The following is a 70,007-nucleotide window of genomic DNA, read 5'->3' on the forward strand; positions in this document are numbered from 1 at the left end:
AACCCAGGCTCTAGGGGACACACACAGGACTCTGTGAGCTGCCCTTGGGACAAGGAGATGGAGAGGCCATGGGGGACAGGTGGCCTTAGACGATTCTGTTCTCCAGGATGGCCAGGCGCTTACTCACAGCTTCCAGTGGACTGGGAGTTAAGAAAAGATGCAGGGTGACCAGAGCAGGGCAGTGATGGGGGAGCCACCTGCACTTGGGACCCCCCTTCCAGGACCTTCTCTCACCACCACCCCCCATAGTGTGTGTCCTCCCCAGTGTCAACACTTAGACATCCACAACCCTTGAAATTGTGCTTTCCAGAAACAAGCAGGCTATTACGGTGAGTCCGGAAAGCCCAGCCCTGCCAGCTGTGGGTTTAGGCTCCTGGGTCTGCACCTAGTCCCACCTGAGCCAGGGGAGCTGCGCGGGTCCAGCCCCACCTGAGTGGAGACTGGTGGTAGTCAGGTCACGAGAGCCTGGGAAATGGGAGTCTGTGGCATCGTGTGTGCGTGTGTGTGTGTGTGTGTGTGTGTGTGTGTGTGTGTGTGTGGTGTCTAGGTCTTGGCTTCTGCCTCAGTTGCTATTTACCCTCTAGGAGCCTCTGCTTTGGAGTCAGTACCAAAGCTGGTCCAGCCTATCCGGCCAGCATCCAGCCATCCTCAGCAGGAGGCAGGCAAGGGGGAACCTGCCCCGATCCCACCACACGAGGGGACACAGCGCTCGCCTCTCCCTGCAGGGCCCCCTTCACCCTGCCCCCTGCCCCACAGAGGCCTCTGGGAAAGGATATGCTTCCTGGTCAGGGCCTGCAACAGACCCTCCACTTTACTCTGAAATTTCACGATGGACTCGCAGGCGCACGGGTCTTCCTCTGGGATGGGCGGAAGGTGGAAAAGAGAAAGTGCATGGTGAGTGGTTACCTGCTGGGGAGGCTGGGCCAGGACTGGGCTGTCTTGGGGGAAGGTGGGAGGCTTAGGGGATGTGAGAAGGCAGAGAGACATGTGGCGTTCTTGAGACAGAGCTCGCGGGAGCTGCAGAAGGAGCCATGTCTTCCCAGTCTCTCGAAGCCCTGATAAAAACTCCAACAAGAGCGTCCTCATGCTGGTCACCTACTACGCGCAGGAGACTGTTGTCAGGGGGCCTCTGTGTCTCCTTAGTGACTCCCCACCTCAATTGTTTAAGGTTGAAATCATTAATCCCATTGTACAAACCAAGAACTCGAGAAGCGAAACGACTGGCCCATAGCCCACAGCTAGTGAGCGTCAAAGCAAACGCACAAACCCAGACATGTATCCGGCTCTGGAATCCATCCTCTTTCCCATTAGGAACCAGGGGAGGTAGCAGGGTTCAAATCCTGCCTCCTCCAGTTACTAAGTTGTTTCACCCCTTTAGCCTGGGTTGTCCCATCTGTAAGATGGGGATAACAGAATTCCTACCAACTAGGATTAAATGACGTCCTGTTTGGAGAGTGCTGCAAACAGTGGCACTTGTGTAAGAGCATTCAATGAATGTTTGCTGGTTGTAAAAGTCAGACTGGCCAGCCTCCTCCAGATCCTGCCAACTTGGGGAGCCACCTCAGCTCCCATCTCCCCCACCCACATCCAGTCCAGGAGGACTCACACACACACATACACCCCACCCGGAGCTCTACCTGCCCCTGCCAGCAACACCCTTTCTAACCTCACTCACCCACACAGATTTTCTTCTGCAACTTCTTGCCAATCTGGTTGATGGTCTTGTAGTCAGCCGTGTAAAAATAGTGCTCTGCCACGGGCTCCGAGGCGATTTCCCTCAGCTCATCCTCCACGGCGTTGCCCACACCCACAGCAAACATCTTAAAGCCTGCCAAGAGGAACAAGATGAGTAATGGTGGCCATGGATGGGAACAGGCAACCGGGCTGAGCCTGGGGTAGAGGGATGGCCCAGGTCATCAATATCAGGCACCCCCTGGTGTCAGATGCTGGAATTGCAAGCACAATGCCTGGGACGAAGACATTGAGGAAATGAACATGTGCTGAGGCTCTCCTGCATGTCAGACATGTATTGTCTCCTAGTAATGGGAACTCTGTAATCTCATGTAACCCTCATTACCATTCATCTGGTGGTTATTATTATTCTCATTTAATAGGTGATGAAAACCAAGACTCAGGCTTGTCCTAAAGTTGCCTACCCACAGTTGGTGGGTTCTTAGAAACATTCAATTGGAAAAGTTCCAAGCCCCACCTATCAAAGGACCGTCAAAACCAGTCACTTACTTTTCTGGGGCCTCAGTTTCCTCATCAGTATAAGAAAGAGCTGGACAAACCAATCCCTCCTCATTCACACTGAACTTGGGTTAGGGCACTAATCAGAGCAGGCACTAAGGAGTTCCCGTCATGGCTCAGTGGAAATGAATCTGACTAGCATCCATGAGGACACAGGTTCGATCCCTGGCCTCACTCAGAGGGTCAAGGACCTGGTATGGCTGTGAGCTGTAGTGTAGGTCTCAGACACAGCCCGGATCTGACATCGATATAGCTGTGGCTACAGCTCTAATTTGACCCCTAGCCTGGGAACCTCTATGTGCCGCAGGAAGCTGCCCTAAAAAGAGAAAAAAAAAAGAACAAACACTAAGCTAAACTATAGCCAAGCTGTTCGGTATGTACCCCTGACCATGAGTGGTGTTCGGGGTCCAGGCGGCACCTACCAAGGTCCTTGGCTTTCTTGGCAGCATCATTAATGTAGTCCTGGCTCCGGCCATCAGTGAAGACAACGCCCACCTTCTGGGCACCAGGCCTAGCCCCACTGGACACAGTGAAGGAATTATCGATGAGGTACTTGAGGGCAGCCCCGGTCATGGTCCCCTTCTCCATGTAGGACATGTTCCGCACGGCGGCCTTGATGTCCTTCTTGGTGTGGAAGCGGCCCAGCGGGAACTCCTGGCGCACCGAGCTTGAGTACTGCACCAGCCCCACCTGGGCCAGCTTGTCCGACACATCCAACGTGTCCACAATCTGGTTGATGAACTTCTTCACCAGCTCAAAGTTCTCTGGCCGCACACTCTTGGATCCATCAATGAGGAAGACCAGGTCAGTAGCCAAACTGCCACCGCCACCACTGCAGACTGGGAAGGGTAGGAAGGTGGGGAGACGACTCTTAAGGATATAGTCCTTCCTCCCAACCCCTGGCTGGGTTCCCACCCAAGAAGTGTACAGAGGGTCATTCCTTTTGGTCCTCAGAATCCCTTCTGGGAAGCCGAAGTTCCTGGCCCCATTTTACAGCATTGGAACCCAACGTTCTCAAAACTGTTCAACCACACAGCTCAGAAGCAAGGGCATCAAGATTTGAACTCAAGACTATGCGACTCCTTCCCCCATACTAAACCTACCCCCCACTGGGACAGAAAGAATAGCAGTGAGAAGAGAACGTTCTGCTGCCACCAAATGCTAGAAGGCATCCACTGCTTTTGCAGATGTGTCCAGAGGCAAAGGGCAGGGAGGCTCAGGTGGGCTTCCTGGGGATTCAAGGCCACACCCCCTCCCTCGTACCCCTCCCCGGGCTTGCCTGCATCCAGCCCACTGACCATTGCAGGTCTTGCCATCACTGTTCAGGGTGAACCCCTCACGGCAGGCGCAGGTGTAGGAGCCCGGGGAGCTGAGGCACACCTGCTCACAGTCGTGGTCCCCCGTGGCACACAGATCTGACACCACTGTGGGGATAAGAGGAGACTCAGCATCTCACGGTCACGGGGCTTTGGACATCACAACCAGGGTGGACCCTCACATGCTCCAGGGAAACTGAGGCCCCCAACTAGGTCCCAGACCCTCAGCCCAGAACCAGAATCACCAAGGCAATATTGCTGATAATACACTAAAACTTCCTTCTAAAAAGGTATCGGCCACACGGGTGGGGAACTTTCAGACCTTTTATTCCCTGCTGGATTCCAAGTGTCCAAAACAACGCATGCAGCAATGAGCACAGCACATGAAAGACGCTCGACAAATACTTGTTAAATATCACGTATGGAGCGTTGGACCCGCGCATGATTTCCTTGAATTCTCACTATGAGGTTTATGCTCTTCTGAGACCCATTTCACAAACGGGAGAACGTCCTTGCCTTGCCTCCCCACCACCACCGGAGATCCTGTGTCTTCCAACCCATCCCCTCCAAAGACCCCCCCCCCCAAAGCCCCACCTCTCGTCTGCAAAAAACTCCTGAACTTTCTCCTGCCCAAGGCCCAGGCTCCTCGGATTCTCCCCCACGTCGCAGAAGACTCTAGCACCCCAACCCACCCCCCACCCGCAACCAAGTAGCACAGGCTTTTTTAGGCCCCTCTTTAATCCCTGCAAGGAATCTACCACATAAAGGGCTCTAGGGGTCGCCTCTCCCAGGTCCCTCAACCCCGGGCTGGGGACAGCCCCCAGATGTGACCTGGCCCCTCCCCGCCCCAGGCACTGGTTCCAGCCTCGCCTCCGACACACTTAGGCCCTGCCCCCAGCCCTGGCTCCGCCCCCGATGTCTGCTCCATCTCAGCCCCCCCGCCCCGCCCAGGCCCCACCCCGCCCAGGCCCCGCCCCCACGCTCCCCGTCTCCGCCCTGCGACAGATCCTGGCTCCGCCCACACACCTGTACCCGCTCCCCCCAGGCCCTCCTTCCCCACCGCCACCCCCAGCCTCGTCCATTCCCGCCCCACGCACAGCAGAAGGCCTCCTGGAACTTCTTGGACAGCTTCTCGATGACGCTGTAGCTCTCCACGTAGTCGACGTGCTCCTCCTGCGGCTCGCTAGCGATCTGCTGCAGCGTGGCCTTGTCCACGCGGCCCACGCCGATGGCGAACAGCTCAATGCCGCTGGCCCGGGCCCGCGCAGACACGTCCCGCACGCTGTCCTGGGGTCTCCCGTCCGTCACCACGATGACCACCTGAGACACACACGCAGGGTGCCTGTGAGGTTCTGGCCTCCCTGCCAGCGCTGGGCAGGCCGTTTGGCCCTCCAGTCCTCCCCAGGACGGTTGGCAGAAGAGGAGATTGGCCCAGAGGGGCGGAGGGACTAGTCTGGGTCACAGGGCTAGCCGGTGGCAGGTGGACCTGACTCACCGCCAGGTTTTTGGACCAAGGAAAAAACCTGGATAGTGGAAGAGGAGACGGGTTTCCCCTGACTGAGAGAAGTGGCTGAGGTGTCCTCCTATTTGACTTGGGCCTCTGGGTGTCTCCTCCATCTGGCAGGCAACTCTGTGACTGCCTGGCGACGAGGGCTGTCTCTACCCCTGGTCAGACTGGGGCCTCCGACTGCGGCCTCCGACTGCAAGGCCAAACCTGTGCGCCCAACACCGTGCAGTTCTACGCTTTGGCCACCAGAGGGAGGCAGAGGCTAACAAATAGCGATTCCTCCTGTCTGCCCATCTTCCCTTGTGCGCCCCTAGAGAGAAACCCACTCTGATATTCATGCTTAAGGAATGAAAGAAGATGCCGCCTTTTCCCCCCCTGTTCCCCAAGATACTACTTCCCCTTTCCTAAAAGGAAAACGCTTCCCCTCCCATAATGCTCCTGTGTGCTGTACCCTGGAAAGGGCAGCAGGAGGAGACCCTGTCTCTGAGCCCGGCCCTCGGACCCCCTGCCGGAACGCTCCCTGAAGTGGGGTCCTCACAGCTCTGCTGGAGCCTAGGACTTGGCATCCAGCCCCCTTGGCTGCTGTTCTCCTTCTGACCGAGTCTGCTTTCTCATTCCTGGTTCCCCACCCCTGGCCTGGTGCCCGACCCCCTGTTCTGGTAACCTGACAGGCCTGGATCAGAAATGCCACTCCTTAAGTCACAGCTCACCTTTCTGAGCCATTCCTTCATCTGGAGACAGGGGTTGTGGTGAGGCCCATGTGAAGTGGTTCGTGGGAAGAGGTGGGAAGGGACGGTACGAATTAATTTTTTTTTTTTTTTGTGGCTTTTTAGGGCCACACCTGCAGCATATGGAGCTTCCCAGGCTAGGGATTGAATAGGCGCTACAGCTGCCAGCCTACACCACAGCCACAGCCACATGAAATCTGAGCTGTGTCTGCGACCTACACCACAGCTCACGGCAGCGCAGGATCCTTAACCCACTGAGCAAGGCCAGCGATCAAACCCGCATCCTCATGAATCTTAGTCAGGTTCATTACCACTGAACCACAACAGGAACTCCCGGGCCAGCATTATTTTTAGTATCATTAGCTCAGGCCCCCTGGGGAGCAATCTTGCCAAATGTCTTCCCTGCCAGAGGCCCAGGCGCCCGTCACTGAAAACCTAGCTGTGACTACTCACAGCCACATGCTGCCACAGTCCCTTGAGTCCTTACCTTACTGATGTCGGGGGACCTGGGGCGACCACCCTCGGCATCGCTTAAGGCCTTCGTGATGGCGAAGTGGATGGCCAGACCCGTCATGGTGCCCGTGGACAGCGGCTGGATGCGGCGCACCGCCTGCAGTAGCGCAGCCTTGGAGCTGTGTGCCCGCAGCGGGAACTCCTGCTTCACGGAGCTGGCGTAGTTGACCAGGCCCACGCGTGTGGCATTGGGCCCCACATCCAGTGACTCGATGACCTGGGACAGGAACACCTTCACCTTCTCAAACTCCACGGGCCGCACGCTACGTGAGCTGTCCACCACGAACACCAGGTCCGTGGGCCGGGTCCGGCAGAGGGGCCCTGGGAGGGGGCAGACACCAGGAGGCTGGACCAGAGACACTCTGGCAAAGGAGCTGAGCACCAGAAGCTGCTTAGTTCTGGACCCAAGGCCTCGGGCAGAGCAGCCCAGGGGGAGCCAGGCTGGCTGGGTCCTAGGACACTGGAGCCAGCGACTTGCCAGAGGCCCCCAACTCAGCCCGTGGGAAAGACAGGGGTTGAATGGCATCTACTTCTCTCTGAGCCTCAGTTTCCTGTCTGGACAATAAGCAGGTGGTCCCTTCCTCACAGGCTTTGTTTTTGTTTTTGTTTTGCTATTTTAAGGGCCGCACCCATGGCACATGGAGGTTCCCAGGCTAGGGGTCCAATCAGAGCTACAACTGCCAGCCTACGCCACAGCTCACAGCAATGCTGGATCCTTAACCCACTGAGCAAGGCCAGGGATTGAACCCACAACCTCATGGTTCCTAGTCAGATTCATTTCTGCTGTGCCACACCAGGAACTCCTCACAGGATCTTTGGAGACAAGCAATAATATACGGGTGCCAGCACAGGGCTGGGTACACAGGGTGTTGAGGAGCACAAAGCACAAAGTAGCCTCCATAGCTCAGGTTGCAGCCCAGGTGGCCACCATGAACAAGGAGCAGCTCTTTCCCCGGGTGGGCAGGAGGGCACGGAAGGTGGCCCCACACAGTGCTCACAACAGGTGGCCTTCAAAGGCCTGCACAGCGCTCATTAATATGGCCTCTTTCATCTGAGCATCAAAGCCAATCAGCAGAGTGGACTCCATTGCCTTAACCCAGCAGAGCCTGCCAGCTGGTGTCCAAGAAGAGAAAAAAAGGTGGGAGTTCTTAGTGGCCACCTTGGCAGCCTGACCAAGACACACCCGCAAGGAGCAATGTCTCTGCAGGCAGCCTGGGCAGCAGCACCACCCACTAGGCAGTGCACGGAGCTGGAGTGCACAGACAGGGGTCCAAGTCCCGGCTCAGCTACTCTGTGGCCCTGGGCAGCTCACTGCACCTTTGAAGCATCCCTTTTCTCATCTATCTGGAGGGGAGAATAGGCTTCATGCTTGATGTTGTCACAAGCCTGGACCTGTAGTTGGGCAGGACTCAGGACAAAAGGCCACCCTCTCTGTCCCACGCTGAGTCTGAACAGCTCACATGCAGTGATGTAGGAAGAATCGAGAAAGGCCAGGTGTCCTGGACCCCCCCAGCCCCCCAGCCACGGTGTCCTAAGCATCCAGGTTTCTCAAGGGACCTCAGAAATCGCTTTGCAGCTGGCTTCCTGCTTCCCACTAACTGAGGCGACAGATGGGTACACTGAGGCCCAGAGAGGGGGAGGAAATTGGCCACACACAGAGCAGAGACTCGTGAGGCTCTGAGATTTTTCCCTCTGTGTATCTTACACAGCATCTCCCCTCTTACACGGCAGCTTTTAAAATTTCCCCATCTGGACAGGAGGAATTAGGCATTCCAGGATTCAGCACCCAAGGCCGAAGCTCTGGGGGTGGTACAGCTGAGAGGGAGCCCCATCCAGAATATGCTGGAAGGGCTGGAGAAAGGGGGACTGTTATCCTGCCGCCCCCCCCACCCCCCACCCCAGATCTGCAGTCATCAGAGAGCTCAGCCCTGCGCCTGGTGCGGGCTGTCTGGAAAGCTTCTGCCCTCAGTGACCCAAAAGACAGAGGTCCCTGCAGTGTGCGGGGTCCCTGTGGGCAGCCTGGGAGCTGGGAAGCCCAGAGAGAGGCCCCGAGAGACCCATTCATGCCCCCTCCCTGGACAGAACTGACAGGGCCACCCGGCCCTTGGACATGTCACCCTCTCTGTCTGCTCTTGGGCCAGCCAACAGGCCACCCCAGCCACCCTGCCCCTCTCCCCATCCTGGACCCCACTTAGCCTCTGTCTGTCCTAGTGCCCAGGGTCCCCCCATCTCCCATGAACCCCCTCACCTCTGGACAGGGGGGCAAGACCAAGTGTGTGGGGGGCCTGGAGCAGCAGCAGCAAGCCACAGAGCACAGGGCTGGGGCCACAGGTCACCCTCATGGTTCTGGCGGCGTGGGCAGCAGCGGCACAGTTGCGGGGCCAGCGGGGCCCAGGTCTTATCAAGCTCGCTGCCCGCCCAGCCTCCCAGCCCGGAGGCCCCCTCAGGGGGCGGGGCCGGGCTGAATGGAGGTGTGTGTGCGGGAGCCGCCTGGCCTGGGCTCTGGGGGCCCCTCTGACCACAAGGGCTCCTTTGCCTGCAGAAGCTACTGCTGGAATCCAGGAAATCTCAGGTGGGCGGAGGGTGGCTCCTCCAGGGCTGGGAGGCTGCACCGGCCCAAAGCTGCCACTCCAAGCCCAGGCAAAGCTGAGAGCAACAGCCTGGCGCCCCAGCCCTGCCCCACTCCCTCATCCCACACCTGCCCCCATCTCCCACGTACACTTCCAACCCGTTTCCTCATTGAACATACCTCCCCAGGTCCAGCCCGGCTGTCTGCTGCCGCTCCGCGTACACCCTGCTCTCCAGTCGCGCCTGGATCCTCAAAGTCCTTGAGTCTTTGTACACACAGGACTCTGCCCGGAATGCCCTTTCCTCCCGCTCACTCTCTGCCTAAGCATCTTTCAAGGCATATGGAGATACAGGAGCCCTCAGTATGTGCAGGGCAGCAGGGAAGGGTGTTGAGAGCACAGACCTAGGAGCCAGATGATCTGGGTTTGCTTCATACTACCTGTGTGACTGCGGGCAGGTGGCTTCACCTCTCTGTGCTGCAGATTCCTCAACTGGAAAATGGGGCTGCTAGCGACGCCTACCTGGCAGGGCTGATCGGAGGAGCAGACTGCTGGGATCGGTTTCATTTAATTTTCTTGACAACCCTGTCGGGCAACCAGTATTATTACCCCCATTTCCCAGATGAGGGATGGAATAGCAGAGTTTCAAAGTAACTTGTCTCAAGTCACAGAGCTGATTGGAATTCCCTGGTGGCTCTGCAGGTAAGGATCTGGCGTTGTCACTGCTGTGGCTTGGGTTTGATCCCTGGCCCAGGAACTTCCGCATGCCACAGGAGTGGCCAAAAATAAAGTCACAGGGTTAAGAAGTGTCAATGCCAGGAAAGGGCTCAGGCCGGTGCTCTCACCCCCCCTGCTGGCACAGGGGAAGCTTATGGAGGGGACTTCCCCATGCCCATCTCCCCCCAAACTCCCCTGGGTTAGGACCCTCCACGCTGCTGCTTCTGTGCATTGTCTGTCCCACTCACAAGGGGATAAGCTTCTTCTTCTTTTTGTTTTTGGCTATTTTAGGGCCGCATCCATGGCATATGGATGTTCCCAGGCTAGGGGTCAAATCAGAGCTGCAGTTGCTGGCCTAGACCACAGCCACAGTAACGTCCAGATCCGAGCTGCATCTATTACCTACACCACAGATCACGGCAACGCTGGATCCTTAACCCACTGAGCATCCTCATGGTTTTCAGTCAGGTTCATTAACCACTGAGCCACAAAGGGAACTCCCGGGATAAGCTTCTGATTGATTCTTCTCTGCATCTGGGCCCAGCCCAGGAGCTGCCCAGAGGAGGCCAAAATAAAGGTTTGTAAGTAAAGAAATATTAACCAGGAATGGTTTCCACCCTTGCATCTTGGTCCAGTGGTGGGTGGCATAGAGTAGAACGAGTGTGGTCTTGGTCAAGGGAGGGACCCACCTGCAAATTCACTTCCTACTATGTGACCTAGAGCTGATGACTTGGCCTCTCTGAGCCTCAGCTTGTCGTCGTGCAAGGTGACAAGGCAATGGTAGCTCTTGGCTTGCCTGCCTCCCTGGGACCACGTGTGGAAGCAATGAGACGATGGAGGTGGAGATGCAGGCTGAAAGTTTATCCTCTTTCTGGGGGTAAATCCACTGATACTTAAGACCTGTGTGTGTCACTTGACATAAGCTATACCCCAATAAAAGGAAATGTAGACTTTTATTTTTTAAAAAAGTGATTGCTGGGCACAGCTGATCCAGCCAACATTGTCACAAGTCTTCATCACAATAATGGCCATCACAGTCCCTTCCACACGTGACACCCACTCACTCTACCACTCTGTCTCCTTTCTTCCCTCAACAGTCCTGTGAGGTCGACAGATCCCGCCATATTAGCCCATTTGTCAGATGAGGAAACTGAGGATCAGAGAGGTTCATGACTTGCCTAAAGCCACCCAGCCAGTTTAGGGGCGGAGCCAAGCTTGGAACTCAGGTCTCCTCCCCCTTTGCCCCACCTTAGGGAACATGGACATGAAAAACATTTTCCTCTGGCTTTTTTTTTTTTTGTCTTTTTAGATTCCCAGGCTAGGGTCGAATCAGAGCTGAAGATGCTGACCTACACCACAGCCACAGCTCACTGCCACGCCAGATCCTTAACTCACTGAGCAAGGACAGAGATTGAACCTGAGTCCTCATGGTTCCTAGTCAGATTTGTTTCTGCTGAGCCACAACGGGAACTTCCCCTCTGGCTTTTCTCATTTTTGTTGCACTTATTCACAATCCACCACTCTCCCCAATTCCAAAAACCCATTGAGCAGATTTCTTTTCTCCCTACAACTTGTAAGTCTAATTATTTTCTCATGATGCCGCAAGGCATTGTCACTGTGGCTCTTACCACTTCCCCAAATCGTGTTATGAATGCGTTACCTGCCCCCACCCTCACCCCCACCCCAGAGGGTGTCAGGTCCCTCTGAGCAGGGGTCCTGCCTGTCTCAGTCACCAGTGGATACCCCCTGCCCACCTGGCATGGTGCCTGGACAGGGTACCTGGTGAGCAAATGAAGAAGTGACTTAAGAAGGAACTCATGACAAACGGGGTCCGTTTCCGTGTTAACCAACAGAGGTGGGGCTGGGGAGATGGGGACCCCGATGGTGATGGAGAGAGAGGCACCCCACCCCCGCAGAAGGTGGACAAGCAGAACGTGAGCCGGAGTCCCCTCGCCCACCGCCCCTCTTCCCGATGGACAGGGCTGTGTCCGGACTCAGGGTACAAAGCCCTCTTGGCCGGGGCAGCCGCTGGACCCGTGAAACAGCTCTTTCAGCTCCATCTCTGAATGGCAGTTCTATGGGCTCCTCGGAGGAACACAGGCGCCTTTTCTGTGTCACTCTGCTCATGAGTGGAGCCACAGAAATACGCTACAGGTTAGCTTTTCAGGAACAGAGATGGGCTCCCCCCAAAAGGGGCCACTTTAACATTCCATCGCGGGAGCGAGGGCTTGGTGGGGAGCCCTGGAAGTTGAGTATATACATTGAGGAAAGAAAATAAATATTTGCGTTTTTAAAATGGGAAACATTTTGCCCCCCGGAATCAAAACCGAGAGCAGTGTGTCCAGTATGGGCCAGGGAAAAAAAAACACGTCGAGGGGCCTTCATCAAGGCCCCTCCCAAGCCAGGTAGGCAGCCGTGAACGGCTCCCCCTGTTCCCTCTCCTTGTTTTCACACACCTCAGGTTTCCAGAAATTTAAGGCCTTTAGAGTTTTATCCAAGAGGGAGCTTCTGGGATCCATTGAGTGTGGGTCAGAGGAAAGCACGCAGCCCCACCCCCACTCCTGTGCCTCCAGCCCAGCTTTTTTCCTAAAGAGCAAATCTGGGTAGCCCTGGATGCAGCGAGGTCCAGGGCTGCCTGTCCCCTCCATCCTCCCTGCCCTTCATCCCCCATCCTCCCCGACCATCATCCCCCATCCTCCCCGAGCACCATCCCCCATCCTCCCCGACCATCATCCTCCATCCTCCCTGCCCTTCATCCCCCATCCTCCCCGACCATCATCCCCCATCCTCCCCAACCATCATCTTCCATCCTCCCTGCCCATCATCCTCCATCCTCCCTGACCACCATCCCCCATCCTCCCCGACCATCATTCCCCATCCTCCCCGACCATCATCCCTCATCCTCCCCAACCATCGTCACTATTTACTGGAGCCACATCCCCCTTTAGGAATATTTATTTAATCTTTCTCTCTAATTTCTCTTGGACAAGCCTTTCTCCTTCTCCTAAGAAATAACAGCCATGAAATCACTGACTTGATGTACAATTTACATGTTTATTCTAACATGCCTTCAAATCAACTCTAATGAAATTTAATTTGTTCCTCCACCTATCAGCAAAAAACCTCTTGCATCCTGCCAGCAGCGCTCATGCGAGACATTGAGAAATACTATGAGGTGGAAAAATTGGGGAATCAGAGAGAGCTGGGTTGGAGCCCAGGTTCTGCCACCTGCAGCAGTGTGGACTTCAAGTGAATCCCTTCCCTCTTCTGCTCTCCGGCGTATGTCTGCAAAGTTGGGGTCCCAATGCCAATGTTAAGGGATGGTTGAGACGGAAACATATCAAAGTATTTACTGTTTTCACAGGCCTTCTTGTATTAGTCAGCATAGACTAGGCTAAGTTACAGTAACAAGCAAGCCCTCGGATCACAGTGGCTCAACACAAGGGCCTGTTTCTCTCACGTGATGCAGTCCAGGGCTGGACAGACCTCCCAAAAGCTGCCTCCGTCTTGCTGGCCCATCATTTCCACGTCCTTGTCTCCAGCCACACAGACAAGAGAGAGACAAGGAGCATACATCACCTGTCTCCACCTAGGGATGGAGTGACTCTGGGGGTGGGAGGTGAGACTCACTCTGTCACCTTCCCAGGCCCTATAGCGCCTCTGAATGAATATTCAAGCTCAGGTGGGCATTTGAGGTCCTTCAAAATCTGTTTCTTGGGAGTTCCCATTGTGGCTCAGTAGGTTAAGAACCTGCCTTGTATCTGTGAGGATGTGGGTTCAATCCCTGGCCTTGCTCAGTGAATTAAGGATCTGGCCTTGCTGCAAGCTGGGCATATTGCAGATGTGGCTCAGATCCCACGTGTCTGTGGTGTAGGCTAGCAGCTACAGCTCTGATTCCACCCTAGCCTGGAAATTTCCATACACTGCAGGTACAGCCTTAAAATAAAAAAATAAATTAAATAAAATAAAAAGGCAATTTAAAAAATCTGGTTCTTTTCACTTTTCCAGGCCTCTGCCGGTCTCCCCCTGAGCCCCCACTTCTCTGCCGCAGAATGAGTGGCTGCCTGGTCCATCTTCTCAGAGCACATTTCAGTCCCTAATTGCAGCAGATTCCTTTTCAGACCTTACTCACTGGTTTTGGGGACTCTGGCCCCAGGAGACAGTGGGGAGGCAGAATCTTCCTCTGGCGCAGCGCATTATCGGTTTCTTCTCAATCAGTAGTGACTCATTTGGTCAAACCTTGAACCTCAGACTCTGAAGGAAACTCGGAAGTCCTGCTGTCAATCACGCCGGAAGAGGAAGTGAGCCTTTGGAGGGGAGGGCTGTGATGAGCCCCAGGAGCTCCAGCAGATCCTACTGGCACCCAGCCACGGCCCTTCCGCCCACCGTTGGGGTCACAGACAGCTGCCACAGGTGGGTCCCCTACACCCGACCGCCAGCAAGGCAAGCCTCAGCCAGCGAGGGGTGGGAGCCTGGATAAATGGCCCAGCTTCCCCAGTAGCCACTGGACAGTCCTGAGCTGTGCTCTTCATGGTTCCTCAAAGGGTCCCCAGCAGGAGTGACGTAATTTTTATTGGCCTTTGTCCCTTCCCTGCCTCACTTCCCCTCCCACCATACTTCCCTGGACCACCTCCCAAATAAACAGCCTACACCCAAGTTCCTGTCTCAGGATCTGCTGGGGTGGGGGAGTGAAACTTCAGCAAAGTTTTGGAGTCCGAGATGAGGATGCGTTTGGGGGCCTCCTGGGATGGGAGAGAATAGGCCCCCAACAGGCTGTTGGGGAGGTGAGGTCAACACATGGAGTTCAGCCCCTTGCCAGCCTGCTGCCAGCTCCCAGTGGCATTTCATTTTTTTTTTGGTCCTTTTTTTGTTTTGTTTTGTTTTGTTAGGGCTGTACCTGTGGCATATAGAGGTCCCCAGGTGAGGGGTCAAATTGGAACTGTAGCCACCAGCCTATACCAGCACAGCCCCAACAGCACAGAATCCGAGCCGTGTCTGCCACCTACACCACAGCTCACGGCAACACTGGATCCTTAACCCACTGAGCGAGGCCAGGGATCGAACCTACGTCCTCATGGATACTAGTCAGATTCATTTCTGCGGAGCCACAACAGGAACTCCCCAGTGGCATTTCAACTTGTCTCTTTCCCTCTTAAAAATTGGAGATTTGAATTTAATATACTCCTCCAGCTAGCCGAACAGAATATATTTTTTCCTCATTTTCCAAGAGGGCATAGCCTCTATTTTCATGCTGCCTGAAATACCTGCGGTTTTCCCCTCAGCCTCAAAACAGAGCCTCTGGAGACCTGAAAAGAGCAGGTGAAGTGGTTGGCTCCCCTGGTTCATCCTTCAGTCTCTAAACTCTGATCCACACTGACCAAGACTTCAGACATGCAGGATCATTGCTGCTGCCACTTAGACGGTGAAGAGGGAAAAATAAAGCTTCCTCCAAATTGAGAAGGGGGTGCTCATTCTTTCTTCATCGCTTTGCAACCAATTACTACAAACTTGGCAGCTTCAACACAGCGCAAATATGTTTCCTCAATTCCTGAAGGTCAAAAGTCTGGGTTCTCTGTTCAGGGCCTCACCAAGGCAGAAACCAAGCTGTCTCTTTGTTCTTTTCTGGAGCTGGAGAGCCTCTTTCCAGCTCACACAGTGGTTAGCAGAATTCAGTTCCTTGGGGTTGTCAGACTTGAACGTCCCCTGCTGGTTCTTTTGTTGGCTGTTACCCAGGGGCCACTCAGCTCCCAGGGGCCGCCCGCCGTTCCTTGTCATGTGGTTCCCCCCACCAGGCCTCCCATGCTTCTCATCTCTCCCACACCAAGCCCCCTCTTCCAAAAGAGCCCAGTGCCTTTTAAAGGATCACCTGATCAGGTCAGGCTCACCCAGACTAATATCCCTTTCTTCTGGTCAATTTATCACATAACACAACCCAATCCCAGGAATCGCTATCCCAACATAGTCAGGCTCCGCCCACGCTCGCGTGGCGAGAGCTAGACATGGTCCTAGGTCATTGGAGGCTTCTTAGAATTCTGCCCATACCAGGTGATATAAATGGACACAGAACAAGGGGATTGATGAGAAACTATGGTTTTAGAATACAAATGAGTCTATTTACAAAGCAGAAACAGACTCACAGACATAGAAAACAGACTTGTGGTTACCAAAGAGAAAAGGGAGCAGAGAAGGGAGAAATTGGGAGTGAGGGATTAACAGATACACACCGCTACATATAAAATAGACAGCAAGGATTTACTGCATAACATGGAAACGATATGCAATTTCTTATAATAACCTATGATGGAAAATAATCTGAAAAAAATTATATCTGAATCACCTGACTATAAATCTGAAACTAATAGAATCTTGTATTTCAGTTTTTATACTTCAAAAAAAATCTCATTCCAAAATGGACAGAGGAAGTAAATACACATTTGCATCCTAAAGGCCAGCAGATATATAAAAGATGCTTGATGTTACTGATGAGAAGAGAAATGTAAATCAAACGACAAGCTATCCCCTCTCACTTGTTAAAATGGCCATCATTAAAAAGACAAGATAAGGCGTCCTGTTGTGGCTCAGTGGTTAATGAACCTGACCAGTATTCACGAGGATGCTGTTCGATCCCTGGCCTCGCTCAGTGGGTTAAGGATCCAGCGTTACCATGAGCCGTGGTGTAGCTCTCGGACACGGCTCAGATCCCACATTGCTGTGGCTGTGGTGTAGGCCAGCAGCTGTAGCCCCGATTTGACCCCTAACCCGGGAACCTCCATATGCCACAGGTGCGGCCCTAAAAAGACCAAAAATAAAAAAAAGACAAGATAAGGAGTTCCCACTGTGGTGCAGCGGGTCGAGGATCAGGGCTTTGTCTCTGCAGCAACTTGTGATCGTGCTATGTTAGAATCCGGTGTTGCCGCAGCTGTGGTGTAGGTCACAGCTGTGGCTCGGACTGGATCCCTGGCCCAGGAACTTCCACATGCCATGGATGCGGCCAAAAACAAACAAAAAAACAAAACAGGACAAAACAAGCACGGGTGAGAAGGAGGCGTGAACGGGACCTTTGTTCACTGAAATTAGACTGTTTCAGCCACTGTGTAAGACAGGATGACTGGTTTCTCAAAAACTTAAAAATTGGGAGTTCCCGTCGTGGCACAGTGGTTAACGAATCCAACTAGGAACCATGACGTTGCAGGTTCGATCCCTGCCCTTGCTCAATGGGTTAACGATCCGGCGTTGCCATGAGCTGTGGTGTAGGTTGCAGACACGGCTCGGATCCTGCGTTGCTGTGGCTGTGGCATAGGCTGGCAGCTGCAGCTCCGATTTGACCCCTAGCCTGGGAACCTCCATATGCAGAGGGAGCGGCCCAAGAAATGGCAAAAAGACCAAAAAAAAAAAATTAAAAATTGGCTTGGAACGTTATGTTTCAGCAAGGCCAATTCTAGGTGTATATCTAAAAGAATTAAAAAAAAAAAAAAAACAGATCTCGGAAAGAAAAAAAAAAAGAAAGAAAAAAGGCATTTTTCAGTTCAGGGCAAGTTGCTTCAGGGTCCATGTGGGGAGGACTAGGTGTAATGAACACACCAAAACTACAGGGGGGTGTGGGTAAGGGGGGGGTGGCCCTTCTAACTGAGTCTCCAGGCCCATCCTCGGGGCGCCTTCAGCCATGAACGCCCTGTGGGGTTTGTTTGATCACTTGAGAGCCAGGTCTGGCTCTGTTCTTAGGGCCACCAGGGAAGGTTACAGCACCGAGGTTGTTCCACCCACAGCCTTCGTGAGGGTGTCCAATGCCAGAAACATCTCAATCGTTCCTCCCACGCTCCCCCAGGACACCTGACACCCGACGTCACTTCCAGGGCAAAGGAGCTGGGAAGGTGCCCTCTGACATTACTGGCAGGTTCCTGTTCCTTTCATTGTCCCACCTGAAGCCCCTTCAAATACCTTGGTTTTTCTGCAAAGCCTTTAATGAGAATACAGGTCCACCTATGTAGACAATTTCAGGGGCTTGGCCCTGCCAAGGTCAAGGTTGAAGGCACTGTGGTGTGTAAATTGTGAGTTGTCAGAGGGGAGACTCGCAGGCTGGCGTCACTCCCTGACTTGTAGTCCCCAAGCCTTTGCCCAGACTGTCTCCCTGCCTGGACTGTCCCCACCCCTCACCTCCCCCCCCAGCACGTGGAGCAGAGGAAACTGCTAGGTCAATGTCTGCTTGACCACCTGGGCCAGGGAGGCAGCAGCAAAACTGTTCACCAGATGTTTGTTTAGGGCTGTGGCGCCCTTGTGCAGGCTGCTCTCTGCCAAGCCCACTGCCTATTGAAAGGTTCCAGGCGGCTTCCTCCTGGAGTCCCAGGGGAGAGGCTGGAATGTGAGTGTGGGCTCCCAGGGGAGCCCATCCAGGCGGGCGGTGGGTGCGGTCTGTGGCCACAGAGACCTAGAGCCGCTGCACTGAGTAGGGGCTCCCACAGCCCCCAGGCCCAGCTCCCTTCACCCAGGGATGGCTTTTCTTGTGACTTAAGTCATTGCAAATTGGAGATGTCACTGCCTGATTGGCCGTGAATCACTGGTCTCCCCCAAAGTCACCAGAGACCCCACAAAGTGGAGAACTTGCCCATAAGCCCCAGGCAAGACTTCCACACCTGCAGAGGCATATCTTCCTCAGCCCCACCACCTGGGCTATTGCAGTGTAGCCACACCGCCCATCCTCTTGATGGCCCCTTCAGGCCACAGCATCCACGTGTGTGAACCACCCTCTCCCGTGGTTCCTCGGGCATCACGCCCGCTGTCTTGGTCTTGGGCCCTACAGGTGTTCAGGAAGGCTGGAAGCCAGGGGCTAGACAGGGCAAGGAGGCGCGGGCTTTCACGGAAGGGCATCCCTGAGCGGCCCGAGGTCAGCATCACATCCCACTGATGGGGTAACACCTTCCTGAACCTTGGTGACACGCCACCCACGTGACATCCCACCCACATGTCCACAGATGGCCCTCCTTCCTCATTCTTCTGACCCCACACCTATAGACACAGCTGCCTCCTGAGTACCCAAGGTCCTCGAGGTCCCCAAGGTAGCTCAGACGTAGAGTTCAGTGCACCTTTTGTGCCCCATCCTGTGTCCTCAGCTCAGAACCAGGTTCCACCACCATAAATGCTCTCCAAACCTGGGCCCCAGTCCTGTGACCATCCTCTTCCTCTGTTCTGCCCTGCAGGTCCTGCCTCTCAAATGCCTTGTGAATCCACCCAGCCCTCTGGCCACAGCCTGAGTGTGTGCCCCCAACATCCCTCACCGGCACCCCTTCCCCATCACCTTCTGTCTGGGCCCTGCACCCACAGTGGCGCCCCCGTCCTCCGCCACAAGCTGCGCAGGGCTCTGGAGCCAGGCCTGTCCTCGGTGCCAGGTGCACAAGGACGATCATGCCTCAGCCCTCGTCTTCAAGGAGTTCTCCAAGGGTTGGGAGTCATGTCCTCACTCGGCTGGCCCTGCAAGGTGGCCGAGGTGGGCCAGGAAGGACCAGAGAGAGGAGCTCAGGCTCCATCAGGGAGTCAAAGCCCAGCTCTGTCCCTCCACCGATGGTGACTTTGGGTGTGTGGCTTGTCTGCCCTGAGCTTCAGGAAGCATCCCTGGGCAGCATCTGCACATGGGTCCAGGGGAGGGTCTTAGAGATGCGACACACGGAAAAGCCAGCTCAATGACCGGGACCAGTCCTGCAACTATCACAGCTCTGAGAAACTGGGGTGCTCTCTCCCCCTTGGCCACAAGGGTTTGACTGGGTCCACTCTCCTTCCCTCCAAGAGACAGCCCGTCCATCTGGGAGGCCCTCACCTGCCCAGGCCGCACACAGCCCCTCTTTCCTGGGGCCAGCTCCTTTCCGGGCATCTAGCTCAAACAGGCCCTCTCAGTGGGTCCAAAAGGCCCTGTCAAAGCTCCCCTGTATGAGCCTCAAATGGGGCATTGATAGGGCCGTGGTCACGGCTGCCCAGCGATGGCGGGCTGGCCTGGCTTGGCCGGGCCACGTGACTTCCCCAGACGCAGCTATTTCCTGCTCCTCAGGCCAGCCCCTCCCAGCAGCTGGGCCACAGGGCACAGTCCCAACCATACATCTCAGCCTGTCCTTGGCTTCAGGCCAGGGGTGGGGGTGACAGGGGGTGGGAGTGTCACCTCAGCAGGTCCTCAGCACAGACGGCCACAGCGCCAGGGCCTCTTCCTGATGAGCATGCAAGGCTGGAGGCAAGGCCACTCTGCTCCTTCTGTGACCTCTGCCCACAGTCCCCATTTGATGGGGGCCTCTTTATAGGATCATCACAAGAAACAAGAGCTCACACAGACTGGGACTCCAGCCCTCTTAGCCTCCACTCAAAGAACATTGAAAGGCATTTAGTCTGATCCTTGACTACTGTGTAATCTCAGGAAAGTCACTTGACATCTCTGGGCCTCAATTCACTCATGTGTGAATGGGAGATCACTGCCATCTCTATCAGAACCTCATTTTACCAGTCGTTTGGGGATCTGAGAAAGAGCAGATAAAATCCGTGAAAAAATCTGCTACGCCCGAGAAAAGCTGACCACCTTAGGAGCCTGACAGCATTTCTCAAACCCCCTTCTCTCCTTCCCCACAAGACTTCACCAGCCTTCTTCCTTCCTAAAACCCAAGCCTGACCCTGTAACGCCACTGCTCAAAACTCTCCAAAGACGCCCCTGTCCCAGGAAGAGCCCACGCTCCTGAGCATGGCATTCAAGGCTCTATGAGGTCTCCTTTATCACTAGTGATAGAGCCCCACTCAAACTGCCTCGTGCTCTCTGCTGGCTTCACTCTCAGGCAGCTCAGCCCAGGGGGAGGAAGGCAAGAGGCAGAGGAAGAGAGAAGGAGATTATTGAAGCATTTGATTCCTGGGTCCAGCCATGCCTGAAGCCAGAATTCCCTGGATTTTTCACTTATATGAGCCAAGAAACATCACAACCACCATTCTTTGGTTGTTGCTGTTTTACGTAAACTTGGTTCACTAAGGTTTCTGTTACTTGCAACCATCTCCTTCCTGTAAACGCTCTTCTTGGCTGGAGTTAGCCAGGGTGGGCTTGCAGCCAAAGAACCCTAAGTACACAAAGGCTCTTCGTGAGCCAGGCCCCAAGACACTGCCGGCCTCCTCTCCCTCCCCTTCCCACTTGCAGCCACACTGGGCCACCTCCCAGCCCCTCTCCCTACCTCTGTGAGGCTACTTCTTCCTGCTACTTCAGCCTAGAGCACCCTTTCCCCCTTTGCTCATAACTGCCCATTCATCTTTCAGATTCAGCTCAGTGAAACCTCCTCCAGGAAGCCTCCCCTGACTGCCCGAGGTCCCTCAGAATTTCCCCATTGTGGTGTGGGCCATGGGCTATTACATAATCATTGACACATCTATCTTTCCCTTCCCCAGATCTGAGGTAACTGGAGGCTAGTGTGACCCACTGTAGTCACCCCAGTGCCCAGCGCAGGACCTGGCTCCTGGGGGTGCCGTCCAGATGAATGGGGTTGGTGCCTTATCTGTGAGGTATCAGGGTGCTGACAGGGCCCATGATTTGGGATCAGAAACCACATTAGATCATGACAGTTCCTAACTGGACATGGTCCCTGTGAGTTGCTGGACTGAATGCACAGGGGTGTGGGGGGGGGGGGGCGATGGAGGTTGGGCTCCCAGCCCTGCCTACGTGTCATATTTTTAGGAACCACATCAGCCAGAGAGAAGCGTGTTGCTGCTTTATTGAAACTTCCTCCCCATCACACAAAGCAATGACATAAGGGGTGTTGGTGGGGAGCCCCTTGCACAGCCCTCTCCCTCTGTCCCCCCTCACAGACCCCAGAGAACCTGCCTCTGTGGCCTTACTCTGCCTTTGGATCAGCACCCTTGGGAATCCCGGCCCCCTCGGGAAAGCAGGCGAAAGAGGGGGAGCGGGGACCAAAATTTTTCCTACATCTACCACCAGCATAAGTCCCCGGGGTGGGGTCTGCGCTGGCAAAGGGTTTGCCTTGTTCTGACTGAACTAACCTGTGGATTTAGTCCCACAAATGGAGTTGCCTGATTTCAAGGCTGAATTTCTGCCGAACCACAAGCATCAGGCAGAACTGGGTCCCCTGTCACGGCACTGGTGGTGGATGGGTTGGCCTGCGGGATGGGCTAACAGCTCCTTACTAGAGACAACCTTGGTTGAGGAGACCCCTTTCAAGAACGCATTCCGTTGCTATGTGGCCACTCTGGCCAAGTGTGACTGGTGGTTGATGATGACAACTCTTTGGCAAAACTATTATGTGTTCGAAGGGACTGTTTGATGACTGAAACAACAGTCATTTCCTGATACTAGCTCTGGAATGCCAGTGTGGCAACTGTCTGACTTGAATTTTCATTTGAAGGAACCATTATTCAGGACTCAGAAGTACTGAATTGACCAGAGTGCGCAGCTGGTTATTGGATTCGATTGAACCGAATAGTTTGGGGATGAACTTGATTTTTTTTTTTTTTTAATTATTGGATGTTATCGCTCTTCTCAATTAACTGATGGTTGGCTGACGTAATCACTGTTAAGCGAGTTATTAGAAGAAACTGGATACAGGCATTTGGCGGGGAGGGCTAATTGATGGTGTCTTGACTAAATTGCTCTGTGAGTTGACAACTGTTTACAAACCAACGCCACGGACTTTGGTGTTCGACCAAATTATTTTCACTGAACTGACATGTGTGTCTTTTATTTATCAGCCACTTGGTAAAACTGGGCGAGTTGAGAGCTGTCTAACCAAACTCACCGACTTTAGAATGACCAGTCATTTAAACCGATATCAGAGCTGATCAAAAGAAGCCGAGTGCTGTGGGACTGAATTTTTGAGCGACCCAAGGAGTCATTCAGCCTAAAGGGGTTGACCCAATTGTGAGCATCTCCCAGGCCCGGCAGGAAAAGCAGGCCAGCGAGGGGGACACAAGCGGATTGTCCTGAAGGCAGCCAGGTGGTTCACCCAGGCCACAGGGGCCACCAAAGCGAAGAAGCGGATTGCAAGTCAGCTCCGCCCTTCCCAGCACCAGGGCTGGGGCCTGGCGTGCGTCACGCCTCTGAGTATGGGGGTGGTGCTGGGCCCCCTTCCGGAATCTTGTACGGCAGAGACACAGCTTCCTCATAAGATGGCAGGACCACCTGGGAGAGACAGAGGGATGAGAGCTAAGAATTGACCAGATGGGACCACCATCCCAGCTAGAGTCGAGGGACTCCAACCCTGGGCTCTGGCAAAACGCTGCTGCCAATGATGACTACGTGCTAAGCATTGCAGGCACAGGTGCAGTTTCTGTCCCTGTAGCGGACAGACTTGCCTCTGCCTGTTCAGCAGCAAGGCCACTTGTTTCGTTAATGACACACCATTTTCCCCAGGAAAACATTCTCAGTTCGTGGGCTTTCGAAGGAATTTGCCCCATCCTTCGGATCCAGGGTGGGGGATGGGGGGTGAACCTGTGACCTGGGGTTCATTTGAAGTAGAATTTCATCCCCCCAGCTATTGTCATTGGTTTAGGGTTAGGCTTGTGACCCAGCCTGGCCCCATCAGACATGCTCCTGAGATGTCTCTCTTTCTGCTGGGGTTGCTGAGAGGGTGGGATAGCCACTTAGGGATTTGGGCAGCTATTTTGCCACCATGAGGAAAGGGCTGCCTGAAAATGAAGCCAACACTGAGAAAAGTCAAGAGACAGAGACAATGAGATCAGGACCAGATATCAGGCCTCAGCCAGACCTATATTGGACATTCAAATTCTGTAAGCTATTACATTCCCTTTTTTTTTTTAACAGAAGTGAGACTGGTTTCTGATGCTCACAGCCCCAGAAAAGTCTTGACTAATGCACTTCTGTCTTACAGATGAGGAAAGAGAGTCTCCAGTGATTTAAACCAGCTGCACTATTCCCATCACTTCTCCAATCAGCTGCTTCTAAGTGCACTTCATCCCTCTGCTTTGAAGGCCACTTCCCCTTTCCCAGTTAACTTGTATCAGCTGACTGTCCAAGACTTGGTCAAGTATCACTTCCTCCGGGAAGCCTTCCCTGATACCTCCAATGAAGCCAAGGGCCTCCTCGGTGCTCCTGTTGCCCCTGTGCTTCGCACCGAGTTGTAATCAGATCTCCGTGTTGGGATCTGCTCTAGACTATCCTCTCCTCTAGAACAGAGTGGCTGCTTAGTTTCCTCTGCATCCCACTGGTTGGATATGGGGCCAAGAAAGAGTAAGAGGCAGAAAATGTTTCATACGGGCATGAATGAATCCCAGGCAATCGGAGTGGAAAGAGAGCTTCACATTTCTTCTGGTCTAACCCTCATCTTACAAAAACAGAAACTGAGGCCAAGCGACAGAGAGAGAGACCTGCCCTAAACGATACACTGAGTGGCAGAGCTGGGATATGACACCCCCTCCCCCAAGCAGGCTCACCTTCGGCAGCATCTTGGAGCCACTCCTCTCCTCGGCCGAGTTCATGTACTTGATGAATCTGTAGCATCGCCACACACACTTGAACATGTAGATCTGGAAAAAAGGCCCAGATCAGGCTACGCTTTTTTTTTTTCCCCGTCCCTTTCTTTAGGGCTGCACTCACGGCATATGGAGGTTCCCAGGCTCGGGGTCAAATAGGAGCTGTCGCTGCCAGCCTACACCACAGCCACAGCCACAGCAACACCAGATCCAAGCTGTATCTGTGACCTACACCACAGCTCACAGCAACACTGGATCCTTAACCCACTGAGCAAGGCCAGGGATCAAACCCGCAACCTCATGGCTCCTAGTCGGATTCACTTCGGCTGTGCCATGATGGGAACTCCCGCTTCTTTTGTTTTTAATGCATTCTTTTTCTCATAGCATCTTCCATCATGGTCTCTCCCATGAGACTGGATATGTTCCCTGTGCTGTACCGTAGGACCTCATTGCTTGTCCATCTGAGATGGGATCGCTTACATAGGCTACGCTTTGTGATCCTTCTCCTCGCTGCCCCAGCAGGCCTGGGACAGAGGCTGGGCGCTTCCTGGGGAGCTCCAGCTCACCCGAAAAGGCAGCTGTTGCTGCTGAGACTCCTCCTCTGGTTGGACAGGCCTCACCTGCCAGCCTCAGGTATCCCAGGTGTTTCCCTTCTCACTGCCCCACAGACTCAGCCCAGCAAGGGGCTTGGGGGAGGTTTCCGAGCCACCCTCTCAGCCTCCCTGGCAAGAGTCCTGCAGATCCTGCCTCGCCACCTGCCCGGGGCCGGAAGTTCCCCACCTTCTGAGGTGGCCCCGCCCATCTTGAGACAGAGCCGTCAGTGGGAAAGGTTTTTCTTCGAAACTGCTTATATGTTGTTTTTTAAGGCAGAGTACCAGTGTCTGAGGTAGTACCCAGGTTGATACATGCAGAATAATTATACGTATGGATGTATAAATCTGTTAGATGATGCGAGCAGCTGCTCTCTCTTAGCAACTGATGTCAGAATTGGGGCGATTTCCACAGCGGAAGTGACGTCCCCAGGGCTGAGTTCAAGGAATAAAGCCAATAAGTCTCTCTGCCCCCAGACTACTTCCTAAGGAAGGGGAGCAGGTTCTGCATGTGGAAGGTTTTATGGAGCCCCATGGTGACTCCGAGGGAGTGGCAATAAATAAGATGAAGTATGAAGGGCCAGGGAAAAGCGAGCAGGTGTAAGGTGGCCGAGAAGCAGAGTTAGAGGGACCCCGAAAGACACCCCCGCCCAGTTCAATGAAGATAAAGGCTAGGAGATGGATGGGAGGCGGAGTTGTGTGGTGGGATCTGGGCAGAGGGTATGATGTAAACCCCTGCCTCAGTCCCCCCAAGACTTCAGGCACGTTCTCACTGACACACTTGTGCGAGGTCGGTCCTTTGAGGAAGGGTTCAAAGGAGTGAAGCTGTTTTCAAGTCGGCCTCAGTGAGAGCAGGTGCTCAGGGCCTCAGATGAAAGGAAGCAGTGACATCTGGTTACACCACCCACACACAAAGAGGGGGCAGAAAGGCACCCAGCTATCAGAGGGGGCTGTTCTCTGGAAGGTGGTGGACGGTCGGCCGATCGTCTTCTTTCTGCTCATCTGTAGTTTCTAAATTTCTACAGTGACAGTATGTTACTTTCACAATCGGAAAAGAACACTTTTTAAAACCTTCCTTCTCTTGAGTCGACATCAGCCTCCCTGTGGCTTCCGGCCACAGGTTCCCGTTGTGGCTTCTAGAACCCCCATGAGAGTCCTTCGGGTACTTGGAGACAGTGATCACCTCCCCCCCTGAGTCATTGCTTTCCCAAAGCTGAATTGCCCTGGTTTCCTGGACTTTTGCAGACGGCGGGGTTTCTTGCCTCTTCGCCCTCCTAGCATGCTGCTCTTAAGACACGCCTATCTGTCACCATCTCCCCAAGAACTGAGACCTGAAACAGGACTCTATCCACAGGGCCTGACCACCCCCAAGAAGAATAAAACCAACCCCCTCCCTCCTTCTCATCCCTCCTTCTCATCCCCAAATCTCTAGTAATGTGACCTCAGGACCTATCTACATTTTGGTGCCCGAATCACATCAAACTGGATGTGCGCAAAGCAGGACTTAGGATGTCCCTTTCACAGATGAGCCCCGAGGCCCAAAGAGAAGGGACTTGAAAACCAATCACACGGCTAGTAAACGGAGAGCCGTGGAATTCAAACCCAGGTCTTTCCTAATCTAATTCCAGATTAGCTCCTCCTTCCCCCGCATCAGGGTCTCTCTGAGTCGCGCAGTAAGCCCCGGACACCTGAACACAAGTGGGTCTTTGCAGATCCACTTGCTCTACATGGGCTGTCCCCAAGGATCCCATGTGGGGTCAGAGGAGCAGGTGTGGGGAGAGCTGGAGGTTGGAGCCAAAAGCAGGGAGGGCGTCTCTGCGTCCCAAGAGTCCAGCATGGGTGGCCCCGGGACAGCACTGCCTCCCCACCCCTCCCAGAGCCGTGCGGCAGGGACCACTCACCTTCAGGATGAGGACCGTGATGAAGGCGACGGAGAAAATGACCATCATCTTGACGAACTGGCTGTGAGCCACACCCTCCTGGCTGGGGAGGTAATTCTGCAACAGATGCGGGGGCTGCGTCAGGCTTCCTACCATCAGCCCCATATGACAGGTGAGCACGCCAAGGGAGGCAGACACAGCTGATGCCCGTGCAGGTGACCCTTACCTGGCTGGCGCCCCCATCCCCCTGCAGGCAATGGGCCACACCCATGTCCTTCGAGGGAGGACAATCTTGGCTGATGGGACCATCTCATCCTGAAACATCTGGGAGGTGTGCCCCACTCCCGCCCCCAGGGGCAGCTGCTCACAAGCAGGACTGGTTGATGGAAAGTTCCTGCTCCCATGGGACAACCTCTGTTTGCAAATATGTGCACACACCCTGGGACACTCCTCCCTCGAGCGTTGGCCAGACTTAGAGCCTCACTTCTCACAAACAATAGGATGTGGCAGAGGTGACTGTGACCTCGGAGACCACATGGCCATTTCCTCCTTGCTCTGTCTTGGAGACTCACTGGGGGAAGGCCAGCAGCCATGACTCAAGGATGCCTGAGCAGCCTAAGCAAAGGCACGCAGGGTGGGGAACTGAAGTCACCCCAGTAAAAGCCAGCTTGGAAGGGGATCCTTCAGACCTGGTCAAGCCCTCAGCGTATGCAGCTCCAGCCCCAACTTGGGTGTGATCCCAAGAGGGACTCTGAGTCTGAACAACCCAGCTGAGGCACACCCAAATTCCTGACCCTCAGAAACTACCTGACATAACAATTGTCTATTGTTTTAAGTCACTATGTTTGGGGTTCACATGTTGGACTGCAGTGAAAAACTAGCACCATTTCTGTGACACAGTTCACACTCCAGGGAGCCCTCTGGGATCCAGCAGGGCTCCTCCGCAAGCCACGTGTCTGCCCGGCTTCTTCTTCCTTTTATCTAACCTGTTCCCTCGCTCTTTTCTAGTTTCTTCCTAAGAGCTCTCATTCAGTAAGTCATTCACACAAGAATACTCCTCAGGCTCTAATTTTAGAGAAGCCAGCCTAAGCACTGAGGCCCAGAGAGGGGAAGCGACTCACTCAAGGACACAGAGGCAGCAACAGGAATGAACCCTCAGCCCGGACTCACCATGTGGTTCATGGACTTGAAGTTGAGATAGGTGGGCACTTCCATGTAGGAGCTGCAGAGGGTCAAGATGCTCAGGCAGAAGTCCAACAGCTGCAGTGTCATCAGTGGGACCTTGGAGGGGCTCTTTGGAAAAAGAAGACCGACCAGCAAATCAGCCCCGACCTAGAGGCCCCAGTACCAGGGGGCACACAGTGGACCCTCAACTTAAGAGACCGTCAGCTCGGAGTTCCCATCATGGCTCACTGGTTAACAAACCTGACTAACATCCATGAGGATGCGGGTTTGGTCCCTGGCCTTGCTCAGTGGGTTAAGGATCTGGCATTGCCATGAGCTGTGGTATAGGTCACAGACATGGCTCGGATCCTGCATTGCTGTGGCTCTGGCATAGGCCGGCAGCTGCAGCTCCGATTTGACCCCTAGCCTGGGAACCTCCATATGCCGCAGGTGCAGCCCTAAAAAGATTTTTTAAAAAAGACCATCAACCAGAAATGACGCTGACTCTCTGGCCCCTGGTTCCCAGAAAGAAATGGACGCCCATTTCTCAGACATTCATACCTTGGATGGGTGGCAGAGCCAGGATCAGAACCAGGGTCTCCTGATTCCCAACCCAGGGCTGTCTGTGACCCAGCTCCTCGGTCTCTTTAAGGACCACAGTAAGGAGAAGTGTGAAAAGCAACCTTGGGGAGTCTTGTCCCTGACTGGCACCAGCCATCATGGGCAATGCCACCAAGGATGCTTGCCATTTTTACCTTCCTTTCTTCAGGATGCTTACAAAAGAGGGACAAAGCAGGGGCTAGGGACAGAAACAAGGCACGTGAAACAGGAACTACGGTGTAAGTTCACATGCGGCTGGCCGTGGTTCTGTGCTTACCACATGCTGAGCACCCATCTCAGACACATTTTACAGGAAGAAACGTGGGGTGATTTTCAGGGGCTCAGGACATGCTCAAGCTCCGCAACTAGAAGGGGGCCCTGGGGGGGTCCCTCCTCCCCCCGCCCCCGGCTGGTCGTGGGACATGGGAGGGGCCCAGGTACTCACAGCCCTGCTGCTGCTCCTGGAGGCGAACTTGAGATAGGCTGGTAGCTCGATGTAGGAGCCCAGCAGGGTAAGCAGGCACAGGAGGAAGTCCATGATTTGCAGGGACAGGAAGGGCAGCAGGTACCTCTCCCGGTTCTGAAAGGCAGGCGGACCACAGTTAGGGGTTGCCAGCCCCAGGCTGCCCCAAGCAGCCGATGACCACACACGGCGCCCCCCGAGCTGGCAGCTCCCTCCCTCCTGGGGAACTCGGTGACTCTCCCAAATCATCTGCCTGGCTTGGCTGAGGTCACTCCACAGTGCCTTCCTCCGAGGGAGGCTCTGGGTATGGGGAGAAGGTAAGACCCCAGAAACCATCCCCATTTATAGAGATCAGGGCTCCAGGGCTCAGGGACCAGGGTTTCACTCAACTCGCTCTTAAGAACCCACTGAGGAAGGACTTTGTGTCCATTTTACAGATGAAGGAATCAGAGAAGGCTTCCTGGAAGTGGGGGCACGAGGACTAGAGCTAGAAAGAAGCAGGCGGGAAAGGGGAGGGTATTGGAGGCAGAAGGGCCAGCAAGAGCCACGGCCCAGAGATGGAAAAAACGTGTGCCGCTTTAACAGAGGAAACTTCCTCCATATAGCCCTCCCCAGGGAGGTTCTGTCAAGAGCCCCTGGGAGGCCAAGGCTCAAGTCCCTCTCCTCCAACCGAAAGCAAGTGGCCACTGTGACCAGGATGCTTGCGTAGGAACCCACAGTTGGGGACAAAATCGCAGAAAGGGTGGTTTCGTGGTTTCTCATGTGGTTGTCTAAAATAACTCAGGAGGCAGCCCAGGCGGCCCAGACTGAATCTCAGAGCCTTAGGGACGCCCTGACCCATCGTCCTCACAGGACACCTTGTGTTTCTGAGCAGCACCTGGGAACCAAGATGAAGTCCCTCCTGGGGTGCGGTGCTGCCAAGAGACTGGCATGAGCTTGGGAATGATCACTGGCATCTCAGGCTAGATGGAGACACGGCAAACCAGCCCCCAAACGCCAGCCCAGCCTGCTGGCCCGGGGAGTGCCAGGCCACTGTCCGCCCGGGGAGGACCCTCTTCCCAGGGCCCACTACCGTGGCTGTATGGCCAGGCCCTGGCTTCCTGCCCCCCCTCCCCCCACCCTGAGGCCAAGGGTCAGATGGGTTCCTCTTTGCAAGAGGCTGAGCCACATCCACTAGCAGGACAGAACTGATCTGGACACCCCTACACCCTCCCTCTGCTTTGGCTCCTCTCACTGATTACAAAACCCATGGCTTTCTCCCCCTCCCCACACCTCAAAGGACCCTTCCTTCATTCTCTGCCAAAGTGCCCTATGGCCATTTGCAGTTCAAAAGGAGGTGAGTCACCAGCTCCTTCAAGGTGTGAGTGATTAGCTGCCAGGCCTGGGTGGGCACCCACACTGACCCCTTTTTCCCCACCCCTGGGGGTGGGGGGGGCAGTGTATTTTCACAAGGAACTGAAGCCTCCAGCTCAAGGGGTCTGGGGTGGCAAAGAGGCTTCTAAAAAGTAAGTGGGAAGATTTCTAGGGTGCGAGTAGCATCTCCCAAAATAACCACCTCCCACCCACTTGGCAGACAGTGCTGCTGACCCAGGGGGTGGGACTAGAAGGGGACAGGAGGGCAGCTGGGGTTCCTTGCTGGCCCCCAGGTCCTGGCTCCCCTTCCCCTCTCCGACCAGGCCCTCACCTTAACCACACCGATCAGCAGGCTCAAGCTGATGACAAAGAGCATGGTGATGAGCAGGAAGCTGGAGATGAGTTCGGCTGAAAGACAAGGACAGCAGTGAGGGGCCCAGCAGGGGCCCCAGGAACCCTGCCTAGGGTTCTGAGGGCCATACTTTGGGAACCACCCATGCGGGCGCTCCAACAGTGAACAAAATAGCCCGGGCCCTGCCCTCCTGCAGTTCTCAGTCTTGAGGGGCTACCACACAGTGAACCAAACATTTCAGGTAACACAGAATGGTGTAACAGAGGGTGTGGTGCGGGAGGGTGGCCTCGGGTCTGTTTAACTGGCATGAGGTCAGGGAAGGCCTTTGAGAAGGTGGCCTGTGAGCCAAGGAGCCCGGAGTCCAGGCAGAGGCCCCCAGACAGGGCCCAGCTCAGTGTGGTCGGGGCAGCTGGAGGCGGGGAGCGAGCGGGAGCTTGGAGGGAGCTGCGAGGCATGGGAGATGCGGCTGGAGAGGTCAGCCAGGAATGGAGCTCACCTTGAGGATTTTCCTTTTTTTTTTTTTTATGGCCATATCCAAGGCATCTGCAAATCCCCAGGCCAGGGACTGAATCCGAGCCACAACTGTAGTAACGCCGGATCCTTAATCCACTGCCCCTGGCCTCACCTCTGCAGCAACCAGAGAAGCTGCAGTTAGAGTCTTAACCCACTGCACCACAGCAGAAGGGAGTTTCGATTTTATTCTGTGTGACGTGGGCAGTCATTGGCAGGTGTAAGCAGGAGAGTCCCGCTGTCATCTAAGCGAGGCAGCTTTGCAAAGTGCCATCCTATCTGTTCTCACACCTGGAGACCTCGGCGTGGACAGGTGGAATATCTCCATTTGTAGATGTCAAAAAGGATAAGCAGCAGGGCTTGTCTGCCGTGACCAGTGCCCCGCCCCCAACCCGACCCCACCCACCCGACCTTCAGTGTCCCTGGACATACCAATCCTGAGATAGCCCGACTTCGAGAACTTGCAGGAAGCCTTGCCGTGGGCCACTTCCACTGAGTGCTCAATGAACAGCAATACACTCATGATCTGGGGGCAGAGCAGAGCATCAGTCACCGGGGGGCAGCACAGCTCCGCCACCGACCCCTCCCACCCCCACAGTGTCCGGTCAGGGCCTGCGAACAGGGATCTTGGAGGAGACAGATGCTCGCTGAGTGGAGCATCCTGGAGAAAATACGGCCTGTACAGACAGACGCCATAAACTCAGAGTCCTCCTTCTTCCTCCTCCCAGCGGTGTGAGCTTGGGCAAGTTACTTGACCTCTCTGTGCCTTGGTTTCCCCATCAGTAAAATGAGGATAATACTGAGAGCTACCTAAGGAGGCTAACGTGTGGAGAGTAAAAGACAACATTCCAGGACAGCACCTAGAACCACAGCCAGTTCTTGGTAAAGCAGTAACCGTGACTCCTGAAGGTCAGGTTTGAGGAAGTTGGGGGACCGAGGGCTCTCACCAGTGTCTGGGCCCCTCCTCTGCACTTCTTTTTGTAATGACAGACCCTGGGAATCATGGAAACTTAGTCACAGCCTCTGAGAATCACAGAACTTCAAGTTCTTGGAATCATCACCCCAGGCCTGGGAGCACCTGTGAATCCCAGGGTGCTTTGGTCAACCCCAGCCCCCATGGCCCCTCGGTCTCACCATAAGCAAAATAGAAATAATGATATACCTGCCTCATAGAGTTGTACTGGGGCCAGATGGTATAATTCGTTTCAAGTGCCTGACACATATAAGCGTTCCATTTATGCTATTATTATTGTTATTGTTCCCTTGGGACTATAGGTTCTGGAGGAAGAAGGACTGTGTCTCTCTTATTCTCTGCTCTAGCCATTGTATTGGATGGATGGATGGATGGATGGATGAACAAACCCCATCCCCTTAGGGAACTCTTGCTAAGAATGATGGAGAAGCGGCAAATCTGATGAGCATGAGTGTTGCTCTGGCCCAGGCAACAGCTAAAGTATAGCCACAAGACTGCAGTTTGAAAGGACCCTGGAGGTCACCTTGCCCGTGCATTTTAGCATCCAAAGCAAGAATTCTGTGCCAGGAAGCCCCTACTTAAATGCTTCCAACCACAGGGAACTCGCAATTTTCTGTGTGTCTGTGTCCTTACAGGAAGCCTTCTGCTCACACATACATACATACATATTCCAGGCACCATCTGCCCATGCTGAGAATAAGACTATCTCCTCCCTTGTAGTGGATGCTCTACCTCTATTAATATGGCCAAAATTTACATTGGCTTTCTAGGTGGCCCTAGTAATTGATGCTCAGTCAACAAGCAACTAGACACCCACCATCTGTTTCCCCCTTGCTGATTATGTGGGGTTTTTTTAGCTCAGACATAGGTTTCAATTTGTCTTCCTGCCATATTACATCCTGTTCACGGGGGCAGAAAGACTGCTGAGGAGCTGGGCTCCAGATTCAGGCAGAGATAGTTTGAATGCCTTGGACAAGTCACTTTACTTCATCTGGAAACTGGCAATCCCTGGATTTATAAAATGATAAATTGCATTGTATTGGCAAAGCACGGAGCCTGGAGCCTGGCAGTGGGTGCTCAGCAAGTCTAGTCGGCTTTTGAACTTACGTGGGGCAGTCAAGCGGTACCACGAGGAGGGCACCAGGGGCCTGACAGTGAGCTTGCTCAAGCTGCCCCCTCTACCTGGTGCAGAGGAAACCAAAAAGGCTTAGTTTCACCAGGAGGGTGGAAAGCAGCTCAGAGCAGAAGGCAAATGTGTGGAGGCTCTGGCTGGTACCCACAGGAAACAGCTCTAAGAGAGAAAATCGGCTTCCTGGTGCTCTAAAGACTGGGCCTCCACCCCCTCCCCTCCCAGTGTCCCTTGTAATGCGGGAAGGAGAAAGGGAGCCAGATGATATGTCAGCCCAGGACAGAACAGGGCACCCCGAAGATGGTGAGCCTGGGGGCTCCCAGGTGTGCGCCGGCAGAGCGCAGACGAGTCACAGCTGAGCTTAGAAAAGCACGCCTATCTATTAGCCAAGGGACAAGAGGGCTTTTGAAGTCCCAAGAGTCCAGGATTGTCTGAGATCTAGAACGAAGCTCAGAATCAGATAACCCCAACCTCCATTTGCTAGAAAGAGCCTCTATGCTCTTATTTTATACGTGTCTTCTGCTTGTTTTCTCAGCTCAGAGAGGTTTGATGGCTCACCCAAGGACACACAGCCAGTTGGGAACAAATGGAGACTAGAGTCCCAGTGTCCCAGGGCTGTCCTGATGCCCTCCCACATGCTCCAGTCCCCAAGTTGCCTCAGAGTCCTGCTCGCCTCAACCCCAGAGGGCTCCAATAGTTTGATCGTGTACCTGCATCAACAAAACCTTTGGAATACACGACTCTCTAATTCTTTATTTCCAAATCATATGCAAGTGCCTCTGTCTTGATTTGTCATGAGCACCATAAAACAGACACAAGCAGGAGTTCCCGTCGTGGCTCAGTGGTTAACAAATCCGACTAGGAACCATGAGGTTGCAGGTTCGATCCCCAGCCTTGCTCAGTGGGTTAAAGATCCGGCATTGCCGTGAGCTGTGGTGTAGGTCGCAGATGCGGCTCGGATCCCGTGTTGCTGTGGCTCTGGCGTAGGCTGGCGGCTACAGCTCCGATTAGACCTCTAGCCTGGGAACCTCCATATGCCATGGGAGTGACCCAAGAAATGGCAAAAAGACAAAAAAAAAAAAAAACAGACACAAGCAAAAAATCCAGAAAGGAATAAAGAACATGACCGAAAAATCTAGACATTCTAATATTGTCATCCTGAGGCCCCCGTGGTCACCTTAGGCATCACCCCACTTTGGAGACCAGAGATAACCCACAAACCACAACCCAGATTCTCAATTCTGACCCTTAACATCCTTCACGGCCCTGCCACCATGCTTGCCATCCTGCCATTAGCTTCCCAACCCCCCACTCTCCGCCCCGACTATCCTGGGACCCCAGGAAGGGGAAAGAAGAGGAGGAACAGTTGCATGCCAGTTGCCCAGCTGCATGCCAGGTACACCACCCACATCGTCCCAATGCCCTTCCAAACCCAGCAAAGGGACTGTTCTTAATACTCCCAGCCCCATTTCACAGATGAGGAAAGTGAGGCTCTGAGAGGTCCGGGAATTTGTCCAAGGCCTCCAGCTGGTCATCTGTAGGGCCAGGATTCAAACCCAGGCCAGCGGGCCCTAGGTCTGCTTCTCCTCCCCTCTCCACTGTGCTCCCAGCAGGTCCCAGCCTCCAGGCTCTGCCTGAGGCCTGCCCCCCTCCCCCACTCCCACATGGGTGCCCGCAGAGTCAGGGGCACACCTCCTCTTCCCTCTGCCCTCTCCCCAACCTCCCGCAGCTTGCACAAGAAGCAGCAGCAGACACTAGAAGACTTTCCAATTCTATAAAATAAATAAATAAATAAATAAATAACTGTAGTTTAAACCAGGCTCATCCTTTATTCCATTTCACCTTCTCAACCATCCTGTAGGCAGTGGGAGTAATTCTGACCCCATTTGCCAGACAGGAACACTGAGGCTCCCAGCAGGCAGGAACCAGCCCCAGGTCACAGAGCAGAGCAACCTCAGAGTCTCAGACCCTCACTGGCCCCTAACCTTCAAAGGGAGACACCTGTCCCCAGGAGAAAGATAGCCGTCTCGGGCTCCCTAGGAGATGGGATGGAGAGGAATTGACATTTTTGTGTACCTACTGTGTGCTCAGACCTGTACATATGCGCTTGCGCCGCAATCTCCCAACACCCTGCAAGAGAGGCAACACTTTCCCACCTTATAGATGAGGAAATGGAGGCTCAGAGAGGATTTGCCTGCTCTGTGTCACGTGGCCTGGCTGGGATGCGAACCCTGTCACCTGGGCTCCCGGGGTCCAGGTTCTGCTCAGGGCAGAGTGATTGCCCTGGGGCCTGGCCTCTAGTTTCAGCCACCCTCCTCCGGCAGCCCACCCCCAGCCCTGGATGCCTGCAGCTCAGGGGACAGCAGCTGGGGCCTGAGTGGCCTCCACCACAGCCTCACAGCTGTGTAACACAGGTCAGGTCCAGGCTCCTCCCCGGACTATGCAGAGAGTCACCACCATTCGCGCCTAGGCTGCCAACCACTCATCAGAAGGCCCTCACTGCTCCACCCAAGTCCCCAGGCAAGAGGAGTTTCCTCATGGCTCAGTGGGTTAAGGATCCCGTGTTGTCACTGCTGTGGCTCTGGTTACAGCAGTGGCGCGGGTTCGATCCCTGGCATGGGAACTTCAATATGCCACAGGTGCAGCCAAGCAAGACAAAATGAAACAAAACAAAACAAGTCCCCAACCAGGAGCCGTCTGTAGTTCCAGAAAGTACCTGGCTTACCTATAACCTAAGCTGGGAGAGGCTAGGAGACCCCAAGAGTTCAGATTTTCCCAGGCCCTCAGCTCCCCATCAGCCCCCTCATTTCCACCTAGACTTGGAGCTGCCCTCTCCCTGAGCTCCAAGGGCCCGCCCAGCCCTGACTCACGCCCTCCTGGGACCGGGACCAGGCAGGGCTTCCCTCCTCCCACCACGCCCGGACAGACGGCATTCACTCGCCCACGCTTTCCTCCCTCACAGCGTCTTCTCACTTGCTCTTCCTTAAGTCTCCCTGGTGAGACTGTGTGGTTAAGAGCTGGGGAGCTAGAGTCAAGCGGTCCTGGCCCCAGCTCCAGCTCTGTGCCCTTGAGCAAGCCACTAACCTCTCTGATCCTCAGTGTCTTCGCCTGGGAAAAAAAGGAGATAATAACTGGACCTGCCTTGTAGGGTTACTATCAGGTCAAATGGCAGACGAGCTCAGTGCCTGGCATACAGCAGGCGCTCGTCAGTGTGCACTGCTGGGAAGGTATACACTTGCTCTCTCCATGGTTAACCTGGCAAGCACTCTCTGAGCATACACTGCCTCCAGGCCCTGGCTGGAAAAGCCACAGACCCCGGCCTCAGGTGTCAGAGTCCCCAGGGGAACAGGGTGCGGGACCAGTGTGCTCCGAGCCACAACATGGAACATGCAGGCGGCTCAGAGTCCTGATGAGGAGGTGACCCCCACTGTCTGGAAAACTCAGGGAGGATTTCACCAATGGGAAAAGCTTGACCATGGCTTTGAAGGCTAAGTAGGAGTTTTGCAGCAGAGGAGAGAGAAAAACATTTGCGAAAGAGGGACCATTGTGCTTAGAGGTAGGGAGGCTGGCAGTGCAGATCCAGGAAACTCGGGGGCCAAAACAGCCTCTTCCCTGAGCAAGGGGATGTCACCGGTGGGGAGGTGAAGCCCAGAGAGAGGCAGTGACCAACCACGCAGAAAGACTGTTGCAAAGCCAGAATCAGCCTCATGCCACACCAAGGGCTCCAGCTGCGAGACCGCACCAGCCCTGGCCACGCTCGGCCCTCCCCACGGCCACCTTCACTCTCCATTCCCCTTTCTCACCTCTTCCTGCTGTTTCTCCCTGCTTTCAGTTCCCATTTCCATCCCCACCCCGTGTCTCTTCTTTCTCAATAACAAACACAACTTCCCTAAGCCGAGTGATGAGGGAAGTGGCCAGGAGAATTTCTACTTGTTTCTCTGGTGTCTCTGAGAAGTACCCAACAGCCTGCAACTGAAATAAAGGGGGAGAATTGGGGGGGGGGGGGGCAGTGGGGGATGGGAGCACCATTGAATATGGCCGTGGCCACGATGGTGATGGTGCCGCACCTGAACGGGGCAGAAGCCACGTGGGTCAGGTGGGACTGGCAATGGTGACAGTGCTGGGAGGTAGGGGCTGGCTGTCCTGTTTGGCATGGTGGTGACAGTTATGATCCTATGGGCAGTGAGAATAGAGGTGATGGTGGCTACGGCAGGGTAGTGGGGATGGGGATAACCACGGGCATCCTGGGTGGTAATGAATGGCCATGGTGCTGCTGCTGATGTCAGTGGCAGTGGTGGCAGCAGGATACGAAGGTGGCAATGAAGATCATGGCGATGGTGGTGGTGACACCAGCGCGCCTGTCTCTGGGGTTCAAACACCCGCTCCCTGGCCAAGAAGCACAGGACCTTCCAGGAGCGTAAGACCCACATCTCATAAGCAGGGTGGCAGAGACCCGCCCTCTGAGCTTTGAGAGGGCAAAAGTCACAGAGAGACCCATTGCTCAGTGAGCACCTACTATGTGCCAGCTGGAAGGCAGAGGCCCTCCTGTCTGTTAACTCCATTGACTCCTGCTCACAGGTCTGGGCGGTCAGGACTGTCCGCCCCTTTCATGTGAGGAGAACGGGGCCTGTGTGCGACGTGGCCACGGTGGCACAGAGTCAGGCCCAGGCTTGTCCTCAACCCTCTGCCACAGAGAGTACGCCCGCTTGCGCAATGGGAAACGGGTCCCCAGTGAACAGCCCTTCCTGCTGCTCTCCCCTCCCAGGACTGCTCTGCCCTCTCCCCCGACACCTTGGGCTCCGGTGGCCTAGGGACTCAAGTGCCCCGGTACTCAGACCCCTGATCATCACCATCATCCCCCCTCCCTGAAGCTCAGTCCCCTCTCTGTCTCCCACCCTCTCCCCACCCCGGGGGGCGGCCCCTGGGGTTGTCTGGCAGGAGGATGGGAGAAAAGAACCAGATGTGTCATCGACTGAAGGAAGCTCCCCTCCCCCAACCCTACCCCACACTTCCTGTCACAGCTTATCAGGGAGCTGCCAGGTGGGGGCCATTCCCCTGCCCCTGCAGCACAATCTCCCCAGCCACCACCCCCCTCCAAGCCGGCCCAGATACCTTCGCGACACCCCACCCCCCACCCCCAGAGGCTCGCCTCCCTGGGAGCCTGGCTGTGGCTCTGCTGTCCTCCCTCCCACCCCTACCCCTCCTTTTAACTGTCCTCCCACCCACCCTGCCAGCCTCCTCCACTTCTCTGCACTTCAGTTTCCTCATCTGTAGAACAGACAGAAGGAGCCAACAAGGTGACATGTGTCTGCTACCAAAGATGACAATTCAGAAAGATCAAGTGACCCGCAGAAGCCGAGGCTGTTTGTAACAGCCCCGCACTCCCCCAGTACAACAGGCAAATACATCTTGATATATTCGTGCCATGACATACCACACAGCATGCGGGCAATGAGCTGGATACACACAGCCACCCGGAGGAAGCTCGCGAACATGATGCCGAGAGAAAGAAAAAGCGTGCGCTGTGTAATTCCAGGATGGCTCATGTTGCAAGAAGTCAGTGGGCTGGCAGGGGGCCCCTGGGGGCTGGTCCCATCCTACTTCTTAATCTGGGCACTGGTTACCTGGATGTCGACTTTGAAAAGTTCATCAAGATGTGCACGGATGTAAATTACACATCAATAAAAGGTTTACAAAAGTGAAAAAAAATCGAGATCGGCTGCCACCCACTCCGTGTCAGGCCCTGGAGATTACAAAGATGAACCAGGCCAGGCCAAGCCCTGGGCGAGCCTTCCAGGCCCCTGGCTAGACAGCACAGCTCACAGCAGGTGTAGTGAAAGCTTCCGTGGAATGGGGGTAATGCTGGGAGCCCAGCGTCCAGAAACAGAGGTTCCAGGAAGGCTTCCAAGAAGGGGTTAAGCCTTAAACTAGATTTCTCCCAAAGAGCAGTGGGAAGGGTGTTCCAGGCAGAGGGAACAGCAGGAGAGAAAGCAAAAGAGGCATTCAGGAAAATGCAAGAAGCTTCTCTTGGAGAAGGGTGTCTTGGGCTCACCATGTGCCAGGCACAAAGTAGGTCCCCAGGAAATGGTAGCTGCCGGGTGGCTGGGCCACTGGTGGGATGCACGAGACACTGGGAGGACCTGTGGTTTTACAGGTATGTGACTACAGGGTTTGCAGGGGTGGGAGAAAGAGCCATGTGGGTGGAAGGGACAGCTCGTGCCAAGGCTGGGAGCTGGCAGAGGACACGGTTCAGATGTCGGGCGCCAAGGTTCATCACCCTGCAGTGTAGGAAGTGCCAGGAAGGGAGCACTGCACAGGGAGCAGCTAGCTCTGGCCTGGCGTCTGAATGCCAGTGTGTCATCCTCGGAGCCCCCACATGTGACAGCCCAACAAGGCCTGCCCTTTGCCCTTTGACCTTTCAGACTTGCCATTATGAAAGAAGATAGGATGGCAAGCCTTCCCCTGAAGGAACAGGCACTAAGGGGGATATTGTTTCAGGGAATCCCAGTGGTTTTTGCCATTCTTGGGGGGCGGGGTGTCATCCCTCATGGGCACCATCTGGGGGCTCCAAGTCAGCCTCCAGGCCTGGTCCATGCTCCCATCATCCTCCACGTCCTGAGGATCTGGAGAAGGACCCCGTCCCTCCTAAACTATCCTCATAAAACATTGGTTCCTTATTTCCCTTCTGGGCAGAGGCCCCCGTGTGACCAGTGTTACTATGACTGGAGCGTTTAGGAGAGGCGGATCTTCTGAACACAAACACGCACTCTCACCCTGTCCTCACCTCAGCCTCGCAAGGCAGCTGACAGGTACTGTTCCCATTCCCGCCTCGCCTTTTGCAGGTGAAATTGAGATTGCATCTTTGCATGTGGGCTTCATGTTTCTAAGAACAAGGCTCTCCAGATATTACAGTCGGACCCCAACCCATGGCTGCCAAGAAACCTGCCCCTCCCCCACGACTGCCAGGGCCAGGGGCGGAGCCTGGGCCACCCGCACGCAGGACACCTGGACGCTTGATCTTTATCTTCCACAGGCCACCAGGTCGCCTGTCTGAGCCTCATTTTCCTTTTCTGTCACAGGGGGGCCGGCCCAGGGGCAGCCGGGGGCCAGATCTGTCTCCCCCTGCCCTGCTTTGAGTCTCTGACTCTGTGGGTCATGGTGATGGGCCCCTCGTTGACAGGGGAGGAAACCGAGGCTCGAGGAGGGGAGGGAGGCACCGGGTCTGCAGCAGGGCTAGAAGCGGGGAGCTGGGGCCGTCGCTCTGCACAGCGCCCTGCTCTGCTTCCTGCTTCACTAGGGGTTCTGTGCACACCCTCTCCATCCCCTGGTGGGGTGGGGTCCCCTGGGAGACCAATGCAGGCCTCAGAGTGAGCTCAGAGCAAAGGCCTGGTTCCAGGCTGCTGCCCTGGGCTCAAAATAAAAGCCTCACTTCCTGGGGGGCTCTGGGCCAGGGTGGTGATCAAGAACCTTGGCACACCCAGGCTCTGCTCTCCAGCTACGGGGCCCCAGCCCCGGCACCAGGGAGGACCCTTCCCCCTGCCCTGCCACCCCGGATAGTGCCTCCCTCAGCAGTGGGTCCCTGTGACCAAGGTGACCTCCACAGCTGGAACCACCACTCACCACCCAGAAGCCCCTTTGCCTTCCCTTGGGCTCGGGAACCAGGAAGGAGGGCGGGGTTAAGGCCCAGCCTGCAGTCTGGCCTGTCCTGGCCCATCTCACCCACGTGACTGGCCACCATCACTCGGCCCACCATGCCTGCTGCAGCAGGAAAGGCCCAACTTTGCCCCAGAAATCCCTGCGTGCTGCTCCCCATCGGCCCAGTGGGTCCAGCGGCCTCCTCAAGGGCCTCCAACATTTTATAAGCTAGAAGGCAGAGTGCACACCCCAGAGATGGTGAGCACGACTCAGTTCCTGCCAGGACACTAGGCTGTGGCGCTGGTGAGATTCCCCAGTTCCTACCCACCAGCACCCCCCTCCCTCCAGGTAAGGCATATGGCATCAGTGGCCCAGAGCAAGGCCTCTCTGCCCCACATGGGGGCATCAGGCATGAAAGCAGAGGTTCCAACAGACGACCTAACAGTTGGGGCCTATTTTTAGGCCCCCAAACAGATGAGTTCTCAAAAGGGGCATGGCCTCTGTGATCACATCCCACAGCCCACTCTGGGTACCCGCCTGCCAGGCCCCCTCTCCACAGGGGCCACATCAGCTCAATACCTCAAAATGGTCACCCTTGAGACAGGGACCACTGGCCCCATTTCACAGATAAGGAAACTGAGGCCCAGACAGCAAAGGCACCTGCCTGCTCCAAGTCACAATGTGAGTGCGTGATGGGAGCCGGGTCTGTGATCTGTTCAATCCCAACGTGGAGCAGAGAGAGAGGAGCTGCAGGAATTCTGAGGAGGGCAAGCAGGAGGGCTTCCTGGAAGAGGAAGCTTCCTTAGAGCTGGTCCGTAAAGAAGAAATGAAGACCGGGTGAGAGAAGGACCTCTCAAACAGAATGATCACCCCTGGGCTGCGGGAAGATGAAGAATTCATCTATTCACCCTCTGGCTCACCCCACACGCCCCCTGCGTGCTGGTAGCTGGCAGCCTGGAGCAAAGTCCCGCCCCACCTCCCTGTGTGACCTGGAGCAAGTCAGGGATGCTCCTGGACCTCTCTTCCCTTATTCGTAAAATGAGAGCATTGGGCCAAGCAGAGAATCACCCTTTTACCATGAAGCCTGAAAGAAGCAAGAGATTCTGTCCCATCTTACCCTTGCTGACCAGTCTAGCCTCCCCGACCCACCTCCTGATGGTCCCTCCCTCGACCTCAGCTGGACAAACGTCTCAGTGCTTCGAAGCATCCCCTGGCCTCTCCTACCTCCAAGCCTTTGCTCGTGCTTCTCCCTCTGCCCGCTGCCCGTTTCCAAGTGAAGTCCTGCTCATCCTTAGCACTCAAGCCTCCTTCCAGAAACCTTTCCTGAATCCCCAGCCTCCACCCCAGGGCTGGGCGAAAGCCCCGGTAAAAATCCAGCGCTGTCACCCATCAAGGCCATTATCACGGTTTTTCCTTGGCAGGTTGGAACCCCTAGAGGGCAGAGGCCATGCATGAGTCAGGCTGGTAGGCTGGCCTGGGGCTGGGCACAGAAAAGACACATTTGGGAATGAATCCGCATTCACGAGAGACTCCTTTAAATATGAGGGTCGCTTTCCGTTTTATTTTCCAATTTAAAAAGTAGTATGTTTGAGCAACTAAATAATGCCTGGTTGGATGATAACCCCGAGTATAAAATAAATTCCCGTGAGTCCCTGCAGATATAAATAAATGATTTCTTTCTATAGTAAATGAAGCGAGCAGACAGATCTGCTGTGAGGAATTCCAAATATTCCAAACATCACGTAGCTACTCCGCCGCCACCGTCAAGATCAGGGGAGCAGAGCTCCTTAAGTGTGGGCTGGTGTAGCGACTTTCTTCCCCCCCGCCCCCGGGGAGCCGGGGGGGGGGGGGAACAGTACAAGGAAGAGGGAAGGGAAACAGCCACTTTTCAGTGGAGAAACCTGACAAGCACGACCTCCGCCAGGTAAGGAAAGTCAGCATCGACAGCGATCAGACACCTGGGAAGCCCACGCTCTCGTAGGACGGGCAGAGAAGGGCACTTGACTGCTTGCCTCCCTGAACACGTTGCCCGTGTCTATCCACGAGAACACCACCAGCCAAGGACTATTTGACAAAAATGCGAGCCTGGGTGGGATCCTGGGACAGAAGAAAGGACAGGCGGGGAGCACTGAGGAAAGGTGAGTAAAGTGGGGATTAGTTACTAATAGTCTATCCGTGGAGACTCATCAATAGATGACAAACGCGCCACACTAGTAAGATGTTAAAGTTGGGGAACCCAGGGGTGAGGTGGACAGGACCAGGGGTGCTGTGTTGGCCATTTTTCTGTACATCCAAAACCTTTCTACAATCAAATGTTTATTTTAAAAAGCAATACATGCTCACTGAACCAAATACAGAGCATACACAGAAAAGGAGAAAAAAAAAAATCAGAGCACTCGCAACCTATCACCGAGAGACAAGCCACGGCTTGCACCAGTCTCATTTCCTCCTGACCTTGTTTTGGCGATGCCTGTTGCTACAGGGTTGAAATCACCGAGGCTGTAAGCTTTTTATCAGACAACGCGTTTGTAATGGAATTCCAGGCACCGTGGAGAGGAGAGGCCAGGGAGGGAGATTTCTGGGCAAAAAGGCCTCCCAGGGTCCCTATGTTCTGCCATTAACTTAGGACAGACATGCTTTGGGTTGCCAGCCAAGCCAGGACCAAAGAGGCCAAATTTTTTTTTTTAAGGTAAATACCTTTATGTAAGACTGTTGGAAAATGAGGTGTTGCAGACATTCAGAGCTGGTCCACAAGCAGTCCTAGCACATACCGGGCCCTGTTCACCTCGCTGCACTGCCGCATTCCTCCCCATAGGAAAACTTCCCCATCGCCTCCAATACTTTCATATTTTAATAACCTATCATCATCATGCCCTTTAAATTCCTTTTTACAGCTCATCACGCTACATGCATGAAAAACATTTACCAGGCTGATGGGTGTTCCCTCTGTGCTACATTTTAACTTCTTATAGTTTCAATATCAGTATATACTATAAAGAGCTTATAGTCTCAAAGAGGCCTATTGAAGAAAGTTCTCTGACTCCCCCATGCAAGGCTGGGTCAGAAATCATTCGTGGAATTCCCTTGGTGGCTCAGCAGTTAAGGGACCCAACTAGGATCCATGAGGATGCAGGTTCAATCCCTGACCTCGCTCAGTCCATTAAGGATCCAGCGTGGCCGTGAGCTGTGGTGTAGGTCGCGGACGTAGCTCAGATCCCGCGTGGCTGTGGCTGTGGCGTAGGCTGGTAGCTGCAGCTGCAACTCAACCCCTAGCCTGGGAACTTCCATATGCCGAAGGTGCAGCCCTAAAAAGCAAAAAAAAAAAAAAAAGAAAGAAAGAAAGAAAGAAAGAAAAAAGAAAAAACTCATGATCCAGGAATCCCCTATAGAAACCCGGTGGCATGGGGGGGGGGGTCCCGAGGCAGGCCCTCCAGCCGTCGAATGCCAAGGTCCTCCAGTAATAACGCCCTGACAGCCCAGTGGGGCACAGTCTCCAGCTGCCAAGGGCCCAAATTAACCCTCCCCAGAGGGACCCATTCCACGAATAGCTCTCGCCGTCGCCCATGACTGGCTCCAGATGACGACCTTTCTGGGTAATCAACACATCTGGATGGCAGCTTCTCCTTTTCCATGCAGATGTTCCAGGCCCTGACAGCACACCTGCCACCAGACTGCCAGCCCCCACCCCCAGCCCCTGCCCTTTCTGGGAAGGCCTCTCACCAAGGGAGCAGGAGGACCATCCCACACCAGAATCAATCAAGAAGCTCCATCTGGATACGACATGACTGTGCAGGCCAGTCGAACAGTTTCCAGAATTTTCCTCCATTCTGTGGCTTTCTGCCCTAGAAGACCCCATGGCTCCCCATGACTCACACTAAAGACAGTGGTTCTCCATGAGGTTGCACATTCAATCTCTGGCCTCGCTCAGTGGGTTAGGGATCTGGTGTGGCCATGAGCTGTGGTGTAGGCCGGCAGCTGTAGCTCCGACAAGACTCCTAGCCTAGGAACCTTCATATGCTGCAGGTGCGGCCCTAAAAAGTCAAAAGCCAAAAGCCAAAAAAAACCAGTGGTTCTCAACTGGGAGCGGTTTTTCCCTCCAGGGGATACTTGCAATGTCTGGAGATATTTTTAGTTATTGCCGCTCAGGGGTGCTACTGGCCCTCTTGTAGAGAAAGGCTGGGGATGCTGGTCAGCATCCTCCAGTGTCCAGCTCAGCCTCCACAACAAAGAATTCTCCAGCCCCAAATATTGCTTAGTCTAAAGGTCCAGACTCTTGAGCTTATCACTCTAAGCCCTTCCCACCTCCTGCTCCCCAAGTGGAAGTCTCTGAGTGGGGTCCCCAGCACAAGCTACTGTCCTCAGCCTCCACACCTAGCCCTCTCCCATCCATACTGCCTGCAGCCAACTCTGCCTCTGCCAGTGGCACCTCCTCCAAGAAGCCTTCCATGATCACTTGCCCACACATTCTCCAGCTCTGTGGGCAAGCCCTGATGTCCCTTAACCATGTAGAGGGAAGGACCTCAGACAGCATGACCAAAAAGAAAGCTCAAGAGTCACAGAGTCTGGGGTTTGCAGGGCAGCCTGTGGACCCAGCAGCCTGCATTTGGCTTGATCCGCACAAGCATTTCTTTTTGACCTCGAATCAGTCACCAACATGGAAACAACAGAAATTGTGACATAAAAGCCTGCGTTTCCTGTTTCTCCAAATGTCAGAAGAACAGCTGCTGGGGCCCACATTCCTCCATGGCAACAATCAACGGAAACAGAGAGCAGCCGCCAGCAGAGACCCGGACCAGACTCCCCAGCTCACCATGCATCCATCTGCCCTACTATGCCCACTTCTATGAGCTGCTGGGGCCCCAGCGGCATGGGTATTTGAGACCTCTGAGCCAGTCCACGAGCCCTTGCCTGTCATCCTATAAAGGAAAGACAGGAGTTCCTGTCATGGCTCAGTGGTTAACGAATCAGACTAGGAACCATGAGACTGAGGGTTCGATCCCTGGTCTCCATCAGTGGGTTAAGGATCCGGCATTGCCGTGAGCTGTGGTGTAGGTCGCAGACGCAGCTCAGATCCCATGTTGCTGTGGCTCTGGTGTAGACCGGCAGCTACAGCTCTGATTAGACCCCTAGCCTGGGAACCTCCGTATGCCACGGGAGCGGCCCTAGAAAAGGCAAAAAGACAAAAATTAAAAAATAAATAAAAAGGAAAGACAGAGGCCCAAGGGAGCCTCTTGTCCAAAGTCATATAGGCAGTTAATGGCACAACCACAATAGGGACCCAGGGGCCCGCATCCTATGGGGACACCCCTGCTTGCTACCCTGCACTTCCAAAAATGTTACACAAGCTTGAAGAGGCCCCAGGGACAGCCAAGAGCCTGGGCACAGCCAAGGTGCCATTTACGTCTTCCGGGATCATTCTTGCACTGGCAGAAGTTAAGCAGAGCAACCTCTGAGCTCCACCCCAAACCAGGGCCCTGAGGTCTGACAGCTGACTTACAGGTGTGCTGGCAGCAGGCTCCGTGTCTGGGGCAGTCCTAGTAATAAAATACTCAACTACCTGTCAAGCTCTGCTACGTGCCTTGCATATATTTACTCCCTTGATCCTCACAGTGACCAAAGATGCATTATTAGTCTCGGGCCCATTTTTTTAGATGACAAACTGACATTCAGAGAGGTTAAGTAAGCAGCCAGAGGCTGCACAGCTAGGAAGGGATGAGGCCAGGATTTGGCACACAGGAATCTAGATCCAGAGACTGTGCACTGAGCCCTGAATAGCCCCAGCCCTCTGCAGGCTGGGCTCTAGCCACAGCCCTGCCTGCTCAGCCTGTGACAGGAAGCAGATGCAGCCAGGTCTGAGCAGTTTACAACAGCCCACCGAAGCAGGCCGGATTTAGGCTAATTTTGAGGAAGCCCTTCCAGGCTCATAAAAGAACTGTTAACCACAGGCCCTGAGTCACCCTGGGAGGGAGGCACAGGGTTGGGGGCTGGGGAGCAGGGGAACTGGGTGTGGCTCGAAGTCATGGAGTGGGGGATGGGTCTGGGCAAAGCAGAACGGAGACCCCAACCTTCAGGCACCAAGACAAAGGGGGAGCCTCCAGCCCCAGGGGGCTGTGACTCACCTAGAGTCATTCTGAGTTAATAAGACACAGACTCCAAACCTGCCTGTGCACACCAGCCTCCAAAAGGGACCCGCTGGGCCCATTCCTCCTTGGCTGGCCCCCCAGGACCTCGGGCCCGTCAAGTCACCCTGCTCGTCCATGCAAGATGGAGCTGTCTTTGGTGGGGAGGAGGCTTGTCCCAGGAGCTGGAAGCCGAGAGGACTCTGCCCCCTCCCGCCTCTCTAGAAGCACAAAGGGGAGAGTCCTTCTCATCCCCTCCAGCAGCCCAGGCCCCAGGGGAAGGGGGGATGCCAGGGCCTGTGACCTGACCCCATATCCTGGCAACGATCCCAGCCTGCGTTTCTCCCAAGATTTCTGGCTCCCAAGGCACTTTCACATCTGCTGCTCCATCTGTACCTGGAAGACTTCACAGCTGTCCCATTGCACCGAGGCCCAAACGAAGCCTCAGAGAGGACCCGAACTTGCATTCATTCGCTTAGAATAAGGACCCCCTCCTCCCGCCGCTGCTCACTTCGCCCACTGCCGCTGGGCCCCCTTCCCTCTTTTGACAGAGTGGGAGGCCGAGGCCCAGAGCTGGGAAGGGCCTTGTCCAGGGTTCCACGAAGAGGGGGTCCTCCCATTGGAGGGGTGCTGCTCTCACAAGCACACCGGCTGTCCCCCAGCTGCCCACACACTCACCACATGGTAGACGGCCAGAGCAGTGGTGGCGATGCGGACATTGAAGCAGCAGCAGGTCTGGCGGGTGGTGGCTGTGCGGGTGCTCATGGTGCCACCTCCCCTCCTCGAGGCGCTGGCAGGGAAGGAGTTGGGCGCCTGGAGCAGGGCAGAAAAGGGGAAGCCGCCGGCTGCCTTCCTCACTTCCTTCCTGCCCTTCAGACAGGCAGGGGCAAAGGCGTCACAGCTGGGGCGGGGCAGCAGGGAAGGGCCCCATCGAGCATGACAGGCGGCCCCTGCCACTTTGGGGAGGGGATCCACCAGGGAGGGCAGACCCTCGCACCCTCGCACCATCGGTGCCTACCACGTGCCAGGGCTGGCGGGTAAGGGGTTATATACAGGACACTCACCACCATCCTTGGAAGCAGGGACTGTCACCAATCCCACATCCAGCCAGAGACACAGAGGTCCAGAGAGGTCAAGGCATTCACCCCAAATCACACAGCAGTTAGCGTGGGCGGGCAGGATTCCAACCCAGGCCTGTCGGGCTACAAAAGCTATTGTCTAGTAGTTCCTACGTGTTCTAAGGCTGTTCCCGGATGCGCTCCTCGATCCTTTGAGGGAGTACTGTTATTATTCCTGTTTTACAGGTGAAGAAACTAGGGCACAGAGAGGGAAAGTGATTTGTCTGAAGTCACACAGCTAACCCGAAGAGGAATAGGGATTTAAGCCAAGGCTTGACTGGTGCTAGAAGCTGCCCCCTCAGGGCTGGCGTTTTCACGCTACCCCCAGCCTCGGAGAGAAGCATGTCTTCCTAAACTCTGTCCAAACCAGGACAAGAATAATTGCTGAGCAAACCCATCAACTATTCGTCAGGCCCTGGGCTAGGCTCTTCCCACTGCTGGGTCACTGATGCCTCACAGTAACCTGGGAGACCTGCAGTCAAGCCCCCCTTTGTGAGCCTCGAGGCCCCCTACTGCTCCTGCGCAATCAGGGATTTCCCCCCTCACTCTTAGGAGAAGCTGGAATTAATCTACTGTGACTACTAAGCAATCTACCCTGGGATGTATACTCCCTTCTCCCACGAGAAGTTATCCATCCACACTGCAATAAAGGAAGGGAGCATGAGGCATTTGCAGAATTCCCATCAGAAGCCTGCTCTGTCTAGACACTGAGCTCACTTGCTAAGTGAAACGTCCAGTGGAGAACACAGCCGGACCTGCCGTGAAGTCCCACCCTCGCATGAGCTCATGCAGTTAGGATTGGCCACTGTGGCTACCCATCATCTCTACACCAGGAGAGGTTATAAAAGTTCTCTAAGCTCCTCTCCTTGGCAGGAGTTTCTCTATGGGACCTACAAAATGTGGTTGGGGGACTTGATCAAAACTTTTTCTGTTTGCCAATGACACCAAGAGGTTTCTACAAGTCTGGGGCTCCTGGGTGACCTGGCTAAGCCCTTCCCTGCTTCATTTTCAAGCCTGTCTTTTTTTTTTTTTTTTTTTTTTTGCCTCGCGAAGACCAGGCATCATAAAGTTGGTACAGTGTAGTGGTTAACACCTTGGCCCCAAGGCTCATGCCTGGGTTCAAATCCTGGCACTTCCTAGCTGGGTAGCCAATGGAGCAAGAAAAGCTCTGTTCTGCCCAAGAACAGCAGGGCCAGGCTGGCTAGAGATGAGGACAGCAGGGGCCAGCAGGGGCCAGCAGAACCCTGAGGCCAGGCTGAGGAGTCTGGACTTAATTGTGCCAGGAATCCATTTGAAAATGGAATGCCATAACACATGATAGCCACTAATAACATTATAATTTGGTGAAACCAGAGCAGGTGTAGAGCCAATTCACAAAGAGAGGGCCAAACACACTAATGGAGATGAGAGATCCCTTTACATGGTATATGGATGAATACTTTTCATTTTTATGAGGATAAATTCATTTTAATGTGCATTATAAAAATATACATAACTAGCCCATGAATTCTGTGATTTTCCACTTATAGGAGTAATACAAAGTCTCATTTTAAAAGAGATGCCTTTAAATAAAAAACCAGAAAGTCCATTTAAAGAAAAATATCAAGGCAGCCACAGCCCAAGAGGCAGGCGGATGTGGCAAACAGCTGTGGTGGCAGTTGGGGAGTCACTGGTTTGGGAATCCTGGCGCATGGGAAATCCCACAGTGCTGTGTGTTCTCAGACAAGGCGCATGATCTCTCTGAGCTGTTGTTTCCACATCTACAAAACGGAGGCAGAAGCTTCACCTCAGTGAGGATGAAATGAGGTCACATGCACATGCGTCTTGTTGGTTTCCTCCCTTTCTGGCCTACCCTGCTCCCCATCTCAACCACATCCAGGCTTCTGAGAGGGGGTAGAGCTGGGACCTGAACTCTGATGCTGAGTCCCCTCCAAGAGGGGCCAGTGACCACAAGGGGCAGTTGCTTCATGGGCAGGTGGCAACTCCAAGGCACTGTCTCCCTCCCAGAAGCATCAGAGTTTGGATGGCTCTTCTCTTCCTTGCTACGTGGCCAGCCTCCAGCCCACAATCATCCCTGGGTGGAGCCTCAGTCACTCCCTGTGGGCTAGAAGCCTAATCCACTTTAGGCTCATCCCCTCCAACCTCCTGCTATCCCAAAGGCTAGGTCCCCTGGCCCAGACCACCACTTCTGCAGAATAAAGACCCATCCAAGGGTACCCACATTCTAATCCCCAGAGCCTGCAAATATATGTTACCTTACATGGCAAGGGAATTTGCAAATGTGATTAAGTTAGGGATCTTGAGAGTATCTTGGGTTACCCAGGTGGGCCCAGGGTAATCAAAAGAGTCCCCATGAGTGGAAGGACAAGGTGGGAATATCAGAGTCAGACAGAGAACAGCAGATGCCACACTGAAGATGGAGGAAGGGACCACAAGCCAAGGAATGCAGGCAGCTTCTAGGAGCTGGAACAGGCAAGGGAACAGATTTCCCCTGTCCAAAAGGAATGCAACCATTCTGATCCCTTGATTTTAGCCCAGTGAAACCCATCTCAGACCTTTGACCCCCAGAACTGAGAGATAAACGTGTGTTGTTTTAAGCCACTGCATTTATGGCAACTTGTTAACAGCAGCAAAAGGAAACTCATACAGTTGCTCAGTCCACAGTGGAACTTAGGGGTCTCTGACCTTGGGGTGCCAGCACCATCCATGGAAGCCCCAGTCCCTATCTTCACAAGTGCAGCCCTTGACCTCCTTGCTGTGTGTACTTGGACAGCTCATGGACTTCTCTGAGCCTCAGTTTCCTCCTGCACATAGTGGAGAATAATGATAATACCCATCTCATGGGGGAGGTGAATTGAATAAGAATATGCATATGCAAGTGGCATATGCTCCTGGCTCCTAGTCTGTTCTTTTTCACTACAAATAACAAGTCTTTAGCTCCTTCAGGCGACTCTTGAACTCTCTTTGGTAACTGGTCAAACCCTTGAAAACTTCAGACCTTCCAAAGTCCTCAAAATAAGATGGAGGAAATGTTGCCGACGTCCACAGAGATGAATCTGGAGGTGAAGTTGTCCGCCTAAATTCTACTTCCTTCAAAAGAGTTGTCCAAGACGCCTTAATTTCAGGAATGATCCCCATAGCCTAGCAGGTCATCTTTAATCCAGAAAAAAAAAAAAAAGTCTATAATTCTGGCTGGTTGTCTTGCTTAATAATTTCCTACTGCAGTATATTAATATTTCAATGGATGCCTCTGTTTCCTCAAAGGCAGACCTGCTTGTGAGTTTTCTTTGTTCAGCTAGAAGAACATCGCTGGATCTCCCCTCTTCACCCACGTGCCTGGAGGCAAAAATAAAACCCACGACTCTATTCTGAAGGTTTCATATTTAAACAAAGTGTTGCAGCGTCTCGTGGCCTTTCCATGAACCAGGCAGAGAATTTCAGAGGGTTTGGCGCATAGTAAGGACCCAAGGAGCTTTTTTGCTTATGGTGTCACTGTGATCATTTCTGCTATTTGCTAAGCCCTTTCCCAGCTCAGAGCTCCACTGAGCCTCCAGCAGCGCCAGCCTAGAGACGAAGGCAGCAAGAAGGGTGCCTATGTAGACCTGGCAGGCCCAAGGGGACAGTAGCCTTCCACAGGACACGCAGCTCGGTGGCAGGAGGACAGGACCTCGGGCCCTGCTCAGGGACAGCTAATCAGGAAGCATGTGAGTGGTGCAGCCAAGGGGAGCTCCAGGGCTCTCTTCCCGGGTCGGCTCCTGGGTGCTTTCTGTGGCTCTCCCAGGCTGAAGTCAAGCTTCCTGCCAGATCCCCCAGTGACCAGGCAGTCAGTTCTACAGGCAGGCAAGGACCCCATCTCTTGGCCAGGCAATCCGGAGCTCACCGACTGCACAAGGGGACAAAAATCCCACCTTATACGGGTCTGTGAATGGTGCCATGGGCCCTGTGGGCAGAAGGCTCTGGGGTGATGGCACCACAGTCAGAAAAGGTGATGGCTGGGAGTTCCTGCTCTGGTTCATTAGTTAAGAACTCGACTAGTATTCATGAGGATGCAGGTTTAATTCCTGGCCTCGCTCAGTGGGTTAAGGATCCGGCATTGCCGTGAGCTGCGGCATAGGTCACAGATGTGGCTTGGATCCGAAGTTGCTATGGCTCTAGTGTAGGCTGGCAGCTGCAGCTCAGATTCGACCCCTAGCCTGGGGGAAATTCCATATGCTGCAGGTGCTGCCAGAAAGAAAGAAAGAAAGAAAGAAAGAAAGAAAGAAAGAAAGAAAGAAAGAAAGAAAGAAATGCCTAGAGAAAGAAAGAAAAGAACGAAAGAAAGGAAGGAAGGGAACGGTAAGGAAGGAAGGAAGGAAGGAAGGAAGGAAGGAGACAGGAAGGAAGGAAGAGGAAGAAGAAAGGAGAGAGAGAAAGAAAAGAAAGAAAAAGAAAGAAAGAAAGAAAGAAAGAAGAAAGAAAGAAGAGAGAGAGAGAAAAGAAAAGAAAGGAAAAGAAAGAAAAGAGGAGGAAGCAAGAAAGAAAGAAAGAAAGAGAAAGTGTGCTGGCTAAAAATAGCATGAAGAGCTAGGCCCGTGCCCTCTGGTGGAATATCAGCTCTGGGCTTTCCCCAAAGTCCAGCATCTTGGACCACGGTGCTGTCTGTGGGGACAAGAACACAGATCTCAGAGCTGGGAACCCAGCTTCTGTCCTGGCTCTGGTCTCCACCCAGCCTCTTTCTCACTCCAAGGTTTAGAGTGAGACTGGCATGCTGTGCCCAGGGCTGCTGTGAGGACGGGAAGGTAAGCGCTGTGAAGCATCCGTCTCCAGCAGCACCACCCTTCTCCCAGCTGTAACATGCCCCTTCAGAAAGAACCTCAAAGATCCAGGTCCCTGAAAAGTTGCACACCTGCCACTGACCCCACAATAAGAAAGACGTCATGGAGTTCCCTTGCGGCACAGTGGATCCGGTGTTGTCGCTGCAGCGGCTTGGGTTGCTGCTGTGGTCAGAGGATCCCTGGCTGGGGAACTTCCTCATGCCACACATGCAGCCCCAAAACACACAAACAAAAAAGAATGACCCCTTTAGGGCATTTCTCTAAAATAGGGGATTTTTCACTTAACCAAATAAAAACAACCAAACAAGAGAAGTGATAGGCCATGCTGAGAGCCAGGTCCCTAGAAGAAATCTTTTTTTTTTTTAAGCACTAATATTTTTGAGCACTAATATTTATGGTTTGGGCCAAAGCCCTACAGGGAGGGAAACGGGGAGGTATAAATTAAAGGGTAAAAAGTTTCGGTTATACAGGATGCATTGGTCCTTGAGATCTATTACACAGCTTATAGCCTCTAACTAACACTGCTGTATTGTATGCTTTCAATTTTGCTAAGAGGGCAGATCTTCTGTTACATATTGTGATCATGAAATAATAGTAATAAATAAAGAAGGTAGAAGGAAACTTTTGGAGGTGATAGGTATGTTTATGGCAGAGATTTTGGTTATGGTTTCTTAAGTGTATATTTGTCTCCAAACTCATCAAGTGTATACATTCAATATGTACAGCTTTTGTTTATGTCAATAATACCTCAGTTAAGTAGTTTTTGAAATTAAAAAAAAAAAAGGCTGAGCACTAATATTTATGGTTTGGGCCAATGCACGGTTAAGGGACTTCTGGGAAAGCCATGGTAATCCTGATTTAAAAGGGACAGACTCTATAAGTACACGCCATCTACCCTTTCTCCTAATTCCCTTGTTCCTGCCAGGAATGCAGGCACCATGCAGCCATTTTGGAAGCATGAGGACAAAGCCATACCCCAAGAATCCTGGAGGACAGACATGGAAAGAGCCTGGCGCCCTGAAGGTATTGTGAAGTCTCTGTAACAGCCTTGAACCCCCTTTCTCTGACCCTCTTGGAATGTGAAGGAAAGAACCACTACGCAGGAATTCCGACCTCATTCATCTATTCCACAAGAGGCTTGTGTTAGACGCTTAGGACACTGCTGTGGACAAGACAATGTCCCTGCTCTCATGGGGTGGACATTCTAGTAGGGGAGATATGAAGTAAACAAGGACCACATAAACAAAGTCATTTTGGTATGTGATAATTCTCTGCCACTTTGCTCTGCTGCCTCTGCTGGCCTGGCTTCTGGTCTTGACTGGAGAACAGACCCGTTGTGGGACGTTGGGATGATCCCTTCCCCACTCTAACCCCTGTGGCCCTGTCTGTAACATCGGGGAGGAGGCCAAAGCCATCGTCCCCGAGTCCTGGCGCCCCTCGGCCAGGCCCCAGTGCCAGGCAGGTTACTTTCTCCGAGAGGCTGCACCCCACGTCTGGACACCCTCCAGACTGACTGCGCTGCTGCTGCCCTCCGATTTCTCAGTGTTGGGTAAACAGCTGGGAGGCCCCAGTCGGCCAGCCCCAGGCTCCTGACTGCAACCCTTTCAGAGCTGCTAGTAAATCTCAAGCAACTGCTGACAGGCCTGTGCCCAGCCTGCGGCGGCTGAAGAACTTCATTGTGGCTGATGCCTCCCCTGCCAGCAAGAGGCACAACCCCGGGCAGGTTGGGAAGCCGGGCCAGAGGCAGCCAGGCTGTCCTCTGCCACTACCACTGCTGCTGTCCCAGGCCACCATCCCCGCTTGGGGGGCCCCTCCTGCCCAGGTCAGCCTCTGAGCCTTGGCCCCGCCCCCCCACGCCCCTGCATCCACCTCAAACCGAGCCCTTTGGCTGTGGATCCTCTAGCTTCCCCACGATGCTGCACCCCTCTGTCCGTATCCTGCCTTCCCCTCCTCCCAGTCACCAAGCCCTGTGGGTTCAGCCTCCCTCTCACCTACCAAGCCCTCTGCCTTTCCGCATCCCCACCTCCAAGGTCCAAGCACCACCACCTCCCACTGGACTCGTAAAGAGAGGCTGGGGGCAGAAGGAGAGGGGGCCGCTGGGCTGAGCAGACTCTGGGGGCTGCTGCCCAGGCCCCATGTCCAAGGGGCTGGATCTGCTGCCAGACCTGGGCTTCGGGGCCTCTGTCCACCTGTGAGTGTCTGAAGAGGAGGCAGTCTAGGCCACCAATTCAGAAGATAGAAGACGACGGTGATAGACAGACAGACAGACAGACAGCATCACAGGGACAGGTAGACAGATAAAAATACCACCTCCTAGTAAAATGTATAATTGAGATGATTACAAACAATTTTTTTAACAATTAAAAACACCATGGAGTTCCCGTCGTGGCGCAGTGGTTAACAAATCCGACTAGGAACCATGAGGTTGCGGGTTCGGTCCCTGCCCTTGCTCAGTGGGTTAACGATCCAGCGTTGCCATGAGCTGTGGTGTAGGTCACAGTAACGGCTCGGATCCCGTGTTGCTGTGGCTCTGGTGTAGGCAGGTGGCTACAGCTTCGATTCGACCCCTAGCCTGGCAACCTCCATATGCCACGGGAGCAGCCCAAGAAATAGCAAAAAGACAAAAAAAAAACACCAGACAGGAGTTCCCGTCATGGCGCAGTGGAAACGAATCCCACTAGGAACCATGAGGTTGCGGGTTCGATCCCTGGCCTCGCTCAGTGGGTTAAGGATCCAGCATTGCCGTGAGCTGTGGTGTAGGTTGCAGACGCGGCTCAGGTCCCAAGTTGTGTGGCTCTGGCATAGGCTGGCGGCTACAGCTCCGATTACACCCCTAACCTGGGAACCTCCATATGCCTCAGGTACGGCCCTCAAAAGACAAAAGACAAAAACAAACAAACAGACAAAAAAAGTAGACAAAGAGCCCTCCCCCCAGCCCCCAAACATGTGCCTGACTCAGAGGTCACACCCGCTCCCACAGAACCTGCCAGGTGCTGAGGTCCAGCTCTGTGTGTGCAAGGATGCCCTGTTCACACCCTACAGCCCCATCCACACCAGCCTTGCAGTCTTTTTCCTTTCAGTCTTCAAAGTATTTTATTCTAAAACACAGTACAGAGCTCGCAGAAGGTTTCCCAGTGTCCTCGAAGACTCGCACTGCTGAGCGAAGCACTGCAAGATCCCTGGCTGTTGCCCACGTAAGCCTAAGAACTTCCCTAAGAATCTCCGTCCCCTTAGAGTTACAGACACCATCTGGAGATGGCCGTGAAACAGAGACGACCAACTGTCCCTCCTGCCACTGGGCTCCTTACTGCTGAACCCAGGTCTGTTCCGGTGCCTCCTTTGGGTGAGACAATGCGGAGATGCTAATCCCACAGGCGATGGCCTCATCCATGGATTCTTTTGACAAGGATTTCCTGCAGGCCTCCTGCGTCCTGAACATCAGACTAGGCCCCGGGGATACAGCAGGGAACAAGGGGCTGCTGCTTGAGAGGGCGTCTGCTAGGCCCCAGCCCCCGTGCATGAAAGTCAGAGTGGAGACCTGCAGTTGCGGCTACCTAGAGCCGGGGGTCACAGGTGGCAGCTCCAGTGACTCCAGCCAAAACCCAGCTGGGGAAGGCAGAGGCCAATAACAGTCACGGCATTATTAATAGCATCGCAGGGATGGGTAACTATAGCACCTCTTAGTAAAAGGCATAATCGAGATGACGCAGGTGGTGTAAAAATAGCCAGACCCTCAGTCCGAGAGTATCAAGTGTAGGGGAAATCCGTGGACCCCGGAGGGGGACAAACCCGGGTCCACACCCCACCTTCACCCCCTGGTAAGCTGTGTGACCCAGAGCGAGTTTCACTGCCTCTCTCCATTTTCTTATCTGTAAAATGGGTGTAACAATAGGCCAGAATTTCTGGCAGAACTTCTATGAAGAGGAAGATAAGGATAAAGACGTTGGGCTGGACCCCCACCCCCACCCCCAGCCCATCATCATTCCCCCCCCACCCACCCCCGCCAAGCATAATTCCTAAAGGCCGATTCCGAACAAGCCCCGTCTGTCTCCAGAACTTTCAGTGGCTCCCAATGGCTCGCAGGGGGGCCCATTCTTTGGCAGTCACTAATCAGGAGCTCTGTCTGCAGCCCCCCAAGGAAGCCAGGACTTTCTTGGAGGCAGAGCTTGTCCGGATCCCACAAAGCGGGAAAGCCACAAGGCCCAGAGCCCCTGCAGGTGCACGCAGGATCCCTTGGCAGGAGGGCTTGGGGACACAAGGCCTGGAGTTGTCACCTGGTACCACCAGCCTTAGCCCCACCCCATTCCCCTAAAACCCCCTTACACTGGAGGGAAATGTGGGGGTGTTTGTGGTTGGAGAAGTGTGTTGTTTCCCATCAGGGCTAATCTGAGGTTGATATTTTCCACCCCACCCCCCAGCTGCCTTGCAAGCAACACAGCCCCCTGCTCCTGTCTGGGGAGTGGAGGGGGCTGGGCTCTGCACTCACCCCCTGGGGGGGGGCGCTGCTCCCGGGGATGACAGAGGGCAAGGATGAGGTTCAGGGGAATGGCAGGGACAGCATCACAGGTCACTTGCAGAGAGTTGGCCTTTCATAGGCATCATCCCCTTTAAACTCTGAAGATGCCATTCTTGTGCCCATTCTACAGACTCAGAAACGAGGATTCCAGGGGCGAGTGGGTTTTCTAGGTGTTCATTGAGAATTGAGGTTCAGGATGAAAATCCTTTAAACATTCCACCATGCCGCAGGACCTCCCGAGGCTGCTCGGGCCTGAGGGACATGCTGAGATGCGTACAGGGAGCGGGCCTTCTCTACCTCTGCCTGTCCTTGGTAGTGAGGTCTCAGGGTTTCCACTAGCCTTTCTCCCCAAGGGTAAAGTCATACGCTTACCATGCTTTTTTTTTTTTTTTTTGTCTTTTTGCCATTTCTTGGGACACTCCCTCAGCCTATGGGAGGTTCCCAGGCTAGGAGTCTAATTGGAGCTGTGGCCACTGGCCTACGCCAGAGCCACAGCAACACGGGATCTGAGCCGCGTCTGCGAACTACACCCTAGCTCACGGCAACACCGGATCGCTAACCCACTGAGCAAGGGCAGGGATCGAACCCGCAACCTCATGGTTCCTAGTCGGATTCGTTAAGCACTGCACCATGACAGGAACTCCCTACCATGCACTTTTTAAAACTGATTTTTGAATAGATAACATGCACAGGGCATAACAGTTTAAATACGCAAAAAGATACAAAGTGAAAAATAAGTATCCATCCCACCACTCTGACAACTACCCCATTACCTGAGGCAACACGATGACCTAGTTTCTGACGTTTCCTTCCAGAGATTTCTACACATATACAAGCATCTTCATATACATCCCATGATCAAAAATAGCAGCTCACCTTCTGTTCCGTACCATGTGTTCACTGAAGGTTAGGAGTTTTTTTTTTTTGGGGGGGGGGTTGCTTTTGTCTTCTTAGGGGTCACAGGTGCAGCATATGGAAGTTCCCAGGATAGGGGTCAAATCGGAGCTACAGCTGCCGGCCTACACCACAGCCACAGCAATGCTAGATCCAAGCCATGTCTGTGACCTACACTACAGCTCACAGCAATGCCAGATCCTTAACCCACTGATCGAGGCCTGGGATTGAACCCATGTCCTTATGAACACTAGTTGGGTTTGTCTCCACTGAGCCACAGTCGGAGTTCCTGAAGGGTAGTTTGGAGCTTGCTGCATTTACCTGCAAAAAGAAGGGGCCCATTCAGGAGTTCACATTGTGGCTCAGTGGGCCCGATACAGACTCTGTGAGGATTCTGGTTGGATCCCTGGTATCGCTCTGTGGGTCAAGGATCTGGCATTGCTGCAAGCTGCAGCACAGGTTGCAGATGCGGCTCGGATCCAATGTTGCTGTGGCTGTGGGGTAGGCCTCAGCTGCAGCTCCATTTCAATCCCTAACCTGGGAACTTCCCTGCCGCAGATGCAGCCATAAAAAGTTCCCATTCTTTATTACGTTTTTGCATTCTTTTGAACAGCTATCTCATAATTAAGTAAGATTCAACTGATGGATATTAGATTTTCTCCAATCCTTTGCAATTACAAACACTGCAGCAATAGGTATTACTGTACAGGCATTATTTTCACATGCCTAAGTACATGGATAAGATAAATTCCAAAAAGTGGAATTACTAGATTAGAGGGTACAAACGGGTCAATTTTTACCAATATTGACAAATCGCTCTTCATAAAAGTCGTACCAATGTATACTCCCACCAACACTGTAAGAGAGTGCCTGTTTCCCACATCCTGATCAACACAGTGAGTTATCAAACTTTTGATCTACCAACATGATAAGGTGAAAAATGGCTTGCACTGCAGTTTGATGTATTTTATAAGCAAGGTGAAGAATATTTCCATATGTTTGGGAGCTATTTGTATCTCCTTCTCTGTAAACTGTCCAGATCTTTTGCCTGTGTTTTTGTTAGTTGGTGATCTATTTCTTATTGATCTGGAGGTGCTCTTTACATATTAAGGAAGTCACTCTTTCGTCAGTACTATAAGTACTTTTACATAGTTTATGTTTTGATTGGCTTATGGATTTTTCCACCATTGTTAAAGGATTTTGAATTTGTCGATACCTTGTTACGGTATTTGTTGAAATCTCTGATTATAAAAATATTTATCCATGTTTTTCCTAGTACTTTTATGCTGTTGTTTCTATATCCTTCCCTCTTCTAAGTCACTGTGTGGCCTGGTTTGTACCATTTTTAGGACCTTAATTACACTGTCTCTTCACCCTGTGTTTATGTTAGTGTGCAGCGAAGGCTCAACCAGGCAGGGTGAAGCTGAACACGGCCACCCTGGGTGACTGGAAGGGAAAGGATACAGATCACAAGAGACCAGCATTGTGCTGGGAAGAAAACCATCCTGGAAGCCACTTCTGCTTTACTTGCTCGGTGTCCAGAATGACTCTTCTGGGCCTCAGTCTACCCATTCACCCAACACGAGAGCCTTACCTCACGGCTACCCAACAGTTATATGACCCGGGAGGATCTTAACAGGAAGAAGAGGGAGATCACAAAAGGAGGAATAGTGAGGGCTTCTAGAACCTGCTCTGTCCCTCGGTCCCTGTGGGACCTTAGCTAAGGCCCTTCTCTTCCCTGAGCTGCAGAACAAGGAGGTTGTCCTGGGTGTTCACGAAGGCCCTCTCTGCTCCCCTCTCCCTCCCACTGCTGAGCTATTTATTCTTTGAGTCTGGGGTGTGGAGTTCAGCCTGGGCTGCGGCAATCAAGGAAGGCTCCCAGGAGAAGGCGGACCTCCAGCCAGGTCCCAATGTGCTGGGACCTGCATCTCCGATCAGTCTGAGAGTCGAGGATGACAGCAGCTGCTGCTTCTTATCACACGCTGTTATCTTATCTGCTTCAGTTCTCACAACAACCCAGTGAGCTGGCAAGGTGAGATTACCTCACTCTTCCCATTGCACAGATGAGAAATCCGTGGCTTTGAGAAGTTGAGTAACTTGCCCAGGACCCTACAGCCAGTCCGTGGTAGAGTGGGATGCAGATGCTGGCCTAGGATGAGCAGAAGCTTGTTCTAGGCTTCTCTGAGAGCTGGAGTGGGTGGAGGGGAGGCTGGCTCAGAGTGCAGATGGTGGTTGGCGGTCAGCAGCTCTTCCTTGTGGTTAGAGGGTGAGTGGTGAAGCAGCTGGAATTAGGCAATAGGGGGCCGAGGGCTACAGATGAGGCAAGAGGTGGGAGGGCTATGTGCGCATCCCAGCAGTTGGAGTTTAGATGAAATCTTGCCTGGCCCCCACAAAAGCTCTTAGAGCAGGGACCTTGGCACTCCCAGCCCCAGGAAGCCCGCTCCCTGTTTCTCGGGTCGCATCCCACTGGGATGTTCGCTGGAGCCTTGGATGTGGCAGCCCCAGCCTAGCCTCCCTGTCTACCCTGTCACCCGAGGGAGACAGCAGGACCAGGAGGGGAAGCAGGTGGTCTGTCGCACCAGCTGAGCAGGAAAATAGTCCGTGGGACCTGCACACTCAGTGGTTCCTGTGACACCCCCGCCCCGGTGTGTTCATCTCACTACTCTGCACGCCGTCTGCAGGGCCCGCATCACACATCACTGCCCGCATCACACACCTACCTTCTCCCCTCGCCCCCAGTGACTTTTGAGTTTGAGGACCTGAATTAGTGGAGCCAAAGCCCAGATGGGCAGAGAAGAGTTTGCTGGGAGAGGGGGACCTTTGAGACCCAGGGAGAAGGAGGCCCACAGAGAGGCATGAACCATGGAACCAGGCAGCCCTGGGACAGAATCCAGATTCCTGGCTTCCAGTCCTGTGCTCCCCAACCTTCCTTCCGCTGCCTCTCAGATGCCACAGGGGGAAAAGCAGACGTACCCAAAGGGAAAGAATAGAGAACACAGGGGAGTTCCCATCGTGGCACAGCAGAAACAAATCCGACTAAGAACCAGGAGGTTGCGGGTTCGATCCTTGGCCTCGCTCAGTGGGTTGAGGATCTGGCGTTGCCCTGAGCTGTGGTGTAGGTCACAGATGCAGCTCGGATCTGGCATTGCTGCTGTGGCTGTGGTGTAGGCCAACAGCTACAGCTTTGATTGGACCCCTAGCCTGGGAACCTCCATATGCCGTAGGTGTGGCCCTAAAAAGACAAAAAAGAAGAAGAAGAATAGAGAATATAAATGAATGTTCCATTGACGGCCAGTCTCGCCACTCATGAGGTGACCCCGAGGCAAGCCCCTGCCACCTCCAGTCCTCAGTGTCCCCATCCACGCAGAGCAGCCCAGAGCTATGACATCTGGGGCCCCGGTGCGCTCCTGAGCCCCAGCCCCCTCCTTCCCGGAGGCCACAGGGAACAAACTGTGCATATTCCTCCGCCCTTTCCGCGCACGAGCTCATGTTGACACAGGGCTGTTTCCTTTGGCCTGTGCAGGGGCTGTGTTTGCTCTGGCAGGACCCCTACCCTCGCCTGTGCCCCTCCGGGCTCCAGAGGTGCCTGGTGCTGGCCAGGACAGGAGGGGCCCAGACGTGTGCCTCATAGACTGGAGGGCAAAGCAGAAACCACAAGAAACCCAAAGCACAAACCCGTGACAGCTTTGAAAGCTTCTAGTGTACTTTTGAAAAATAAGAACTGCCCAAACACAGTAAAAATGTCTGGGCTTTTCCTAAAGTTGTGTTTTATAAAAGCACTCTTTTAACACACATCTAATGCACGCACACACACGGACATATGATAAATAACTGTTTGTTCTACCTCATTTGGGAATCACATGGAAAGCTTAAAATGAGGCCTTTCCATGGAGCAATGGCTGAGATCAAGGTCAGGCCAGAGACAGAACAAGATAAGCCCAGAATGTCTTTCTGTGCCAGAACGTAAAGAAGGACGTCAAAAGCAATGAGGCCATCATTGGAGACACAGGTGTCACCAAGAAGGGGCCCCTCCAGCCCCTTCGAGCACCGAAATATGGAAGGAGAAATTCCCATTGTGGCTGAGTAGGTTAGGAACCTGACATAGTGTTCATGAGGATGCAGGTTTGATCCCTGGCCTTATTCATTGGATTAAGGATCTGGCATTGCCATGAGCTGTGGCATAAGTCACAGATGCAGCTGGGATCCCGCATTGCAGTGGCCGTGACTCTGGCCAACAGCCGCAGCTCTGATTCACCCCCTAGCCTGGGAACTTCCATGTGCCACGGGTGTGGCTGTAAAAAGACAAAGAAAAAAATATATATAGACAGATGGTCACACATTATCACCCACAAAATAAAACAGGAAACTAAATCCACACTGACTTGACTAACGGATGATGTGATGAGAAACAGGGGATTTACATTGTCTCAAAATACCTCCCCGAAAATGCTTTTTTGGCACAAAAGAGAAAGTGTAACTTGACTGCAGAGACGTCTGCAGGTCATGCCCAGTCAAGGATCCAGGGGCGAATCCATTGCTAAACAGGGCAAATCCTAAGCGTGTGCCACCTGGAGGACACAGAGGGAAGCCCACAGATGCCCATCCTGAACCCAACCAAGAGGAAAAAAAACCCCAAACAGGGTACACCCTGCAAAGCAGCTGGCCGGCCATCCTCAGTGTCAAGGTCATGAACACTCAGGAGAGATGAGGACATGAGGGTATAGCTGTCCCAGGCCAAAGGCAACTGGAGAGAAAGAATAGCTCAACACGTGGGCATTCCTGGGACCCCAGGCGACCTCAGAGTGAGCCCAGGGTTGGCTGTGAGAGGCGTGTCAAGGTCAGTGTCTTGATTTCCAGGTCTGGATGGGTGTGTAGGGAGACGGTCCCTGTCCGTAGGAAACAGACACTAAAATATTCAGGGCAATGGGTCTCCATGGCAGCGACTTATTCTTAAATGTTAGGGGGAAATGATTTTTTGTATTTGACTTGCATCTTTTCTATAATGTTTGAGATCCTTAGAAAATGAGAGGGAGGAGAGGGGCTTCATGAATCTAAGGCCCTAAGTCCAGAGCTAAGATGCCCAGAAGAGGCCAAGAGGAGAGAGGGGCTGCCCTGAAGGTGGCCCCGCCGCCTTCAAAGCACTTCCAGCCCATGAAGTGAAAAATGGACAACCAGAGAGGGCACAGCCCCGCCGGAGGCCACACAGCAAGTGAGGCAGGTCACTTCTTCTTGTGTTTCTCTCTCCCCACCTCAGGCTTTCTGAGGCCTCCTGGGATTCTGGGCAGGACCTCGGCCCCTGGGGCCAACAGCAGACAGCATCCATGCTCGCCCTGCCTCGATCACTCTCTTAGGTAAGTCTCTTACCCTCTCCAGGCCTCCAGCCCCATCTGGTCCAAGTGGACAGCAAGTTAGGGGCTTTCAATGGAGATGGGAGTGGGGGCTTGAGTTCAGCCATTTTGGCCTCTGACCTGCTGGACCACCTGGGGCAGGTCCCTGAACCTCTCTGCACTTGTTCTTTTTACAGCACATGGTCGGATGACATGTCAAAATATCCACCAACCCCACCTTCCCCAGAATTTGCTGTGTCTCACCCCCTCCCTCCCCGGCTCCCCCGTCCCCACCTTGGGGCAGCCTGGCCTGCTCTTGTCTTCAGGGATAACACAGAGGGTACTGATAACAGAGGAGCCAAAGTCATTGGTTTTGAGTTTCAGAAGGCTGGACTGTGCCGCAGTGGAGAGAACGTGGAGGTCCCAGTATTGAACTGAGGCATCTTCCCTGCCCTTGAGACCAGGTAGATTTCAGGGCTGCAAGAGGATGGAGGCAAGGAGCAATGGGGGCAGCTGGCAGGCTGGGCGTGGGAGGTCTCCGGATGCTCTGGAGACCCAAGGCAGAGAGGGAGACCTGGGATTGTGACAGCAGAGTTCTCACCTGGCACAGGAGCCAGGGACATGGCCCTTCCTCGGGGTGGATGCAACCGCCAGAGCCCCGCCCCGCCAGGGCAGGTGCTATGAACTTCTTCCCCATACTCATGACAGCTCAGGCATGGTACCAACTCTGCCCTGAGGGGCTGGAGACTCTGAAGGGACATTGCGATGAGGAACGAGGAAGGAGTCAGCAGCGGTCTTGAGGACTAGACAAGAACAGGTACAAGCCAGGAGATGACCATAGTGGGGTGTAATGTGCCCCACCCACCAGTGTCCCAGTGCCACCCAAACCCTCAGACCTTTAACGACTCTGGGACAGGGGCCATGGGGACCAGGAATGACTCAATGACGTTGTTTCCATAATTTAACGTGACATCACATGGAAAATAAGGTCAGTTCAGGATGTAGAAAGAAAGCTGCTTGCATCACCCACCTGAGTCTGCACATTGCAATCGTCACCTGTGTTGTGCTGAACGAATAACCCAGGGGCACCCGCAGCTTGTGAGGCTAACTGCACATGCATGTCACTAACTCTGCATTCAGCAACCTCATCAGCCACAGAGGAGGTATTTACACCATGGAAATTGGCAAATACTATCGGTCAGTGGGGAATGGTAATTTGAGTTTTATTTTTCAGCAAGGTTATGTGCCAGCCTGTCCCTGAATAGAATCTGCTACATGGGGTTGCCAACCCGTGGGCATTAAATGGGATTGTGTACAGTGCTGGCCACATCATAGATGCTCAGTCAGTGGTCACTGCTGCCACTGCTGCCACTGCTGTCGCCCTAACAGAAAAATGAGGGGGTCAGGCCCTGCCTCCCAGCTTGTCCCCTGCCTGTCTCACTGTTGGGGGGAGGGGGGATGTTCTAGCCCCATGAGTTTCTAAAGCTGTCTGAGGCTCCTCCCACCCCTAGCCCTAGGAAAGCCTCATCTTGAAGATGCTGCACTAAGATTTGCAAAAGCCCCAGGCCTGCTTGGACGAGGAGGACAGTAGGGCTTTCTGTGGCCCTCCCAGGAGAGCTGGAAACCCCAGTCTCTGGGCAGGACCCCTAGAGGATTAGCAACAGGGTACAGGGCCCTGGATGGAGCCGGGGAAGGCGGGACAAGGTGATGGGAAAGGAGAAAGGCCCCAGGACACCTGGACCGTCAACCGCAGCCAGCTTTGTAAGAGCTGAAGACCTCAGTGGAAAAATCACAGAGCTATTTGCCTCATCCTGTGGGCTGCATTTGTGTTTGTGATCAGCTGACAGTGAAACAGCTCTCTTCCTGGTCCCAGGCTGCACCCCATGCCCTGTGACACTCTGGGGAGGCCTCAGGGAGGGGTGACACTGGGATTGTTTCTGTTGACTTTATGGTTCTTCATTTCAGGAGGCCCCTGCCCGGCCCACAGACCACACTGCCATTCGAGGGTCAGGACATTTTAGAATCCTTTCAGCACTCCACCCAGCCTGGGCCGAGCACATCCAGGCTACACGCCGGATCCCAGCCGCAAAGACCGGCAGGGCTGTAAACAGAGTGGGCGGGAACTTCCAGGCTTGGCTGCTTGGGGTGAGTTTATTTGGACAAGAGCAGAAAGCACCGGCCGGGGTGTCCCAAAATAACTCACGTGGCCAGGGATGGGAGCCAATGCCTCCATGGAAAAATTTAAGGCAGTTTTTCACGGCTGCAAGATCCAGACCACCAGATAGCCAACCCAGAATCACCTGATCTCTGTGACTCTGATGGTTCTGGAAGCCCAAGGAAGCCCTCCCCCTGTCCCTGGGCTCCCTCACATAGCCAGGGATCCAGGTATGGCCAGAGAAGGATGAGCCCCGCCAAGCTCTCAGACCCTCTGGGTAACCACTCCTTCCAGCTTTGGATGGATGGAGAAACAGAGGCCAGAGAAGGAAAACTAAAACTCTAAGAGCAGAAATGTTGTTTGGTCCTTGCTGGTTCTGGGCACAGTGCTGAGTGCGCATTAACACTGAAGGGAGCCTCTGAGAGGCAGGTGAGGGGGAGGGCGAATGGGTGAGCAGCACAAGGGCAGCAGCAGAAGGTCCAGGATGTGGAAGGGACCCTGACCCAGGAGATGGGCCTGGAGGGGGCCTTGCAGGTGCAGTCGGTGCCCAGGAGTAAGGAGGGGAGCTGGAGAGGCACTTCTGGCAGCAGAAGCAGCACAGGCCCAGGCCAAGGGGCAGGACGCTGCTGCCTGAGCCCTGAGAGCTCATCCATGGCCAGAGGCCCCGCTTCCATCACCTGGAGGGAAAGAGGCAGCCCTGGGCATGAGTCTGCCTCCCCGACCCTGAATCACATGCCCTACCCGGGACCTGAGGCTGGAGGAGCCAAGAGCGAACCCCAAGGCCTTCTCAGCCCTTGGGCATAGAGCGCAAGGTAGGAGCCCCGGATGGAAAGGGTCTGGGCCTTAGGAGTTGCCTTGTCCTCAGACTCCTCAGTGGGGAAGGCGCCTGGGGCCTCTGAAAGAGCCAGGGCACCAGAGTCAGACACTGGAGCCTCACCCAGCTCCATTCCAGGGTTTGCTCACAGTCACAGTCAAGGCCACTGAGTCTCTCCTCACCTGGGCAGCCTCTCACTAAACCCCCAACATCCAGGAACCAAGCATTGGTACTATCCCCATTTGGCAGATCAAAGGACTGAGGCACAGAGATGAAGACACTTGCCCAAGGTCATATGATGTTAAGGGGCCAATCCAGGAGCTCAGCCCCCGCTTGCCTGACACCAGAGTTGTCACCAACAGCTTCCATTTCCAGGAAAGTCATTAAATTTCTCCTGCCCTCCGCGTCCTCAAGGCCACTGTGACTCCTATGGGGACATCAGAAGAGGAGGCAATGAGATAATGCCTGGTGGAGACCTGGCCCTGCCCCAGCCACTCAGCCTACATGTCCTGAAGCCCCCATCCCCCTGACCTGCTCCAGGGTCCCTGCCCACCCAGGATGAGCCTGGGCCCCCCTGGCTCAGCAGGGCAGGGGCTCAGGAGAATTGGGGCCACTCTGGGGGCCCAGGGAAGGGCAGAGACCAGGCAGCCAGGGGAACACAGGTCCACTTCATCCCCTACTCAGCCAGATGGATCCTCCCTGTCCCCCTGGACCCTCTGGGGACTTGGGGTTTTCATGCATCTGATTAACATAAATTAACTGCTGCCGTCAGGAAGGAGGAACCCCACATTCCAGGGGGCCCAGCCCTGTTTTTGGAAACCTTATCGAGTTTCGCTGAGGGCTCCCCTTGTTCACCGGCCACTGGAAGGCCGACTGATGTTTGTGTACCCAGCCAAGGCCCACCCCAGCCCCCGGTGAGCCATGACCCACAGGCTCCAAGGATAACACAGAGGGAGGGTGCTTGATGCCCAGGAGGGGGCACGATGCTCCGGAATATGACAGCCTCAGACTCCAGACCCAACCCAGACCCTGACCTTCACCCGGGCTCCCTCTGCACTGAGAGAAAGCCCTCTGCTCAGGGAGGTAGGGGATGCAGAAGGAGGGTCCGCATGGCCTCCTCTGGTTTTCCCATCAGCGAGCAGTTGTCCTCCTGAGCTGCTCAGGCCAAGGTTCCATCCACAGAGCCTTTTCCACACACCAACCCTGTCCCCTGGGGAAGAAGCCGGGCTGCCCTGATTTCCCAAGGGAAGGGAGCATCTATCCCAAAAGGCCCCCTGGGTCCCCAGTCCATGTTTGGGTGCCTTCTGTGTCATCAAAGGATCCCATGGGTGGTAGAAGAGACATGGACAGCTTCTGTCCGTGAAACAGCCCTTCCCTCTGCTTCTGGTAATCCCACTACCTTTAGAGTTGTTTTTAGGGGAACTAAAAGCAGGAGCTCTGGAACCAGACTAAGTTCAAACCCCAGCCACACCACTCAGCAGCTGTGTGCCTCGTTTGCCCAGGTCCTTTGCCTGCAAAGCGCAATCACTGTTGCAAGAGTGAAATGAATTTGTGCATTTAAGGTGCTTCTTAGAACAGCGCAGGCACGTGGTTAAATGTGATGTGTTAGCTTTTACTGATCGCCTTGGCCCCACTTCAAGTGGTACTAGTGAGACTGCTAATCACAGGACCTCTCTTTCCAACCACAAGTGTGGACATGTGACTGAATCTGACCAATTGGAATGGCTCATCTCCAACTGGCCACAGTGACTGGCCCAGGAATAGAGAAGCTCAGCCAATCAGACACTTGCCCTGGGTTTTTATATTTGAGTGTTGGTAGAGATGCTGTTTCCCTGAAGTGACTGAGCTGGAAAAACAGAGCCCAGTGCTGCCTGTGGCCCCGCCCCCTGTTCACCCACCAGGTCAAGGAAGCCCATCTACAGTAGAAGAAAATGAGGCCAGCACCTGGAGAGCCAAGAGAGATGAGGAGGCAGACTGAGAAACCAAGAGACACATGGAGACTGACAGAGTGACTGGCTGACAAGAAGCCCACCTCATTATTTCCATCTTTGCCATACTGTGAGCCAGTTAAAATCCTAAATAATCCAAGGTTTATTATCTCTATTGTACCAACAAGCAAAACGAAGCTCATGATGAAGTGCGCCTTAGTCTATTCAGGCTGCTAAACAAAATACCATAGACTAGGTGGTTTATAAACAGTGGAAATTTATTTTTCGCAGTTGTAGAGGCTGGAAAGCCTAAGATTAAGACTCCAGCAGACTCGGTGTCCAGTGAGGGCCCGTTTCTTGGCTCATAGCCATCTTCTCACACGTCCTCACACAGGGGTAAGGGACAAGGGAACTCTTGGGGATCCCTTTAATACGGGCACTAATCTTACTTTATAAGGGCTCCACCCCCATGGGCTAATCCCCTGCCAAATGCCCCACCTCCTAATACCATCACCTTGGGGGTTAAGTCTTAACATATGATTTTTCGGGAGACACAAACATTTAGCCCAGAGTGAGAGTGATCTGCCCATGGGGGTCTACTAGGTGGTAGAGCCAAAGGCAGATGCCTAGTCCCAGAGTTTAAGGAGGGAGAGAGGGAGGGTGGGATGGACACACCTTAGCTTCCTCGTCCCCCTGTCTCTCCTTGGACTGGCCATTAGCCCTGTTTGGACAGCTGCCTAGAAGAGAGAATTTGAGTTGGAACTCCTTCCAGATCTGCCATTTTCTTGCCATGGGAGCTTTGAGCAACTCCCTTCTCTTCTCCAATGCCAGTTTCCCCCTCCGTAAAACAGGGATAATATTTCTTATGTCACTGTGTTGGCATAAACTGATGTCACGTCGAGAGCACCCAGTACATACTTAGCACCCAGTAAATAGTCACTTTTCTCTTCCCACTCCCCCTCAAAAGCATCATTCTTCTTGACCCCCAAGAAGCCAAAATGCCTCAGCATGAAAGGCCCTTCATGTTCTCAATGGATCACCAAGGCAGGATGGTAACCTCACGTTAGAGGGGGGAAAACTGAGGCTCAGAACAGTTCAGCAACATCCCCAAGGTCACCCGGCTTGTTAATGGGACCTTTCAAAATTCAACCGAGTTGCCTTGAGTCCCTTTGCAGTCAGAGAGTCCAAGCTGGAGAGAGAAGGGTTGCCTAAGTGATGGAGGTGGGGGTGAGATGAGCCCTGAGAATCCGCCCAAATGGAAGGGGTTCTCTAGCTCTGCCCTCCCGACACCCTCCAAATCTAGACTCTGGGGCCTGGGTTAAGGTCTCCCCCTGCTGGCCATACAGGGAATCCCAGCCCAGGCTCCTGGAAAATCGCAGGGAAGGCGTGGGGCAGTTGAATCACCTGGGGCTCATCCTCCATGTGACTTCAGGCAGAGGACTCCACCTCTCTGAGCTTTGTTTTTTTCATATGCAGAATGGGACTAATAACAGTGTAATAAATGAACTAGTGCTGCAAAGTGCCTGGCACAATGCCCTGACTAGCGGTTTCCACACACGTGTGCATCAGAGTTAACTCGTGTTGGTTAAAACCCAGATTCCTGGGCCTCAGGTGCAGACTTTCC

The 70,007-nt window shown here is 53.9% G+C and overlaps 2 protein-coding genes across 2 annotated transcripts; both read right to left on the reverse strand.

The window, feature by feature from the left end:
- Positions 1-603: 603 nt before the first annotated feature.
- Positions 604-8,851, reverse strand: MATN1 (matrilin 1). Its single transcript, XM_047791540.1, has 7 exons — positions 8,563-8,851; positions 6,289-6,635; positions 4,664-4,886; positions 3,549-3,674; positions 2,673-3,089; positions 1,676-1,828; positions 604-857 (listed from the first exon to the last, which is right to left on the reverse strand). Exons 1-7 carry the CDS (start codon positions 8,654-8,656, stop codon positions 649-651), a joined length of 1,569 nt encoding a protein of 522 aa, XP_047647496.1. The 5' UTR covers positions 8,657-8,851; the 3' UTR covers positions 604-648.
- A 12,449-nt stretch (positions 8,852-21,300) lies between these two features.
- LAPTM5 (lysosomal protein transmembrane 5) lies at positions 21,301-47,668 on the reverse strand. Its single transcript, XM_047792957.1, has 8 exons — positions 47,496-47,668; positions 31,394-31,487; positions 30,431-30,507; positions 28,729-28,863; positions 27,690-27,812; positions 26,541-26,636; positions 24,011-24,103; positions 21,301-22,739 (listed from the first exon to the last, which is right to left on the reverse strand). Exons 1-8 carry the CDS (start codon positions 47,580-47,582, stop codon positions 22,650-22,652), a joined length of 795 nt encoding a protein of 264 aa, XP_047648913.1. The 5' UTR covers positions 47,583-47,668; the 3' UTR covers positions 21,301-22,649.
- Positions 47,669-70,007: the final 22,339 nt, after the last annotated feature.

This window comes from Phacochoerus africanus, chromosome 8 (assembly GCF_016906955.1).
Source record: "Phacochoerus africanus isolate WHEZ1 chromosome 8, ROS_Pafr_v1, whole genome shotgun sequence".
In the NCBI taxonomy this organism is placed as follows: Eukaryota; Metazoa; Chordata; class Mammalia; order Artiodactyla; family Suidae; genus Phacochoerus; species Phacochoerus africanus.

Excerpts from the sequence above, each read along its gene's own strand:
- MATN1 (XM_047791540.1), bottom strand. The coding sequence starts at position 8,656 with ATGAGGGTGACCTGTGGCCCCAGCCCTGTGCTCTGTGGCTTGCTGCTG. Across the intron at positions 3,675-4,663 it reads GTTCCAGGAGGCCTTCTGCT|TGGTGTCAGATCTGTGTGCC; the intron begins GTGCGTGGGGCG and ends TTATCCCCACAG. Across the intron at positions 1,829-2,672 it reads CAAGAAAGCCAAGGACCTTG|GCTTTAAGATGTTTGCTGTG; the intron begins GTAGGTGCCGCC and ends TCCTCTTGGCAG.
- LAPTM5 (XM_047792957.1), bottom strand. The coding sequence starts at position 47,582 with ATGAGCACCCGCACAGCCACCACCCGCCAGACCTGCTGCTGCTTCAAT. Across the intron at positions 26,637-27,689 it reads TCAAGTCCATGAACCACATG|AATTACCTCCCCAGCCAGGA; the intron begins GTGAGTCCGGGC and ends CATCTGTTGCAG. Across the intron at positions 24,104-26,540 it reads TCACGGTCCTCATCCTGAAG|ATCTACATGTTCAAGTGTGT; the intron begins GTGAGTGGTCCC and ends CCTTTTTTCCAG.